A 66,593-nucleotide genomic window follows, 5' to 3' on the forward strand; every position below is an offset into this window, starting at 1 on the left:
CCCGGCACGTGCTCCATCCACCGCCGCCGCCTCAACCGCCCCGCCTCCACCGCCACCGCCAAAACCAGCATCCGCATCGCCACCGCCGCCGCCACCGCCGAGGGGCGGCCCGCCTCCTCCACCGCCGCCCAAAGGCCCATCGCCGCCGCCGCCGCCGCCGCCAGGAGGAAAGAAAGGAGGACCGCCTCCGCCGCCTCCAAGGGGAGCCGCGTCATCCTCAAGGCCGCCGACGGCGCCGGGTATGCCATCCGGGGCCGGAGAGCAGCAGGCAAAGCTTAAGCCGCTGCATTGGGACAAGGTCAATGTGCAAGCTACCGACCACTCCATGGTGTGGGACAAGATCACCGGCGGCTCATTCAAGTAAGCTCTCCTGAATTAAACACCGCTTCTTACTTCCATTGCTTTTCAGCATAGTACTTCCATTGCTGAAACTCATTCTTGGTGCTTCGTGTGCATGCTAGTACTACATTAATATCACTAGGATCAGAGTACTGGGACATAGGAACAGTGCCAGAGCATGAACAGTGCGGCTGTGAATGAAGGGATCCTGAACTTTAGAGTTCAGATAGGGTACCATCAGTGCAGATCAATTAGGCATTGCAAAAATTTGAAAATAGATAAACTTAAATTTCATTAGTAGCATTTCGCTGGTTCTATAGTAGAGAAGTCACAAACTCATCAGAGTTGGCATGAAAAAGAATCGTCCCAGAATATGCAACGACAGAGGCGAAGAGTAGTAAAATTGGTCAAAAGAAAAGGCCTTTTCGCTGGGCATTTCAGTAGGGGCACATTCCTCGATGGGATCACAAACCATGTCGCTTTTTCGGTGGACTAACGTCGCAGCATCCTCGATAGGATGCCCAAATCCAGGTCCAGGTGCTGTGGTGCCTTTTTGTGCGCATAGGTTCTGGTATCTGGAGTACTTTACATACAAGCTGCGACAAAGACAGATGGCGAGATTTGCTTTATCTAAAGCGCGTTCTCTGTCAGCTTAGCGATTTAGGAATTAGTAGAATGGGTAGACCGTATTCGGGATTTCGTGGAACAAGTATACGAGTTGGTGCAGCATGCTTGTCATTGAACAAGCAGGAAATCTATTTTTCTTATTTTGACAGAATCAACCACTATATAGGTTAGTGCTATCCTTAAATTCTTTGATCATACATATACTAATTTAACCTTCTTAGGATCAATACTTCGTAGTCGAATCATGGTCTATGCTGGAAAAACTGTGTTCTGTATGCTTCCATGAACTTCTCATTAAAATGTTTGATGAACTTGCAAAATGAACGAGTAATGGTACCGGTACTATAATATTGCACAAATCATGATGGGGACGGAGATACTTTAGCCCCAGTTAGAAAGCAATGATGGGAACTTAAAAGGAGGATGTGGACACCGAATTTTCTCTGTCCGCTTGCGCCACTGGACAGTCACTTGTCACGGCATCCCTTCCTTAGCATGATAAGAGAATCCCGACCTGGTGTCGATATTAGTTACTGCAATGCTGATGCGAGCAATTTTACATGGATTGACAATGATATTGCGTAGCGTTCGGAAAAGCAGTATCTTTTCTCTGTCCGCTCCAAACCATTTTGAAGTTTCTAACCGTGTTAATTCTGATGTTTTTCTAGCTTGGACGAAGGCATCATCGAGGCTCTGTTCGGCACGGCGGCTGCAAACCGCAAGCCGAAATCTGCAGATTCCAAGGGCACCTCCGGAGAATCCTCGAACGCCCTCGGGCGCTCAAACACGCCGGAACAAATATTCCTGCTGGAGCCGCGCAAGTCGCACAACATTTCCATCATCCTACGGTCCCTCACCGTGGGGCGGGATGAGATCATCGACGCCCTCCGTGACGGTCACACGGAACTCAGCACGGAGGTCCTCGAGAAGCTGTCTCGGCTCAGTATCTCCAAGGAAGAAGAATCCACCATCCTGAAGTTCTCTGGAAATCCCGACAGGCTCGCCCCAGCGGAGGCCTTCCTTCTCCGGCTCCTCCTTGACGTGCCCAACCCGTTCGCACGCGTCAATGCGTTGCTTTTCAAGGTAAACTATGGCGCCGAGGTTGCGCAGCTGAAGCAGTCGCTCCGGACCTTGGAAATGGCAAGCCAGGAGCTGAGGACGAAGGGTCTGTTCTTCAAACTGCTCGAAGCAGTGCTCAAGGCAGGAAACAGGATGAATGCCGGAACAGCGCGGGGCAACGCGCAGGCCTTCAACCTCACGGCACTTCGCAAGCTCTCCGACGTGAAGAGCACTGATGGGAGCACCACGTTGCTACACTTCGTCATTGAGGAGGTTGTTCGTTCAGAGGGAAAACGGCTTGCCATCAACCGCAACTACAGTCTCCGCCGCTCTGGCAGCCTTGCGAAGTCTGGCCACGACGGCGGCGGTTCGGCAGCAGGCTCCGCAGGTCAGGGCCCATCACGGGAGGAGAGGCAGAATGAATACATGAATCTGGGACTGCCAATTGTTGGAGGTCTCAGCACAGAGTTTAGCAATGTGAAGAAGGCTGCAATGGTGGACTACGACGCAGTTGACAGCGAGTGTGCGATTCTAGGCAACCGACTCACCGACATCAAGAGGCTCCTGGAGACCTGCAGTGATGATGGATTCGGGAGAGGGTTGCGAGGATTTGTGAAGGCTGCGGAACATGAGCTGGAGGCACTAAGAGGGGAGCTGGCGAGAGTACTAGAGCTGGTCCAACGGACAACAGAGTACTACCATGCCGGCGCCACCAAGGACAAGAACGCGCATCCTCTTCAGCTGTTCATCGTAGTGAGGGACTTCCTGGGGATGGTTGATCAGGCATGTGTGGACATCAAGAGGAAATTGCAGCAGAAGAAACCGCCACCCTCGTCATCACAGGCAACTACAGCTGCTGCACCAGCGGCGGCGCCGGCACCGGCAAAGGAAGCAACCGATAGTCAAGCAGCACCGGCTCAGAAACCACCGGAAGATGCAGATAGCAGAAGGAAGAGGGTCATGCCAAGATTTCCAAACCTACCAGCGCACTTTATGAAGGATAGTGCAGAGTCTGATTCAAGTAGTGACGAGGAATAGAATGAATGGGAAGGTGTAAATGACGGTTGTTTGCATTGTTTTGAATTGGTTGTTGTGGAGGTATAGGTTAGCTGCAGACTGTACATAAAGCAAAATATTTGCATTGGTTCTTTTGTCCGTTTCTTTATAGAAGATTCATATCGAGAGCAGTGAATATAATTCTACTTGGAAATTTGTACAAAATTAGTATGAAGACATCAAGAATCGCTTGTAAAATGATATCTTTGTTAACAACTGGTAAACATTTGTCATGGTACAAAAAAGAATAGCCTACCTATAACAAATGTAAACAAGCAGCCGGATAAACCCTGCGTTAGTAGTACTTACAGGTTTCAGGCTTTCAGCCGGCAAGCTCGCTAATCGGTACTCGATCCATGACGCTGCAAGCAATTTGTGCGTTCTTTTGAAGAACCGGATCAATGTCTGGCAATTTCGGAATCTGGAACATAAGCCACAAGCATTACGTAGTGTAGATGGAAATGCTAATCATAATAGAGTATCGAGCCAACAAAAATAGACAGTCCACAGGAAACATCAGTTATACTGAATCTGCACGCTTGGTAAAATACCTGGGCTAGTAAATCTATTGTACGCCTGAGCAGACGGGCCAAATCTCCATCATCCATTGCAGAGTCCATCATTATCTCTCTCCAGGTCAACCCTGAAGCCCAGGCTTCAACCATCCCTGCAAATTGGGCATCTATTTCGCAGGGTATCTATATGCAAAGGAACAAACAAATGAGAACAATAAAAGGGATTTTTGTAGAGCGAGCAGTAACAAGGACAGCAATTGACCGAACAACACAGGAAAACAGGAATGATATGCCAAACCTTTACACTGTGTCTCTCTTGGAGATCGATGAGGGAGTGTCTCTGCTCTTCTAAATAGCTTATAACGCCAGTAACAACAGAAGAAGGTTCGTATACATAACTGCAAACGGTCAAACAGTCAGCAGGACGTCTCATAAAAAAGAGACCAAGCAGTTTTTACAAAAAAATTTGTTAACCATATACAGCTGGACAATGCACTAAAGCCTACAGGAATTCTCATTTAATAAAGAGGAAAAAAGAAAAGGCCACAGTCTACAGGATATCTGTAATTCTTTGACATCAAATTTCCCACAAGGCAAGTCGTGCTTTGGACATTGTTCTAAATATTTGCATCTTCTTCTTGTGAGGAAATATGAGGAAACAGATTCGCAAACCAAACCATTTTTTTTAAAACGTTCTTTAGTACCATTAGTTGGCACAGGCTTGGCGGTGTATGTCAACTTTGAATAGACATCTCTATTAATACAACATCACGGTTGGTGTTCTTTTAGTGTAGTCTTGCATTTGTTACCGTGGAAAGCATATCTGAGACAATGTGCTGGTCCACATTTTTAGAACAACTCATGGAACAGATACCTGCCCCATTGATCTGTCATAATTAAACGCAAGTGCATTTACACCTCTCTTTTTTGTAAACAAATTTTTTTTTTGAGGAAGCCATTTACCTGTTTTGGTGGCGATAAAAAGGATAAGGAACTCAAGTATGTAGATCTCAGCATGATATATAACAGGAGGTTAAGCAAGTGAATATATATAGCAACATGTAAACATGAATGTTAATCATACGCTTTCTTGCGTAACTTTAATATATTTCTTCCCCTACTGTATTCCCCTCAAAAAACATGTAAACATGAAAAACAAAAGATGCTGCACAGTTTTGCACCTGCTATTTTTCCAAGGACGAAGTTTGATCCCTTCTGACACTAAACTTCCACAAACTGCTGCCAATTGAGATGGCTTTAGATCCAAGAGGACCTTGTTCCTGAGAACCATAGCAAGCCAGAGCTCGTTTTCCCCTCGTATAGCCGCTGCTGTCTCACCCAAAGGATATATTACCTGAGTATTGATATCTAATGCTCTAGCTTCTTGAATGACTTTGCTAATCTGATAAACATTCGTATAGAGAACCACAAATTAATATATGATGAATCTTCCTTTCTTCTAACATAAAATCAGCAACCCTCTTGCCATCCTTTTGGGGAAAAAATAATATATGATGAAAGATTCATTGGTGGCAAACATAAGGATGTAACAAGCAATATGCAATCATATATCAGTTATCCAAAACCATGAACATCCTAAGCGACCTATGTTATAGAAACATGGGACAAAATTTCCATCAAATCTTAAAATTTATCAGGCGCCACTTTTGTTGTGATGGTGTAAGTGGGCAAGGCACCATTGATGGGGCCAAAATTGGGCATGATCTGGGATGGGGTGGGGGGATAGGGGGCATATCCTTCAATGGATGCAGCAGCTCATAATACAATGCCTAAAATGTAGTTCAGCTATAAGATCAGAAAATACATTAAGGTAAGGAGCTTGATGCATGGAAAAGGTGAAAGGCCAACTAGGTCAACAGTAAAATACTACTACTAGAAAACCAAACAATATGAAAAATAACACTGATTTGACAAAGAGATGCTTGGAATTTTTTTATGAAATATAGAAAAAGATGCATGGTAACCTGGAGAAATTCTTTCCAACCGGTTGGTTCAATTTGTCTTATCCGTCGAGTCAGGCGGCGGGATCTAGCTTCCAAGCGCTCAATCTTTTCTTTTGTAAAGTTTCTCATGTCAATGATCTTTTGGAATTCTTTGAAACCCTTAGTACTTTTGATTGTTTTCTTCAAATGTGAAACCTTCCTCCTCTGTTGCTTGTAGCATTCTACAGCATCTTGATGTTCCTGGGAGAATCGTTCTACCTGTGAAGGTTAATCAAAAGAAGTTTTAGAGAAAGCTAGTTAAACTTAAAAGGGCCATAAGTTGAAAAAGGTACTTCCTCACTCACAAAAAGAAGGTGCATTCTAACTTCAGACATTGATAATTTGAATAACATTAACCGACATATACAGAGGAAAGGGATTGTGTCCGGGTGAAGCTCTCACAGAAAACTACCACTGTTCTGCAGATGACGAAATGGCATGTGGAAGCAGGAAATCATTACCTAGGGCCTAGGGGACTAATTTAAGTCTGCCTTCTAATGCCTGGAATGCATAAGGACTCATGAATAAGAGACTAGCTGTTTGGGTAGTTATAAAACATGGCTTATTTGAGATTATGCATAGGATTGGTTGATTGGTTTCTATATTACCATTAGATATTGGACTGCCAGTGGTAACGTGCACTATTCCTATCCTAAGATCTAACCATTACGATTTATCGCTGACCAACCTATAATAAGAAAGATGAAAAAGGAAGATTTTCTCCGCGAACTTTTCAAGATTAATAGGAAGTTGAACTTGGTAAAATTTCATGAACAAAAATATGTATAGATTCTTTTACAAATACAAGATGATAACAATCCAATTGGATCATCAACTCTAATTTACATTGAATTTAGCAGTCTACAACAATGTTACAGAAGAGTCAAGAAACAAGTTCTAACCTCATCATCTTCCGAAAGGCTATTAAGCACAGGAACATTGAGACTCCACGACCATGTGTCTAGAGACCCATCCATGCTTAACAAAGAACCATATTCTGATTTTGCAAGTTTATCCCACATCATCTCTTCACGCAAAAGGAGCTGCTTCAGGGTTTCTCTAGGGAGTGGCCCCCCTTCGACAGAAGGGACAGAAGGTAGGCCTGTCTTGTAAACATTTTTTATCCATTTTTCTGTGAACAGATACCATGAATTATCTGAACTTAAAGCTACATAGTAAGATGGGTAATAAACTTGTTCCCCACTATCAACTTTCTGCTTGCCTGAACCAAGTGAATCATCTTCCACCTGCAGTAAGTATATTTAGCTTTTCCCTTCTGCAAAGCTCACACAAAAGTTTAAAAAAAGTTGCCCTAAAAAGTTTTATAAAAAAGAATTCTCTCACCATGGTCACAATCTTTTGATCAGCAAACAAGTTGATGTTTCCAATAAATACAGCAGGGATAGTGTGTTGAACTGAATCCTTATCTTTATACTGCAGGCACATGAAAGGAAGGTGGCCACTTTCAAATTCCTCCAAGCGATTTTTCCATGCAGCCATTCTTTCCAGTTCCATCCTTTTCTTCAGCTCATTTCTGATCTGCTTCTCTTCCTGAGAAACAGGGGTGTAGAACATAAAAAAGATGTAGAAATGTACCATAAGCAGTGCATTCAGCAACAGGGGTGTAGAATATTAGATGAATCCTTATATTATTAACATTAGTAGATCAAAACAAATAAGCAAACAATATTACCTTTAGTCTCTTTTGTAGAAGGGAAATCTCAGCATAATCTTCCTCTGATAACTCTTCCCTGCACTTTCGGTCAATAAATTCATCGGTAATTTCTGAAGAGAGGTATTGTATTTCTTGCTGTATTCTTTCAAGCTCTTCTTTAGCAGCAACCATTACATTGCTCCCAACATAATTCCCAAAGCTTTGCTCCACTAGCTTTCGAGCTTCTTCTAAAGTTCTTCCAGAACGCTTGACCATAACATCATCTGACTCTTTCTGATTATGAGTAACTTTTGAACCCTGGACAACACATTCCAACCCATCAGATAAAGGTCAGGAGAAAATAGGAACGTGTGCATAGATATAGAAGCAAAATACATACAGCAAGGAGATTCAAAACCATCCCATATGATGCAGTAAATTGCGAGACAAGTGGCTCAAGTCCAGCAAAGATAATGTCACAACATTCTTCAGGCCCTTCATATGGAGTCTGAACAAGAACGGCATGCCCAGCTGTATCAATCCCTCTCCTTCCAGCACGACCTGCCATCTGGAATAATTCGTTTGTGGTTAAGAGCTGGCGCCCGGCATCAATTCTTTTGCTGAGAGAAGAGATCACAGCCGTCCTAGCAGGCATGTTAATCCCAGCTGCCAGGGTTTCCGTCGCAAATACTACTTTAACAAGGCCACGCTGAAATAGTTCCTCAATGAATGATTTCCACAGTGGCAAGCAACCAGCATGATGGGCAGCAACTCCTCGCAAGAGTCCTTTCACAGCACTTTCTCGGACAGCATCAGGATATTGCATCTTGAATCTCCTGAGTTCCAGTTCAACTTCACTAGCCTCACAGTCATGCAACAGTCTGCAATCCTCCAGATATTCAACAGCTGCATCACACCCTCTTCTACTAAAAATAAACCAAATAGCTGGAAGCATGTCATTTTCCCAAAGTTGTGATAAAGTGTCACGTATCAGTGGAACCTGCATTGCAAGGTAACCAAGAAAATGGCATCCATTTGTTATGCCACATAGCTGACCTCACATCATCTAGAAAATATTAAGAAAAAATGGCAGTTTAAACCTATTATGTGAGAAAGCAAGTAACTGGAGCTTAAAAGGGATTTCCAGTCCATACTTGGGAGCGGCGCATATTGCTGAGTTCATGCTTTGACAACTGAACCTGTTTTGATATGTCCAAAGGGCTTCTATTACCTTGCTCGTTTTTATTTGTTCTAAGCTTCCTCTTTCCTCTCACGTAATAGAAGTCACTCTTTGGAGATGACAAGTTCTGAAAGTGAGACATCTGCAGTTTCCTGTATGGATAGAACAAAAAAAGACATTTGCAAGGCGTTCCTTTTTTTTTCAAATATGAATTTCAGTGTGAAAGTAAAGGCAAAGTAATGCATCATGTAACCATATGCACTAGCACTACAAGTGTTGCTTTTATTTTTGGTTCTCAGTATCAGGGACGAATTTGATATTAAAGTTATGCATGTGTCCATAACTTCCCGTGCTACATCCATGATTTTTCTTTGGGTATTTTCCAAATAATGCAGCATGCATTTTTCGTGAATGGGTGCGCAGGAACTCAAGGGAACCAAAACCACGTTCTTATCTTTTAAAATAGGATGTCGTGTGTGGTGCCAAGGAGAACAAGGTAGCAACCTATTCATTTTCTTCCCCTTTCCATCAAGAAGTGGTTGTAGTGCATATTTCTTCGAGAAGTGCCAAGTAAGTGGAACCGGACGTTTGGTAGATGTTACCAGCTCTGTCTTACCATGAATCTACAAAGAAACAGATATAAGAATGGTTTCATACTTCAGAAAATGGGACAATATCTTGCGATACTGAGTCAATAAAGGAAGACAACTATGTGTATGAACAAAACATCTGCGCATGCATGTGTTTTTTCACGTCCTTCCAGTGCATCCAATCACTACAATTTTCCTAGACCAGTAATAAGAAAATTTATGCACCAACTTTAAAGTAGGAAACGATATTCACATTGTTGCATAAGCATCACCGTAAAGAAAACTAGCTCACAAATAATAAGACATGAAAGCTGAAATTACCTGACTTATCCAGCCAGCTAATTCATCAGGATTTGCAACAGTGGCTGACAAGCATATAAGCTGGACTTCCTTTGGACAATATATGACCTAAGAATATGATGAAAGTAGCTAAGTCAAATGACCAACATGAACACACATGATGTATAAGAGAGTAATAAAATAGCATACAGTTTCTTCCCAAACAGTGCCACGTGAGATATCACTCAAATAATGGACTTCATCCAAAACAATGACATCAACTTGAAACAATCTACCTTCAGATGCTGTCATACCGACACTGCAGTACAAACAGATGTCAGAATTATCTCAGAAACAGGGCAGGCAACATCAGTAACAACTTACAACCTAGAACTACCTACCTGCTAAAGCTGAATCTCCCAAGGAAACTACCTTAAAAACTGGAAAAGTAGCTAGAAAAGAAACCGGGTATATTTTAAAATGGGTGTGTACAATTTTGGGAAGACTGATAACAATTATATGTAAGGTTGAATTTATATCTACTGTAAACCGTTCACATCATAGAATGCTTCTAGAACATTTCTTTGCAATCACAGAATGGCAAGCTACTAAACTGGTATGATATAGAGTGAATACTTGTGGCACTCCATATAGATCAGTATATATCATTCGTAAAATACCTTTGGTACAGCATGTTACGCAAAATCTCTGTCGTCATAATCAGGATCTGAGCATCTTTGTTGATAGCAGAATCTCCTGTAAGAAGACCAACATTATGATCACCAAAGGTATTCCTGAAATAATTGTACAATGAATCGTGTCAAAAATGAATCTGCTACTCAATAACTGAGCATCTAGGAAAACTATTTAGTTTAACACTCCCACTCTTACAGGTACAACACTTATATTCTGTAGAATTTCAACTTCCACCTCAACTGACGGTGTGTTACATAAGCTACTATTCCTCTTTTGCTTCTTCTTCTTCTAGTCAAACTAGGGGACTACAATTTCATGTGTTGATTTCAGTATATAACTCATTCTTTTTGTTAAAAGAGTGGTTTACAAGGTTGCACATCAGTTGGGGGACACTATTTAAGATGAAAATTGTATTCATTTCCACAATGGACAATAGATGAATGATTTTTTCCTGGATTTAGTCGTAAACCTGCAAAAGGTAAGAGAATAGCAAAAATAGCATTTTACCGGAAATCACGGAACTTCTGATTTGACAAGGCCTTTAATGGTGTTGTGTAGAAGAGACGCCTTCCTCTAGCAACTGTTGCGACCGCTGCAGCTTCTGCTATTAGCGTCTTCCCACTACTTGTAGGTGCAGAAACTACGACAGATGAACCTCTTAAAAATGCTTGTATAGCCAGGCGCTAGAAGAAGGTAGGAAACAGGGTAAGAACAACGGAAAATAATATCTTGTAGGCTATCGGATAATGCTCGGCGAGTGTTGTTCCATGGTCAGTGGTCTACATGCAGCGTAAAATAAATGCAATTCTTAAATTATGAAGTGTGCTGAAGCACATGATACAAAAGCTTATACTGACAATTACACGAGTGAGATGACATCCTCCTCAAAAGCCAAAACCCTACCTCACCACTTCAGAGTCATACGATAGTGCAGCAAATGCGGAATGCAACTACAAATAGAACAAACCTACATTTAAGTTCACCAATACGGAGATACTGAATCGCATTAGCATGGCTACTACAGCGCAACCACCAAATCCTAATCATTCCAGTAACCCCAAAGCATTCAAATTCTCACCAAAACACACCATCGCTTCACAGAACAGAACCAGGATTAGCCCATTCGGCTCGGATACTAACCTGAAATTTATCGACGGGGAAGTCGTAGATCCCGGCGAGCTCGTTGTAATCGATGATGTCCTCCCCGAACTCCCGCACCTCGGCAACCAGCTTCGCCACACACCGCGACTTGTACTCCTCCGATTCCCGCCTCCGCGAAGCGGTATCCTCCCGCTCATCCTCACCCTCCTCGTCCGCCTCTTCCTCGACCTCACCGTCGCTCTCCTCGTCCACCCCCTCCTCATCGCCTTCTTCGTCCTCGTCGTACTCCTCGTCGTCCGCGTCGCGTATGTCTAAGTCGTCGTCGTCATTCTCCTCGTCAACCTCCTCCTCGTCCTCGTCCTCGTCGGAGACCGGGGTGGCGGCGCGGGACGGCGAACGCGCGGAGGCGACATGGAGTGGGGCGGCGCGGGAGGGGAGCAGGAGAGGAAGGGGTGGGGTTTGGGGGAGCGCGTGGCGGGAGGCGGTGGGGAGTGGGAGGAGGAGGAGGTTGGGGGCGAGGCAGTGCATGGCGGGAGGCGGGAGGCGGGAGGGTGTGGTGGTTCGGGGCGGAAGAGGCGGGGAGAAGACGAGATAATGCTCGGATTTTTTCGGATTTTTCACGCAGACACGGGAAACGAAATTACGCCAATGAAGTGGGTTTACGTTTACATCAAGGCACCGTGCCAGTCCTAGCGCATGCATTTGCTCCTTCTCTTTTTCTTCTCCTCCTCTTTTGCAGGTTAGACCTGTAGAGAGCTTTATGATACTGGGTTGGTTGTGGGACGGTGTGGCTGCGAATGGCGGCACTGTGTCTAGTGGCAATGGCACTATGTCGGTCCCAGCTGCTAGGGCTTGCGTTGCTCCTCCTCTTGCCCGGCCGGTCTCCTCCTCTTCTATAGGTTGGGCCTGTGGGGAGCTTTGTGGTGCTGAGATTGTCGTGGGATATCGCGGTTGCGTGACGACGGTGTTGCTGCTGCTTTGGTCCTAACCCTTGCACGGGTTGGTCGTGCGCGAGGGGCGAGAGGTGGGAGCCGCTGGCGAAATCTTTGGTTGGTTTTTTTTAGCCGTCATCAATGATGGCAACGCCTTTGGGCGCCGTTCTCCTCCTTGGAAGCGTTATCAATGCATCTCCTCACTCCCCTCCCCTGAGGCTTTCGGGAGAAATCCTTGTTCAGGCAACCGGACAGATGACGACGGTGACTCAACGTCACGTCCTCCTTGGAGACATAGCTCTGGAGGTCCAGTTTCTCGTGCCACGGTGGTCATCGGCTTTGTGGTGGATTTGTCAGGTTTGGTTTGATCCGCAGGCTTATTCCGTAGGTTTACCACTACGTCCTCGTTTCTCGGCGACTCACCATTCTAGATTGACGCTTCGCAACAGCGATTTCTTCCAATACGTGCTCCTCTGAAGCGACGCGCTGCCGACTTATGGTGTCAGAGAGGTGCGGCATAAGAGCAAGACTCCGCCGACCGAGTCGTGTTGTGGCGGCGTGGGAGCAGGACTCCGCTAGCCGAGTGGCAGCGGTGTGGGAGCAGGGCTCCGCCAATCGAGTTGTGGGAGAGACAGTCGTTGGGTTGGTTAGCGTGTGAGTTGAGTTGGGTTGGAGTTATCTGCTGTCGGGTTTGCGCTTTTGGTGTGTACGTCGTTATGTTTCAAGGTCGTATTATCATCTCAGGTTGTTTGCCGGCTCCGTTAAACCGTGTAGTTGTGAGATTTTCGGGCCCGATTTTCCTTATAAACTGGATCAATTCTCTTCTTCTTTAAAACAAATCGGTAATGCTCTTGTCGTCCTTAAAAAAGATTAAATAAGCGTAAAAGCTTACAGTGGTAGTATTTTCTAGATGATTGTGCATTAATCATCACATTTCCAATCATTTCAGAATAAATCTGCACAAGATAATACATCATTCTCATGACACGAGTGGCTCTACATGAATACGAGTCTTTCACATTTCATGTTAAATTGAAAATTATGCCCACTTAGTTTTGCAAAAAAAAATATCCACACTATATGGTACAAAGTTTTCTTGTGATACTCTCTTTCTTAGACCTTTGCTTGCGGCATTATGTGACTTAAAAACTCAAAAAGGACTAAAAAATCTGATACTGAATTATGTGAACAAAGAGCTTGGTACCTTGCAAGCAGTGTTAAATCCAAAACTTGTTAGGACCTCCTTGAATTTTAGATCACCATTGATAGTCTTTGGACACCCAATAACACAAGTCTTCAGGTTCTTTGCCCTACACAGGGATGCCTTTGACTGAGCAAGGACACATTTTACTAAATTGATTGGTGAAAAAGCAGAGAATCCTCAATAGAACCAGTGATTGTATGCTAGTAATACATGTAACTTCCATCATTGTGACAAAAATAGCGTTATCACATTATAGTTCATGGTAGCATTGTATAAGAACAAATAGCTTAGAGTCTGTCAAAACTTATTTCATAGCAATAAAAGTGATACAAAAGGAATATTACGAAGGGAGCAGCTGAGTGATTTGCATTCTTAGCAGCCAACCTGAAGTATTCAACAATAAGGCATGCATTAGTATTTGAATCATCACATCCAATAACAACAAGTCCATCCAACTCAAGTTTGTTGGTTGTATCTTCGGCTTGCTTAAACTGCGGGACAAACAGAGATGGTTTACGACATAGCAATGACCAGAGAGAACGGAATTCTTCAGTATACAACAAAAGGCATTTGGAAAGCATATGCACAAGAAGCTTGGACATAATAGGACGTACCTGCTCTAGTGTTCCAATTTTATCCCTTCCACTGCAAATCGTATCAAATCCACCATGTTTGAAACATAAAAGAAAATTGCTCTTAACTCGTTGTTCAATTCCAACAAACTTAAATAAACCTAATGATAAGAACACTTTGTTGCCTAACATCTTCAAGGCACCGCTTCGCATCGATAGCAAACTAAAGAGCATGATTTATGAGATTTATAGCGAATAGTGGAAGGCTATATGCATGCTACAAACAGACATGACATACTTTTCCAACTAATTGCCATTGCTTGTCTTCCTTCGCGTGCATACGCCTTGGATTAAGGAGCATGATGATGCGAGGGGAGGGGAGGTAGGGCGTGAGGTCGTCCCGTGGCGGGTTTATATATACCTGATCTGACGAGTTCGTTCTATGGATCACCGCTGCTACGTGCGCATGTTGGAATTTTCGCACTGGATGATCATTGGGCCCGACTCATGTTATGTTCTTTGTGCGCAATCCATGGGTTGAATGCATGTTTGACATTTGACTTTTTTCCCATGATTTTTACAGTGTTTTTTTCCCTACAAATGCCCTAAAAGTGTATCTAGTTCTTATATGTATTTTATTAATTAATGATAATACCTATAGATTAAAAATGATGGTTAGAATTGTTAATAGATTGCTCCACAGGTGATATATGGAGAAGAGATATGCATCAAAATGAATAGATCATAGGTGATGCTGGGGTAAGTCAATGATAATACCTATGGACTAACAATTATGTTGAGAATTGTTATTAGGTTATTCCACAGCAGATGCACAAATAATGATACATAAATTAGATGAGAAATGTCATGAGTTCAAAGAATTACATCAAAGTTATTGAGATCTTAGTGATGCTCATAAGAAGAAGAAGCTTGAAGAATGAATGCCAACTTACTTATGAAGATCAAGTAACTAAAGGTATGTCATTATCAATAGAGTGTTATGGACTAACCCGTGTGCTATGTGCTTGAAAATGAGTAGAGTTATATTTCATATGAAAAATGATAATAAGTTTGAAGGCTAAGTTACTTCTGGAGACCAAGTAACTTAAGGTATAAAGTTATAAATTATGTTGTATGGACTAACCCATGTGCTTTGTGCTTGATATTGAGTTGGGAGTTATGATCCATAAGAAGACATAAGTTGAGTTGAAATCCAACATGTCAAGGGTGAAGAACAAATATTTGACTCCATATTTGATAAAGTGAATTAATTGAAGATGTCAGATACAAAGTTGTTTTCTATGGCAAGATGGGGAAGAACAAGTAAGACTCGACTACGATGGATCATTTGATTGTGAATGGTAAGCAAATGGCTTGGCGCCGAAGGACCAAGGCTGTGGTGAAGAGCGAGTGAAGGCTTTACGTCAATATCGTGCGATGTCATGAGAAGTTATGTGTGATTCACATTAATCACATGAAGAATCAAGAAGAGATAGAGTGAAGATGATATAAAAGTTAGCAACCCTCTAAATTTGAAGGAAATAAGCGACACTTGAATATATTCAAAGGTTCAAAGTGGTTCAAACAAGTTTTATCTTTGAATTTGAGTATAGGTTTACTGCACTATTAAGAGGATACAATGTAGAGCTATTTGTCATGTCTCAGTGTTCAAGAGTTTCTAAGCAGCCCAAAGTGAGAGTTCGCTTTAGGAGTCTGATGTGAAAAGTGTGTAAGTGTTTGAATTGGGTTTTGGAGTGTTCATAGTTTTGATCCAATATGTTTGAGATCATGAAGTCAGTAGAGATGTGTAGATCTTTGAATAAGCTTTCCGTAGAGTCTAAAATCGTCGAAATTGGACATCAAAATAAAAAATTATCGCTTTTTTCAGAAGGCTTGCTGTGCTGAACTCGAAAGTTTTGGGTTAATTCCGAGTTGGAGTTCTCGGTTTGAGCCTTTTTAATTTACCCATAAGTTCCAGGTTAACCTAGAAAATTTGGGTTGAGGTCCTCTATTTGGTTTAGCTCGTATAACCCGGAAGTTCCGAGTGAATCCAGAAGTTTCGGGTTGTATTGACTTTCGGGCATAATAACTAGTTTTTAGGAGTCAAGTATAAATACCCCCTCACCCCTTTTGAAGGGGCTGTTGTTTGGATACGAAAGAAAAACTTTCTAAGTCAAAAGAAATCCTTCTCACTCCAATTTAGTGTGAGATTTGAGAAAAAGTGAGTTGGTTTGAAAGATTGGAAGATTGAGTGCAAATGAGCTAAACTCTATTATTGAGCACTTGAGTTCATCAATAAGAAGTTCATTGTCGCGTGTGTTACTCTTGGAGCTTGAAGCTCCTAGACGGCTAGGTGTCGCCAGCAAGCACCCAAGGTTGTGGTGTACCGTAGGAAGTTTATGAAGGCTTCATTTTCACCTCCGCAAGGGAAGAAATCAAGAGTAGAAGTCAAGATCAAGTGTAATCGAGGTTGGAGAGGAAAATATTTGAGAGATATCTGGCTCAAGTGTAACTAAGCCCCTCAACATAGACGCAGGAACCTCTAGATGAGGTGTCTGAATTTTGGGAAACAAATCTTGTATCTCCTCTTTTGTTTCATTGTTCTTGAGTTCTTGCTTTCCGTTTATACATATTTGCTTGATCTTCTTGTTCATGTGAAATTATTTGTAGGTTTTTTTGGGGATCTACTTGGAATTATTATTTGGAATACACGACTTTATTTGGTTTGAGATATAACTTATTAGGCGCATTTTAATTTCAGTTTTGAGCTCTTTATCTGTCTGAATCCGGAAGTTCCAGATTGATACAGAACCTCCGATGAGCAGTAATTCCGAAACTTACAGATGGAAACTGGAACTTCTGGTGAACAGTATTTTAGGATTTTTAATCAGAGTTTTCTTGCATATCTTTTAATAGATTTGAATAATCTTTATCACCCTGGAATTGTAACATTCACACCTACATAGAGTGATTGTGCACAGGTTGAGCGTATCATATTCAGGATTTTCATTTGTGAAAAATTCGTTAGTTTATTTTCTGTTGTAAGTTTTGCCCAACGGCAAAAAGGGATGAATTTTTGTAAAAATATCTATTCGCCCCCTCTCAGCGACATTATTGTCCTTTCATGCCCGTGTTTCAAATAGGTTTCAGTCCGATGTAAGTAAGAATTCTCTATGGGCATCCTTTTTGTGTTTTTGATTAGCATTTTATACTACAAGCATATTATGCCCACGACATCAGGCTCACAAGTTAAAAGGTCACAACTACAAAAGGTATTAAGCTTATCTACCATTATATTGATATGTGGTTAGTACGAAAAGTGCTAAAGTCAACTATAACAACGGACGATACTTAATCGATTTAACGAGCCTATAGTATCCAAGACTCCCTTCTCGAGCCATCTCTATTGCCCGCCTGAATCTCATCTCATACTCATTGACTTACACATCCCATCATAATTATTGTATTTATGAAATAAGAGTAAGCCCTAAGCTCGTGAATGATGATCGAATCACCGCTCGACTTCTACCGATGACCTAAGCCTTGCTAAGCATGACATATTCATTTTAAATTAGACCATTGAGTGTTATACCTAGGGTTACAATGGATCAAGAGATAACAATACTAAGGAAGGGTAATGCAACAATTAAAATCTACTACCAAAACCAACATTTAACTAGGCATCATGCAAGACATAGATATAGCATAACTTATCAATTTGACACAACATATGATCCAAAGTAATACAATAAGTATGCTTAGATGCTTGCCTTGGTGCTAAGCTTGATCACAATTCACAACAATAAAATCCGGATCGCCCTTGATCACACTCACATCACCCTCCGGTCCTTCGTTCACTAAAGAAGAATGCGTGCAATAATGAACATAAAAAAGATGCAATAAAATGTGCTACATAATGCATAACAATAGTGGATGCGTCATAACATCAAGCTAAAAGTGCAAGACATATGAAGGAACAAAAAAGTTTGCTAAACAACTACATTGGAAGTTCTGTCACGCATCCGGATAATCCGGGTCTGGCTGGAACCTACGGGTTCGGACCTTCTGATTTGGGCCGAACCTACGGGTGAGGTTCCGAGTGGGGTTATTGGTTAATTCTAAATGATTTAACTCGGAACATCCAGGTTGTACCCAGAACAACAGGGTTGCTAGAATATTCTGAGTTTCACTCCGAGCGAGGTGCTCAATTAATTTTAAAATGAATTACCCGGAACCTCCGGTTGGTACCCAGATAGTCCGGGTTTTGGCAGACTAGAACTATGGGATGATTTCCTCGATCGATTCAACGTGCATGTAACAACTTATCCCACCTCAACATGTATAAGGACCAATGTAAGGATTCTAAATCCAATTTACATGCTAAACAACATGAAAACTCGAGTAGATTTGAAATGGCTCACCTGGAACCTCCAGGTTTGAGAGGAATTGTCCAAATAGTATTCGAGCTAATCATTTGGATGATTATTTTTCATAATCACATCCATAATAATTAACCAGAATACCATTCCAGTAGTCTCGACATGTGTTTACTTTCAGGATCGAAACAGACGCATTTACAACAAGCACATCATCATAAGACATGATAAAGAACGAGTAATTAAATTGAGTTACAGGCCTTTAAGCAGATTAAACTTTACATCAAAATACATAAACTTGAACATTTGCTAGAGTAACTACGCAGCAGAATAAGTTACATAACGAGAAAAGATGGGTAGCGCTATTTGCCCTAAAGCGCCACCCCAACATAACAACACACGAGTAGAATGACACTACTCCTTCCTGTCGCCAACATCGGCGGGCGTACAGTAGTCAAAAACTAAATCTTCATCACCTAAAAAGCAAACAAAGCACGTGAGTACAAAGGTACTCGCAAGTCTTAATCCATAATGGACACTTATAAATAGTCCAACTCCAAGGAGAATGCATATGGGTAATTAGCAAAAATGATTTTGACTCAAGTGTAAGCATCTACACCTAACCAAAACATACTTGTATCATGAGATCATCAACATTATAAAGCTGTAACTTGTACCATATCAACTCATTATCAACACCGCCAACCACTTACCAACATACCATCACAACATCTCGATATCGAAGATTCTACGATTGATCTAAGTGGACAAAAGCATGTTCATAACCAAGAAAGTGGCAATTCAAAGTGATCTTACATCATACAGGAGTACATCTTTACCCACACGACACGAGGACCATTCGGCTTGTGTCACACGCTAAAGTGCACACAAGGGGTACCCGTATCAACCTTTTTCAATTGAGCCACAACCGCTTGAACATGCACCTATAGGTATGGAGGTTCATTAGGGCTACTTCCGGAGCACCCTAGTTACGTTTAAAGGTATGGAGAAAACTAGAACTACTCCCTAAGCAAAACCTTTACGATGTTAGCTTTACAAGCCTATTATGCCCACGACACCATATGCCAACAAGCCAAAAGGTTACAACTACAAAAGTTATTTGGCTTATCTTAACATTATATCGATATGTGATAAGTATGGAAAGTGACAAAGCCAACTACAATAACGGTTGATCCTTAAACAATTCAAGAGAGCTTATAGCATCCGAGACTCCCTTCTCGATCCATCCCTCTTGCCCGCTCGAACCTCACCTCACCTCATCCTTACTAACTTACACATCTCATCATCATTGTATTTGTGAAATAATAGTAAACCCTAAGCTCGTGAATGATTGTTGAACCACGCCTGACTTCTACTGATGACCTAAGCCTTGCTAAGCATACCGTATTCATTTTAAGTTAGATCATTGAGTGCTATACCCTGGGTTACAATGTATCAAGAGATAACAATACGAAGGAAGGGTAATGTAACAATTAGGATCTACTCCCAAAAACTCAACCTCGACTAACTATCATGTGTGACATACACATAGCATACTTTATTAAATTAAAGACAACATATGATCCAAAGTAATGGGTGCAACATGCTTAGATACTTCCCTTGCTCAAGCTCTTCACACACAATATCAAAATCAGGTTCCACATCAAGAATACTCTCGTCGCTCCCCGGTTCGTCGACCATCAAAAGAAAGAATGGTGCATCACAATTAACGTGGTGAAATACTGTGATACTTGCACCGAATGCCATGAATATAATAGGAGATGAGGTACTGAGTAAAAAACAAGATGCAACAAGAATCATATGAATTGAAGTGCAAACGCTCGTGTTATAAAAGATCTATTTAAGATCTATTAAAAATGACCGTAATTAAGCTGGTTATCAAGATTAAACGAGCTTCACAGTTTAAACATCACTTTCATACTAAAGTATATTTTTTTATAGATAGCACTAATCATAACATGATTTTTTTCAAGTGGTTTCATAATTTTAAGACATCACATTAATTAACTGTGATTTAATTAAGCTAAAATATATTTAAATAAATAATTAATTATCAATAAGCATTTCCGGAGTTCTAACAATTTTAACATGTATTTCATACTCATACAAAGCTAACGCAACTAGTATCATGATTTTTGGAGTTTGTATGAATTAACTATGAAATATACAAACTATCATCAAAGTAAACGAAAAAAGAAAAACATCTGATCAACAATAGAATCTAGAGGGTCAGGGTTGAACTCAGAACCTTCGGGTACCAGAACTTCCGGGTGAACCTTCGGGTGGAGGTCCTCTGTTAAAATATGCTTAGATTAACCCAGAACCTCTGGGTTGTAGCAGAACGCGAGTTTTCTTATAATTCTTCGACCGATTCGACTTACATGTCTCCCTAAATTGATGATAAGCATGTTTGAAACTAATGCAAGCATTCTAGACCTTAATTACTCACTCACAAGCATGAATCACTAACTTTATCACATCCAAACTCTTCATATTTGTTCCATTTCAACACGAACAAATGACGCTTCGTAACCACATGTTCGCAACTCAAAAACCTACTCAAAACCAAACTAAAAAGGTGCATTCTCTCATGGGGTCCTAGGATACTTACCCAAGGTCCTTGTGGTGATTGGTGACCTTCGGTTGGGAGAGAAATCAGATGATAAAGCTTGAGGGAGAGGGAAATAAGCTGCTGTAAAAACAATGGGCCAAAGGTGATGAAAATGATTTGCCAAACCTTCAAATCTTCATGCATGTGAAAAACTCTTAGATGGATTGAGAGCTAGAGAGATGAGGAATGTAATGGTAATACATGCATATCTCAAATACAAATGCTTGAGGTGGGATTTTTGGTGGAAAATGAGAGAGAGCTTTAGGAAGAGAGGACAACTACTCCTGTTGCTGTTTGGGTGTGCAAAAGTGAGAGTGAGAGACTGGAGAAAACCTGCTGCTGCTGTCCAAGAGAAAGGGGAGAGGTGAGCCCCATTTGCAAGTGAAGCAAGTCTATTTCAGTTGCACCCTCATTTCTTTCTCTCCCATTTCTCCTTCTCTTTTTTATTAACCCAAAGATGCTCTAGTGCTCTAATAATTTTAGAATAATAAATGTGCAGCAATTACAAATGAGATGAACCCATTTTCTATAATTTCACTCGACATGCCTATGCGAGACCTTAAACTAACGAAAACTCTAACATCGGGTTATAACATAACTCGAAGAAAATTTTAATCAACATATGAATTAACAATACCCAACAATGCCTAACAATTAAACATGATAATCATGATGTATGCTTATGTATAATATATGATTATGAAATGGGATGCGACAGGGTTTAACCCGGAACCTCCGGGTTCCTGCGGAACTCGAGTTCGCGATGTTTCGTCGATCAATTCAACTTGCATGTCGAAATCTAAACCACATAATCATGCAATGGCAATAAGACATTAGTTCTAAACCTAATTTACTCACTCTACACACTCTATTCACTAGCTATCTCATCCATTCTCCTCCTACCATATCAGTTTAATATAAGGTGCATTGCAACCTCCAATTTGTAGCCCCTAAACTCGAATTCATCCATCATAAAACGTGCATTTCCATCAAAGAAACCTAGGAGAACTCACCCAAGATTCTTGTTGTAGTCAGAGACATTCGGTGCGGAAGAAAACAAAGGGAAATGCTCGGAGAAGAGAAAACCCTGTTGCTGAAATTTCGGTGAGGTAATGTGACGAATTTGAGTTGCCAAACCTTCAAATCTTCATGCATGCGAACAAGAGTTAGATGGATGGGAAGCTAAGGGGGAGAGAAATGCAGTGGTATAACATGCAAACCTCGAATCCTTGTTATTGAGTGGGATTTTAGTGAAGAAAGGAGAAGTTTGAGAGAGGGAGAATGGGTAGCAGCCCTGCTACTGTGTTGGCTGCATAGAGTGAGCGGGAGAGTGAGTGAGGGTGAGAGAGAGAGAGAGAGAGGTGGGGTTTCTGATGGGGAAGGAGAGGAAAGGTGGGGTCAGCCCAATGTGGGTCCCATGAGCTACAGAGACAAGCTAAAACTGCTGCTAAACTATTATAAAAATATGTGTAGCGATTATAACTTCCAAGTGAGACTCAACTAACGACAATTCTATTATCGGTTATTTTCAAAAAAACATGGCAACTAACAAGCACCATATGAAATAACAAACAATACACAATGCTCAATAATTAAACATGATGTTTATGATGCTTAATGATGCATATTTAGGCTTAATAACATGATTAAGGCATTGTGATGTAACAAATCTCTACCCTTAAAAGAATATCATCCCAAGATTCGGGTGAGCTTAGGGGAGAGTATGGTGAATCAAGGAACTTTATGATTTCACGACAAACTATGATGTGGGGATTAGAAACAAATGCAACACTCACAGGTTGGAGAAAAACTTGGGATAATCGACACGAAGTCGATCTTCATGTTCTCACATTACTTCATCTTCGGTATGATTGCTTCATTGAACCTTGAGAAACTTAAATAAATTGTGTCGTGTCTTCCATTCGGCTTCATCAAGAATGCGAATAGGATGATCGCGATAAGAAAGGTCGGGCTGAAGGTCTTGGTCACCCACTGTCACAACTTTGGTTGGAACACGGAGATATTTCTTCAATTGCGAGACATGGAAGACATTGTGTATGGAGGAGAGAGATGGAGGTAGCTCCAGTTGATAGGTCACCTCGCCGCTCTGGGTAATAATTCAGAAAGGACCAATATAACATGGTGCAAACTTTCCTTTTATTTGAAAACGTTGCATTCCTCTGAGGGGAGAGACCTTGAGATAGACGAAATCTCTAATTTTGAATACAAGCTCATGTCGACGATGATCGGTATAGCTTTTCTGACGAGATTGAGCCATGAGAAGGTTCTTGTGAATGGTCAGGATATGCTCTTCTGCTTCTTTGATCAAATTCGGACCTAAAAAAATACTTTCGCCATACTCAGACTAATTTAGAGGCGTTCGACACCTCTTTCCAAAAAGCGCTTCGAACGGGGCATCTTGATGCTTTATTATAAACTATTATTGTAGGAGAATTCGGCAAATGACAAGCAAATCTCTCATTGCTTTTCATACATGAGAGCACAAGCTCGCAACATATCTTGACGTATTCGATTCACTCTCTCCATTTGACCATGGTCTGAGGATGGTAGGCTGTGTTATGGAACATCACAGTTCTCATAGCTTCATGAAGGCTCTTCCAGAAATGGGAGACAAAGATGGATTCACGATCAGAGACTATCTTCGCAGGAATACCATGAAGACAAACGATTCTAGTGAGGTATAGCTCCGTATATTACTTGGAAGAATGTGTGGTTTTGACAGGAAGAAAATGAGCAGATTTGGTCAACCGGTCCACAATAACCCAAATTGAGTCATACACTCGAGAGATCTTAGGAAACCCTGTAATGAAATCCATACTGATTCCTTCCACTTCCAAGAGGGAATATGTAAGTGTTAGAGCATACTAGCTGGCTTGAGATGTTTAGCTTTGACTCTCTGGCAAATATTACACTCGGGGACATAAAGAGCGATCTCACGCTTCATATGGATCCACCAAAATCTCCGCTTGAGGTCTTAGTACATTTTGGTACTCCCAGGTGAAAAGATAACAAAGAATCATTAGCTTCATCCAGAATTTTCTTTCTTAGCTTTGGAACCTTAGGAACTACTAGACATCTTCCGAACCACAAAGTGCCTTGATCATCCACGAAAAAACATCTAGCTTACCCTTTCTCAATCTTGTCATGGATTTTCTTCATACCGGCGTCTTCCTTTTGTGCCTCCTTGATTTGGTCGATGAGGGTGGATTTGATTTCTAGATTTGTAATAAACCCTTCTGAGACCATATTGAGTCCAATCCTTCGAAAATCATCACAAAATGTGGCATTCCCAGGCTTGATTATAAGGCAATTGCATTGAGCCTTTTGGCTCTAAGCATCGGCAACGACATTTGCCTTACCGGGATGATAATGAACCTTCCATTCATAGTCCTTGATCAATTCAAGTCATCTCCTTTGCCTCCTGTTGAGATCAGCTTAAGTGAAGATATTTTTGAGACTCTTATGATCGGTATAGATATTGCAAAGATTTCCAAAGAGGTAGTGGCGCCAGATTTTTAGAGCATGCACAATGGTAGCAAGCTTTAAATCATGAGTAGAACAAATTTCTTCATAGCGCTTTAATTGGCAAGAAGCATAGGTGACGATTCGGCCCTCTTGCATGAGAACACAACCGAGGCCTATGCGAGAAGCATTGTAATAAACATCAAATTCTTATCCACAGCTAGTTGAGCAAGGACAGACATGGTAGTGAGAAGACTCTTCAAGGTTTAGAAAGCTTGCTCACAAGTATCAGACCATACAAACTTCACGCCCTTCTGCAAGAGTTCAGTCATGGGCTTGGTAATTCTGGAGAAGTTTTCAATGAATCGGCGGTATTATCTCTCAAGTCCAAAAAATCAGTATATTGGTAACGTTCTATGGTTGCCTCCAATTGAGTACATCTTGAACCTTACTTGGGTCTACAACGACACCATTTTCAGATAGGGTGTGGCCAAGAAAAGTAATATCTTTGAACCAGAATTTGTATTTGCTAAACTTGACATATAGATGATGTTCACGGAGCCTTTCAAGAATGACTCAAATATATTGGGCATGTTCTTCTTTGGTCTTGGAATAAACAAGGATATTGAGCTCACCCGCCGCCCTACGTCAGTAGTCTTCCTAACTTCTATTCCCTTTTTTTGGATGAAGATTACAACGAACGAATCCAACTCCTATATGAACACGATGTTCATTAAATATATGCAGTAGGCCGGTGCATTTGTTAGGTCGAAGGACATAACGGTATACTCATAGAGTACATAGTGAGTAGAGAAAGCTGTTTTGGGAACATCATTCGATCAGATTTTTATTTGGTGATAACCCAACCTTAAATCAATCTTGGAAAATAAACGAGCACCAATCAATTGATCAAACAAGATATCAATGCGGGGAAGGGGATATTTATTTTTGATAGTGACGGCGTTGAGAGGACGATAATCAACGCACATTCTCAAGGTGTTGTCCTTCTTCTTGACAAAGATAGTAGGACACCCCCAAGGTGAGGAGCTCGGACGAATGAAATCCTTCTCCAGTAATCCCTTTATTTATTTCTTCAACTCCATTATTTATTGGGAGGCATACGATAGGGCTTTTTAGACATTGGGGTTGTTCCGGGTGCTCCTCGGTTGGGTGGCATCCCCAGTAATTCCTCGGAAAAACATCCGGGTTCACTTGAAATGGCTCACTTGGAACTTCCGGGTTCTTGCAGAACTCGAGTTCGCGACGATTCGTCGATCGATTCGACTTGCATGTTGAAATCTAAACCACATAAAAATGCAATGGAACTAAGTCATTGGTTCTAAACCTAATTTACTCACTCTAAACACTGGATTCGCTAGCTATCTCATCCATTTTCCTCCTATCATATCCATTTCATCAAGAACATAAGGTGTATTGCAACCCCCAATTTTCAGCCCCTAAACTTGAATTCATCCATCAAAAAACGTGCATTCCCACCAACGAAACCTAGGAGAAATCACTCAAGGTTCTTGTTGTAGTCGGAGACCTTCGATGCGGAAGAAAACGAAGGGAAATGCTCGGAGAAGAGAACCCCACTGCTGAAATTTCAGTGAGGAAAGGTGACGAATTTGAGTTGCCAAACCTTCAAATCTTTATGCATGTGAATACGAGTTAGATGAATGGGAAGCTAAGGAGGAAAAGAATGCAGTAGTATAACATGCAAATCTCGAATCCTTGTTCTCGAGTTAGACTAATTTTGTTAGTCTTATTACATGACCTTATATCTTTTAAAAATACATGAACTCATGAAATAGTTATTGTAACATGCAAGATTATATAAATGTATTGTAACTAGATTAATTCATAACTAAATCACACCTCCAAAATTAGTGAAGCTACTTTTATTAGTTTACTTATACTATACTTTATGTAGGAAAAATAATAGTAGACATAATAAAGTTAATTACAGTGTTGTTTCTTAACATATTCACTTTTATGTTTTGAAACTTTGTAAAAATTATAGAGAAATTAATAAAACTCTAACTAAAGTGAAACCAATTTTAAAGATCCTATTAAGATACACCCTACACAAGAAAAATATATATTTGCTTGCTAGGATTTTCCTTAATATGAGTTAATAAATGAGCTGCACACTTCAAGTTTTTTTTCCAAACTTCCTCCATATAGAATATGATGCAAACGATATTATTTTTGAAATTCTTTTCACAGAAGTTCTTAGAATTGTCTCTAGTTTTTTTAAGGATTTTTTATTTTTATTTTTAATTGAAATTCGGTAATTGTTCGATTTATATTATCGGACAGGAGTGATAAGGTCGGTAACCGCGAATTTCGAACGGTAACCGACGAATTTGTTAACCCTGCCCGTACCACACATTTAGTCAAGTCTACGTGTGACGTGTCGCCCAATAGATTTACTGAATTTAAAAATAATATTCAGGGATGAAGCTAGAATGAAAACCCATAAAAGTTTAACTTGAGCATAGCCCATGGTGAGCCCACTTGCACCTAAACCAGCACATGATCCAGTTGAGCTTTCTTATTTATATATTTTTATTTTAATATTTTCAAATATTGTACAAGGCTACCATTATCTGGTGGAAAGACGATATTTTATGGAACCCACAACACAACAAATCATAAATTAAATACTTAGCCGGTGTGACTTTCACATCAACATGTCGCCCAATAAATAGACGACACCTATGCTATTGTCCGTTGAATAGACATCACCTTATGCTGGACCAACTGGAAAAGATGTTACCCGTTCAACTGGAGATAACTTTTCACACACATACGCACAACATGCATATGCATGCATGCTTTTTGAAAAGCTAGCCAGTTGTGCATGCATGCTTTTCATGTGTGAAAAAGGTGTCGTCCATTTCCAGTGGGTCCAGCATAAGGTATCGTACGTTCAACACGTGATGGCAAATATGTCGTTTGTTGGTTAGACGACATGTTGATTTGGACGTCACATTGATCAGGTATTTAATTTCTGACCTGTTGGTCATGGGCTCCACAAGGTGTCGTCTGATAGACGGGTGACATTAAGGTATTGCCTTTCCAACGGATGACAATAGTCTAGATGTATAATATTTTAAAATAACCGTATATTTTTTTACAAATATTGAAATATATAAATAAAAATCGGATCTAGCCGTCCTATGTGCCTCAACCTCTCCGGCCATCCACTGATTTTTTTTAATTTTTATATATCATTTTTTCAATATTTATAAAATTACATGATTATTTCAATAAATTGTAAAAATAGCCTATCGTCGCTTGTTCATCAGGTGAGATCTGAACGGGCGAGACCTTGTAGGCCTCACCAATCAAAAGATTAAAAAATACAAAAATGTAGTCACATTGCGTGACCCTACTCCCTCCCACTGAATGAGTGAGCGGCACATCCATACCTGCTAGCTTGTATTGTGTTATGTAGGTGTTTATCTTTTTTTATTTAACTCTCGATTTTATTGGAGACTACAAGTGGTTCAAAATTGAAAATTCTAAATATTTTTATGAGCAAATTAGAACTCATTATTAACCCATTTTAATTGGTTTTATTTAAAAATCCTAAGCCAATATTTAATTAAAATTCTCTAAAGAAGCATATTTTTTTATAACTTTTAAAATTTTTTAATGCTCAAATAAATTCCCAAAAATAAAAAATAATCACTAATATTCTTCTCATGTGATATACTAATTTATAAAAATGTTTCCAACCTTAGGTTATTTGGTAAAAAATGAGTTCCTTTATAATGTTTCATTTATATGTATTTTTATCATTTCATGTAATATTCTTTTAGTGAACTTTCATGATATTCATGTACAGCTTATCATGTACTATATATTTATCTTAATTGTTTTAGGCCAACTATAAGTTAGACATCGATGAAAATCCTTTCAGTTATTTTATTATTATTTTATTTAGCTTTGTCCTTTGAGTTATTTATGTAAATTATACGTATAATTTATCCCTATCCTACATTGCAAATTTATGATTTATGAAACCATATTAGTTATCTTTCATAACTATACTTTCTAAATATATGTATATTAGATATCTACCTCAATCGTTTATCAGTTTATACCACATTGCATCCATGATCTTTTAGTGAACTTACCTTATGTTATTTGATGCAATTTTTATGATAATCTTTTAGTGAACTTACCCCTTGATTGTGCAATATTTGGATGAATTTATGCATGTTTGAGTTAAAATTGAATTGAAAAGAGAATAACACATGAAATGATAAAAATGTATATAAATAGAGCATTATAAAGGAACTCATTTTTTCATCAAATAACCTAGGGTTGAAAATATTTTTATAAATTAGTACATTACATGAGAAAATATTAGTGATTTTTTTATGATTTTTTAGAAATTTATTTGGAGCATTAAAAATTGCTATGAGTTATAAAATAAGCTTATTTGGAGAATTTTAATTAATATTGGTTTAAGCTTTTTGAATCAAATCAATTAAAATAAGTTGCTAGTGAACTATAGTTTACTTATAAAAATATTTATAATTTTTGAACTACTTACATATATAGAACAAAATATAAGCTAGCAGTTACGAATGTACCGCTCACCTATTTAGTGAGTGAGAGTAAGATCTCGCTTATTAAATAGATAAGACGTGGCCTAACTGTATTTTTATTTTTTAATCTTTTGATTGACTGGGTTTAAATAGGCGAGACCTTAACTTCACTCGATGAAAGAGCGTAGCCTATTCTTACTTATTTATTGAAGTGGTCATGTAGTTTTACAGATATTAAAAAATAAAATATATAAATAAAAAAATCGCCGTCCGCCCACCGCCCACTTCTCACACAACCGAACTCGTTGGCTCGCCAAGCCAGATCTGAAACCACACCCCGACGTGCCCGAAGCCCAACAAACGAAGCGCCCCACACCGCACCGGTGTCTGGTCCCGTCACATGAAAGCAGGCAGGCAACGACTACCCCTTCTGCCCGGCTCGGTTCTCAACTTAACACCTCGGCTCAGCTCGGCTCGCATCGCGGATTCCACGACCCCACCTCCAATTTCTCCGCATCCGCACTTCCCCAATCCCCACCGCCCCGAGATCTCCCCGACCGGGCCTCGATATCCAAGCGCCCATGTCGTCGTCGGCGGCCATGGAGGCCATCGATGAGCTCGTCCAGCTCTCCGAGTCCATGCGCCAGGCAGCCTCGCTCCTCGCCGACGATGACCCCTCCGACGAGGCGGCCACGCGCCGCCCCTCCACCTTCCTCAACGCCATCGCGCTCGGCAACGTCGTAAGTGCCCCACCCCGAGCTCGAAACCGTTCGCGCCCGCCCGCCCAGCCACCCGCCAGCCCGATCTGACTCGATCCGTGTTTGCTCCGTTTCCGTGCAGGGAGCCGGCAAGTCGGCCGTGCTGAACAGCCTCATCGGCCACCCCGTGCTGGTGAGTACGTTGTGCTTAGTTCGTTCTCTCTTCTGCCGTGGGCATTCATTTACGTGAGATTCCGGTGGTGGTTGCTGTGGTTTGCAGCCCACGGGGGAGAACGGCGCCACGCGTGCGCCGATAGTGATAGACCTGGCGAGGGATCCGGGGCTCAGCAGCAGGTCCATCGTCCTGCAGATTGACAGCAAGTCGCAGCAGGTGTCGGCAAGTGAGTGAGATCTCGCCTCGCGTAACCAGATCTGCAATGGGCGCGGTTGGTCGGTTTGCTGAGTTTGGTGGCGGTTTTTTTGTTTGTGGTGTGGCCTGCAGGTGCTCTCCGGCATTCGTTGCAGGACAGGCTGAGCAAGGGGGCTTCCAGTGGATCTGGGAGAAGCCAGAGCGATGAGATTTGCCTTAAGCTGCGGACAAGTACAGGTTCGTCGTTGGATTGTACCTTTTCTCTAGTAGTTGGGCAATGTTGCTAATCCAGTAGCAAGCTGTATAGTTAGGCATGCGCTGGGGGTATGCTAAGGATTTAGTAAGTTTCTAAACTGCCCCTTTAGTTGTAGGACATCGACGCCTTCTGCATTATATGTGCAGTTTAAAGCTGAAATGTTTCGACCATAAGAAAATTTTGAAGGAGTGCCACTATCAATGATTGTCTTCTGCTCTGTTACTACTAATTGCTCAAATATGCGCTCTCTGTTTCATTCAATGATCAATGAATTGGTTTGGTACTCTGAATGAGCTTAATATCTGATAGTTATAATACGTAGTGCACATTAGTTGCTTCTGTTTACTTCATTCTGTTTTCTCTTGCAATGATTTCACATTGCATTATCTCTTGTTTTTGCTCTTCCAGCTCCTCCATTGAAGTTGATTGATTTACCTGGCATAGACCAACGAGTTATGGATGATTCGACGGTGAGTACTTCTTGCAATGTTCTTGCCATTAATCATCAACAAGTAAGGCGGTTTGGACAAATTTTAGAATAATCAAGAGTCTAATTATGAACATCTGATCGTGCAATTTCTTCACTATTGTGAATTAGAATATTATCGAATGCATGGTATGACGGCAATGGTGGATTCAGAGAATAATAACTGTGGGGATTAATGTTTTTAAATTCCGGAGATTATTATGTATAGAATAGCAAAACAAAAGTTTTTTTTAATAAAAAACTGCGGGATCATTTAACCCCACATATTCTATCTAAATTGTAAATCGACAGTTAAATTGATGTAAACATAAAAAAGATTGCAATCATGGCATGCACTTAACCTGGAAGTCATTGAATGCCTGCGAAAGCATTATTATTTGCTGACCCATTTAGGAGTATTTGGTCGTTTAGCCGAAATGGAAGAAACAGATCAGGATTTTATCATTTATGGATTGCATTTATTGCATCATCTCAGTTATGTTGTATAATGGTGACTAATTTTTCACATTTCAGATCAGTGAATATGCTGGGCACAATGATGCAATATTGATTGTTGTGATACCAGCGATGCAAGCTGCTGATGTTGCATCATCTCGAGCTCTTAGACTAGCTAAGGATATTGATCCAGATGGTATGTCATTATAATTCCGTAATTTGACCATGTCCTCTTCAATAGCATAGCAACTGATGTTTTTTTCTTGTTCACCTCTTGTAGGAACTAGAACAATAGGCGTCTTGAGCAAAATCGATCAAGCGGCTGCGGATGCAAAAACTGTTTCTTGTGTTCAGGCAATTTTGTCTAACAAGGGTGCCCCACGAGCAGCAGCTGAGATTGAATGGGTTGCTCTAATAGGGCAGTCTGTCTCAATTGCATCTGCTCAATCAGGATCAGTTGGGTCCGATAATTCACTTGAAACAGCTTGGCAAGCTGAGGCTGAAACCCTTAAATCCATCCTAACTGGTGCTCCTCGGAGTAAACTGGGGAGAATTGCTCTTGTGGATACCATCGCTAAGCAGATACGTAAAAGGATGAAAGTGCGTCTGCCTAACTTGTTGACTGGGTATGCATCCTATGCTGATCATCCTTTGTTTCCCTTTTAACTAGACTATAGCTCTGTGCCCCTACCCCTACCCAACAGAAAAATCCTCTTTGGTTACTGACATTAATGATTCAATTTAATTAGTAAGCATGCTTGTCAACCATTTGTATTTATATAAAATTGAGCAACTGTAAACCACCGCTCTGAGGTCTAGAAATTCCCATGTCGATCCTTGAAATAGAAAAAAAAACCCTAGATATTCTCTCATCTATTAATAGAAAAGGCAAATGATCTGTAATATTTATTTAATCGTACCGGATTATGATGGTGTATGTTAATCATCTGTGCATTTTATATTTCTGCAATGGTGTGAGCAATTTGGCTAGTTTTAGATGAATGATTGAATGCACATAACAACGTTTAACTCATAGCCACCAGGTACTAGGTGGAGGCCGCAATCAGTGACCCTGGATCCTTCATCCCGGATCACGGGTCGTAGGCGACCTCGGATCACTGTGGGACGCCACCGGGTCACGAATCAACAGGAAAGGGGACGGTAGAAGAGAAGTGAGTAGTGACGAGGGAGAAGTTCTTATTTTTTTGGGGGGTGGGGGGCACCTGCGGTCCTTGATTTTTGTCGTCTCCATCACCGTCCTGGTCGCTGCTCATGTGGCGTCGCTAGGGTTGAGGGAGGGGGGCGTGGGAGGGAGCTGCGGGAGAAAGAGGATCCCTGAGGGCATGGTGGCGCTCTGTAGGAATGAGGTCACGAGGGGGCCGATGATGCTACAAGAGGAGAGGCAGGGGAGAGAACATTTGGGCTCTTGGGTTCTTGTAAATGAGCTGGGCTGTTTTCTTTATATTGACCACCATGATCTCTAAACTTTTCCCTTTTATCTTTCCTATTTCTCTGCAAATATATTGTGATTCTATCAATACTGTCACAGTAAATAGCTACCCAAAATGTCGTTCTGAAGAACACTACCCTCTTCGACCCACTTTTTTAGGCATCCTCGACCCTCCACCCGGTCGACCCAGAATTTTGGTGACTATGGTGTAACTTAAAATTCTCTAGGCTTTTTCTTTCAGTCAACTAACAAAAACTTTGGAGGATCTAGGTATTTCTCATCTGACGACTGTATGATGTCAAATGCTGTTATCTTTACTGACCTTCACCTTCCTCACCTTGGCGATCCTGCTACACCTTTTGGATCTGTAGTTAGTAGTTACAGAATTGACATTCAAATGCTAAGAGGAATGCCATGTGAAAAAGAGATACATAGACAGCTTTTACTTGACTACCCAAATTTCAAGTTGATAATCACCCTTGAAAGCCCTTTCTGAATTTATTAGTCACTGAACTATGCAACTTGTACTAATCACCCATTCTATCTATCAGATGGATTTATATTAGCACATAATGCTTAAATATCGTATACCCTGCTCCAATTTCAGACTTCAGGGTAAATCTCAGATAGTGACAGATGAACTTGCAAGGCTAGGAGAACAGATGGTACAAAGTGCTGAAGGAACCAGGGCAGTTGCTCTGGAGCTGTGCCGAGAATTCGAAGATAAATTTCTTGCTCATATTGCTTCGGGTGAGGTTAGTGATGAGCTTCATTTGTAGTTTTCTGTTTATATCTAAGTTGTCGCCAAATGAAATAACTGATTACAAGACTGTTGATACTCAAAAGGGGGCCGGTTGGAAAATTGTTGCAAGTTTTGAGGGCAAGTTTCCAGATAGGATCAAACAGCTTCCGTTGGACAGACATTTTGATTTAAGCAATGTGAAAAGGGTAAATTCGAAAGCTGTTCTGTATTTAGCTATAGAGCGGGGGATTCTTTTGGCCTATGATGAGTATAGTTCTCTTTGTATTCTAGATTGTCTTGGAAGCGGATGGTTATCAACCATATCTGATATCTCCGGAGAAAGGTTTAAGATCCTTAATAAAAGGAGTTCTTGAAATGGCAAAGGAGCCATCACGACTATGTGTTGAGGAGGTATGTCTAGATTGATACAATTCATCCGTACAATAAATTTTTTCTTGACTAGTCCAGATCTGTTTTTTCTTGACTTTGGATGAAGATCAATGTGAGACAGTTATGTGCTTCTGATAAAACTATTCCATGTCTGCTAATTGATTATATTTTGCTTGTTTAGACTAGTGCACTTCAGTAAACATCTAACTGAAATTCTTATGTCTATCAACACACAAGGTGCATCGCGTATTGTTAGACATAGTAAACGCTGCGGCAAATGCTACACCAGGACTTGGAAGATATCCTCCATTCAAGCGTGAGGTATCACTTTGCTTTATTTTGTAACCATCTTTCCCTTTTTTACTGCTTGCGTTTTTTATTTGTATCAAGCCTACTTTCTGAACACATGTCCCCCCAATTTTCTTTCTCAAGGTCATCACAATTGCATCTAATGCATTGGATGCTTTCAAAAATGATGCAAAAAAGATGGTGGTTGCACTTGTTGATATGGAGCGTGCTTTTGTTCCCCCACAACACTTCATCCGATTAGTTCAGAGGAGGTCAGTGTCTGAATGAATACCTTGTCTATTTTATTCAATCTACTTTAATGCAAATCTTAAGCAAATAACCTGTTCCGCCTGATTAATGTTGTTTTGTACTGGTAAATTGATTAGAGGAAATTCTCTTTCATATTCTTAATTTTATTTTCCATAAGAAAATCTCATGAAGAAAAACTAAACCCCATCATCGACCTAAATTTTGATTGTCAGAAAGCTGAAGTAATTGACTTCTTTGCTAAATGATGCACTAGTGAATTTATACTAGGTTCACTTAGTTGAAATGGATAATGATTTTCCCAACAATCTGCTGCCTTTACATAGTTTTATAATCATGTGATTGCATCATCCAGTATACCTGTCTTGGTTTGATATTTGCAGAATGGAAAGACAGCGTCGTGAGGATGAGGTGAAAAATAGGTCATCTAAGAAAGGACAAGATCCAGAACAATCCAAGACAAACAGGGTATGACTTCTGCCTCTTTGCTCAGGATTCATAACGAAAAGTTCCATTTTGGTCCCTCTACTTTGCAGTTAATCCAACGCGCCCTTTACTTTAAAACCGGACAAATAACCCTTTGTACTTGCAATACCAGTTTACATAACCCCCTAGCTGCGCCCGTTGGTGGTTTACGTCTATGTGGTCACCAACTCATACTGGTTTTGCACAGTAATTGCCACGTGGGATGGAACGGTAGAAATTAGCACAGACTAAACAAGAGAGTCAGAGAGAGCCACTGCCACACCTCCGCTTGTACGGGCCTCCGCCAACGTCTCGACGGCGCAGTCTCCGTAACCCTTGTCTTCCTTTCCCATTCACGTGCTGCTGCCTTCCCTCCCTCCCATGCGTCGCTGCTACTTCGAACACACCACCACCACTCCCAACACGCCTCCACTAATTCACCTAGTCACTGCTCATGTGAAGAGTTCTAAGCTTGTTCCATACCTGCATTCTACAGTCATCTGCCGGTCTACCTCATGCCAAAAAAAAGGCAAAAGATTAAACGGAACAGGGGACAGATCAACAAGAGGTGAATTGTGAACAGCACTAGAATTTCAGTCATTTCCTCTCCCTTCCAGAATAATTTCTCCCGAAATCCCCATCTTATTTCTGTTCTTGCGCTCAGTTGTTTTTTGCTCAGCGTCTCAATCCCCAAGTCCTTTTGCAGCGCAATCTTGACCCAAACCTTAGGTAAAGCCTGCTCCTTGATGCTTTCTATGGTGCCAAGGCGTGGAGGTCCCACTCAGCTCGCCCTAAATTGCGCCATCGCCGGACAGATCGTGATGTGCTGCAAGAGCTGCATCCACAGTGTTGATGGGAAATTTTGGAGGGGGTGTACATGGGGTCCTCGTGGTGCTTCATCGTCAATGAATTTGAGTGAGACTGACCTGAGGCAGAGATTGGGGAGGCAGCGATTTGGACGAAGAGGGGCTTGGCTGGGAAGGATAGGAAACATGAGGGGCACGGGAGCACGACAGCTTGGTGTTGCAGATGAAGACGTCCATATCGCCGGAGGAGATGTAGGCTGCGGCACACCTGCACATTAGCTACGCTTGAGTGGCGACAATGGCATGCCCCTGTGGCTACGATAGAGGGGAGGAGAAAGAAGACAGGCAGAGGGGATGACCGGTGGGTCTCGCCTTGAGGTGAGAAAGAAGACAGAGACAATGAGGGAGTGACATCAACGAATCCGTGCCACTTTGGAGTCCATGCCACCCACAATACCGCTTGTTAGGTGGTTTAAATCTAATCTGAACTGATTTTGTAAGTACAGGGGGTTCTTTGCCTGGTTTTAAAGCGAGGAGGAAAGTTGAAGCAAATGCAAAGTACAGGGACCAAAATTGGACTTTTCCCATACATAATTTACATACTTAAGAACTGTACTTAAATGTAATGACTGCCAGGCTCGCAATATTAGCACTGTCCTTTCTGTTAACGCTCTTTCTCATTGGTATTAGGCTTCAAGCCCCCAAACAGGATCTGATCAAGCTGGTGGTAGCTTGAAATCAATGAAAGACAAGTCCAGTCAGCAAGATAAAGATACAAAAGAGGGACCAAATTTGCAGGTTGCTGGGCCTGGTGGCGAAATAACTGCAGGTATAACGATGTGCTGTAGAGTGGCATAAACTCCATCTTTTCTCATAGCAATTTGGCTATGCATTTCTTTTATGTTACTGTGCTTGAGACCACTGCAGGTTTTAAAATTTTGTTCCGTCATCAATTTTGGTCCATTAGAATGAAAGAATAATTTCCATAGGATTTAATTTGTTTGGCTAATTGTTACTCCCTCCGGTTTTAAATACTTACGCTTTGACCAAGATCTGGTCAAACTTTTAAAATTTTGACCGTCAATAGCTTCCAAAATATAGTTATAATATCTAATAAAAATATAATATTATGAAAGTATTTTTTAAGACAAATCTACATGTATGATGTTTATGTTTCCAAACTAAATATTTTGGAAGATATTGATGGTCAAAATTTTAAAAGTTTGATCAGGTCTTGGTCAAAGCGTCAAGTATTTAAAACCGGAAGGAGTAACTTGTTTAGAACTCTGCCGTAATTTTTTAATTGTTGTATACAATACATGCATTTTAGATGTATCGAGTAACTAATCAGGGTTTTGATTATTTCTTTTCCAACTGTGGTTTCATATTTCAATTTAGTGACACATGTTTCTTCTTTTCTCACCAGGTTACCTTTTGAAGAAAAGTGCCAAAAATAATGAATGGAGCAGAAGGTGGTTTGTCCTAAATGAGAAGAGTGGAAAGGTTAATAAATGTTTATACTGATTCCCTGCAATCACGATTATTCTGAATGCTAACTTTTGATAATTTTCTTAATATTCTTTTGCTGATTTCTAACGCCCTTTTTTAATTAAGATGGTTGGTATGATTTACTTTGACCTTTTTCCCTGTCCAGCTTGGATACACTAAGAAGCAAGAGGAGAGACATTTTCGAGGTGTCATTGTCCTGGAGGTGTGCTTAGCTGTCAATCCTACTTATACTGTGAATAATACTATATCCGTTTCAAATAGATTTCGTTCTGGACATTGACATGACCCCCTACGTTTCACCATCTCTGTCATGCCAAATATAATTTGCTGAAGTAGTTTCATGACAAATAGCACTATAGTTTATACGACCAGTCTTAATACCTTTGTGTATATTAGCGGCGAAAGTTAAAAAGTTTAATTGCACGCATTTAAAATGACGTCTATTTTGAAAATGAGGCAGTATACTTTCTAATCCACACTTTAAACTGTTATTAGTGCTTCCTTTGCGGGAAGTTCCAATTAATATATGAACTGAGAAACGTCATGTACACAGCTATGGGAAGCGTGACATGATCTGTTTTTAATTACACGATCTGCTGTCTGATTTAGGAGTGTAACCTGGAAGAGATAGAGGAAGATATTTCTAAGAGTTCTAAGGTTTCAAAGAAGTCCAATGGGCCAGAGAAAGGCCCAAGTCTTCTTTTTAAGATTACCAACAGGGTTGCCTACAAAACTGTCCTAAAAGGTTGGTTATACATTATAGCTCAGAGTTTACTTATTTAGTCTTTTTTGCTAAAGGCTTTGTTTCATATTTGCAGCTCACAGTGCCGTTATATTGAAGGCTGAAAATATGGCTGACAAGATTGAGTGGATAAAGAAGATAAGAGGTGTTATTGAAAGCAAAGGGGGCTCTGTTAAGGGTCCAAATACTCCCGAGGGTGGTTCTATGAGACAAATTCATTCAGATGGGTCCCCTGTAAGCTCTAGCCTATGCCTGACTTGTGTCCTTGTATTCTTTGTGAACCTTTTAGCCATTGGTACTTGCTATCATAGTTTTTTTAAAGACCTGACCGACTGGGAAAAAACTCGGAATCAATGCCTGATCCGGTCTGGTCTGATGCAAATATCGTTCCCACAATCAAATAGGTGTGAACTGATAAAATCGTGGTTGAACCTGCCAGTTTTGGATTGAACTTACAGTAAACCAATCCAGTTGGAACGACTGCAGCGTTGAGGCTGAATAATTAGTATGCATGTGCTGGAGCTTAAATGCGATGCTTGGGCACTCCCGCAGTCCATCTTCCAACTGGGCAATGCTCATTTCTTGCTATCTAAAGAAAATCTGTTGTATTTATTTTAACCTTTGAATGATCCCAACTCTACCTAAAACTCACTTTATTATGTTTGTCATTTGGATGTGCCCAACACAAAACACCTCATTTTGCTGCTTTGTTTTACCAAGTTGCTATTTTCTCTTTAAGGATACGATGGCCCGGAGACCTGCTGATCCTGAAGAAGAACTTCGATGGATGTCTCAAGAAGTTCGTGGTTATGTTGAGGCTGTTTTGAACAGTTTGGCAGCAAATGTTCCAAAGGTTGATACTCGTAGCTTCAGACAATTCTTTTAACATTGTGATTTGTGGTGTAATGTTCATTGCCTTTTGAACGACCAGGCTATCGTACTTTGCCAAGTGGAGAAATCAAAGGAAGATATGCTAAACCAGCTGTACAGCTCAGTAAGGTTGGTTGTGTCTCTGCTGAAATAAATTAGGATATCTGCTGAAATAAATAAGGTTACAACTCTTGTTTCCCCTCAACTCACTGAAAGTTTGAATATACTACCATCCAGATGGAACTGCAATAAACTGAATAATTTTTGTGGGCAAAAATAGACAATTAGTTGCAGTTTCGGGTCCTAGCCTTGTGAAGATATAGTTTTTATTATATCCTTTTAGTTAGGTGCTTCATATACTACATTCTATGAGACCAGGAAAAGTGACAGAAGTAGTGTCTTTATCCATGCTTGAGGTCTGAGAAGTTCCATAGGATATTCTACAAACTGATATTCACTTAGTCAAGTACAGGTGTAGTATTCTTGCACTTATAACTAGTGCGCAAATTGGTATTCTTGCACTTATAACTAGTATGCACCACTCAAGTACAGATGTTGTATTGCTCATTTGCTTGCCACTTGTATTACTTGTAATGTGCCCTTGTTTGGTTAACACTTCGATCTCCAAAATCCAAATATATACTGTTAACTGTATATCTTGAACCACAGCTGCTAAGCACATTGCCAACGTTGTCCCGTATACTCTGTCCGCTGGGCCTGCTTGTAGGTGGGGTACTTGCTGTTAGGAATAACAACTTGTCTTCAATAGTAGCCCTTGGCAGCAATATATAGAGTACACGAGGAGCGGCGCGGGGAGGCCGGTGGGAGACCAGACCGGGAGACGGAAACGGCCTGAGATCGATTCGAGAGAGAGGAAGAGCTGACGGAGAGAGCCGGTGGAGTAGATGTAAACGGGACGAGTTGCTACATCCCGAAAAGAAAACCTAGCTCTGATACTATGTTAGGACTAGCAACTTTATTCAATAGTAGACCCTATGGACAATATATAGAGTACATGATAAGGACTAAAAAAATTCGACCCACTAGAAGATATTACATTAAGGTTGAGAAAAGGCCTCGAAAGCCGGCTATAACCTGCACGCTATCGTTGAGCGACCGCGTCACAACCACGGGGAACACACAGCGAGGGACCTTTTTTTGCGAGAACCAGAGTTCGAGCTCTGGTTGGTAGCCTCACACCTAGAGGTTTTACCACCGTGCTATTCACACGTTCTCACATAATAATGACTCTAGTAATCTATCCTATACGTAATGGATAAGGACTCTATATTCCTAACTTGCAAACTTGCTCTTGTAGAAGTCTGTTAACATTGCAATGTTCTTTTACTTATTCTTTTATTCATTGCATTTCCTTGCGTGGAACATTATTACTAGAAAAATAATTGTCTTGTTGGAGTTTGCCCCTTGGCCATCATACCAACCCTTAGTCACCCTCACCCCACCTGAAAAGAAATCAACGTTCATGCGCTTCACACATTTTTTTGCACCTTGCGCTCCTGTATGGTGAGCGTTGGAAGGTGTGTATTTTTAAAGTGCTTAGAAGAAAATCTTTGATTCATTGGTCACTGCAGTTTTTAATAATTTGTTACTGATCTCTGTTGCTATTCTCACTACTAGTGCACAAAGCAACACAAAGATTGAAGAACTACTCCAAGAGGACCACAATGCTAAACGTAGGCGGGAAAAGTACCAAAAACAATCATCCCTCTTGTTGAAGCTTACTCGCCAGCTTAGCATCCATGATAATAGAGCAGCTTCATATTCGAACGATAGTTCTGGAGCTGGTAAGCTGTCTATACTTCAAATATCCGCATGATGCTCACAAATATGATATATTTATCTTCTTGTGAATTTTATTAATTTCCCACAGGGAATATGCTCTGTCTTTCGAAGTTAAGTCATTCAATTTCCTTTCCATAATTAAGCTCTTTTATTGTTATTGGTCACTCATACTAGCAAAAAGTATATTGATGGCCAATACTTCCTCAACTCACAAATAAGCATACTTTTGGACATTGGCATACTCTCGTAAACTAATTTAGCATCGATTTCCATTGCAATATATTTGTAAAACCTAAAAAAGTATAATATTATGAAAACATTTCCGAGGAAAATCTAGTAATGTCATCTTCATATGGTGTTGATCTATATGATTGGTCAAAATTAAAAATTATTTGACTCTGAATTCTAGTTCGACACCTATTTTTGACTGGAACCTGGAAGTAGTATTTTAGTTTGTTCAGTGAACTTACTATGTCATATTAACATGACTAAAGTCAAAAATATTTTGTGGAATTATCATTCTGGTCACTCCGTTATTTGGAGTGCATATGGACAAGCACCATGGAACACCTACTTATGATAATAATGAATGATCTAATTGTGGAAGAAATGATGCTTGCATGTAGTTCAGGCCTTCAGGGTTTAGACTTTGGTATCCAAAGAGGTTGGGGGCAGGGGCCCTCCAGGGATATCTTGGTTACCTGGTGTTTAGGATTAAGGCTGTGCCTATTTGCTGATCCATTCTTGCCACAATAAGTCCAGGAATGCCCCAGATTGTCCATGATTGTACTCATGACACAGCCATTGTTTGCAACTCTAGTAGATTCTATATATGGCCCAGTACAGGCCTTAAGCCAAACAAGTACCCTTACTTTTTGAGTCCAGCAATTGTCCAGTTGTGTATTACAGTGAGCGAGTAGTTAGATTGACATTGCTTGGTGTAATGGTGGACATTCCTAACCTTGAGCGGACATAAATTCACTTGCAGAGAGTAGCCCGCGGTCTCCAGGCCAATCAGGTGAGGACTGGAAGTCCGCCTTCGATTCTGCAGCAAATGGCTTTGTTGACCGATCCAGTTCACAGCATGAAACAAGATCAAGAAGTGCTGACAGTCACCGTCGGCGCTACGAAAATGGGGATGTGAACTCTGGAAGTCGACGCACACCAAATCGATTGCCACCGACACCACCGCAGAGTGGTGGGAGATACTAAGTATGTTGATTGATCATCATCTGTGACCAATCAACATCATATGTTTTTGCCAGGCTCTCATCCCCTTCTGATATTGGTGGAAGAACACATCTGGGATCAAAGAATAGAGAGCTCACTGGAAGAATTGGATGGACGCTGTGTATCAAGAGAACCTCAGTTGTTTATAGAAAATTAGAAATATATAGATTATTGATTATTGTCATTTCACGATCGTTTTGGCGTATTGATCCGTTGAATGCTCGTAGCCTGTGGGATTTTGTTGGCATGGATCGGTTGATTTTAGTTTTGTACTTCTGTTGTAAGTCTTCCCATCAAACTGGCGATGTATAATTTCCACCCATTATGTATCATTTATTTCCATTCTTTTTAACTTAACCACATGTTCATTCTTGAGGTGCTATACTGCTATTTGGTTATACTTCGCAATTCTTCGATGAGCTGGAGAACACACATACTTGTTGGTACTGTTCTTGTGGGCCTCTGGTGCGCAATGAAGCTCTATAAATGAGCGTGCGAAGATTTGTTGTTTTATGTTGCTGCTCTTAAAAAACATGAAGATTCAGTTGCAATCGTGCGAAGATGCATTCTTTTCATTCTCTGTTTTTTGCGCGCGTGTTTCATATTCTGCAGCTGATCTTATCGCTCGCCAAATTGGCATTGAAAACTGGAGTGCATGACGGAAAGGTAGGGACAAGAATCGCCAATAAATTAAGCATGCCAATTTTTTCTCATATGTACTGGCAGCGATTTTACATTTGCATCTAATTGCCTCCACCCCTTTTCTTTTCTTTTCTTTTCTTTCTTGTATACAATCATCTCGATCTGTGTAAAATGAAATCCAAAGCTCAAAAAATGGAACCAAAGAATGGGGAAAATTGTACAGCCCCCTCTACATCCTATCTATTTACACCTCAGCAGCCGTCGAGGCCACCGGCGTCGACCCATGTTCCCTCTCCTGCCGCGCCATCCGGTTCAGCTTCGCGAACATGCCGACCATCGGCGCGGTGTTGTACGTGCACGCCTCCGTCTGCATGTAGTTCTCCCGGTTGTCCCTGAACCTGTCCCACCGGTCCGGCCCGCCGACGATCGCGCCGACGAGGACGTTGGGGTTGGAGCTCCGCCGGCCGAACCAGTGGTCGAACCCCTGCGTGCATCCGATGAATTCCTTGCTGTGCTTGTACGGCACGATGGACGCGGCGCGGTGGTGCACTCGGTTTGGGTACTTGGCGCTGTACCCGACGAGGTAGCTGACGCCCCTGGGGTTGGTGCCCAGCACGTAGTCCACCTGCGCCCTGGCGAGCGCGAACACCTCGTCGGTCGCCACGGTCTCGCCGCCCGCGCACGCCACGGTCCGGACGCCGGCCTCGGCAAGGTAGTCCGAGTATGCGGAGAGCAGGAACGCGGCGCTGGTCACGTACTGCATGTTGTTCCACTGCCGGATGTAGAGCATCCCGCCAGGGCTGCGCTCCACGTTTGCGTCCGCGCCGCCGTCCATGTTCCGGCCCAAGCACGCGCACACGTAGTGCTCCGCCTTCGCCTTGTATTGCTCCAGCGTGCTCCTGTGATGCGTCGCGTGCTCTCCTCTAAGCAGCAGCTGAAACACACACATAAACACACGTGTCAGTGTTGCTCTCTTATGTGATCGATCAGTTAAATATATAGTCCAGTAACGTCTGACATTGTCGAGTCACTAGAGTGCGTGTGTCCGACAGCTCTACTTACTCTTGCTGCTAGGATCTGAACGCCGGCGTACTTGACGTCCCAGCTAAACTCGTTGATGGCCCAACCAGTCCCGCCGAAGCAGTCGGCCTTGTCGACGACGTAGTCGAGGTATTCAGCCCTGCCGGTGGCGCGGTGGAGCCACAGGGCGGCCCACAGGAGCTCGTCCTTGTACCCGCTCACCGACGCGTAGTAGCTCTTCACCTCCGCGATGCTGCTGTCGTATTTCCCCCTGTACTTGTCGGCAAACTCGAACAGCTGCACACGGCAAAAATACAAACATCATTTAGCTAACGTGCATCATTTTTCAATTTGCATCGGTCTAATAATTGGCGCCGGAAAAAAGTATCAGTAGCAGCATGGACTGATTCTGTTCTAGAAAAAAATGGACCGGTTCAATTAGCACATGATGGCGTTACATTTCTTAGTTTCTAAGGAGTTTATGCAATTGAACCGGCGACCTAATCATGGAAACGAGAGGCAAATGGAAAGCTTTCCCATCCACCAAATGGGTAGCCAGCCCCACATTTCTCCCTTCCTTTTTCCCGTTAGGTTGCGTGCCGGCTCCTCGGCCCCTCATGGCATCCCCTACGAACCGACATAAACTTCTCATCTGAAAACGTCGTGTTGACAACTTGGCATGCGCCGCACAAGGAACAAGAAAGAAAACACCTCCAAACGCTTCTGCCCAGGAAGATGTCCGGCACATCTTGACTACAGCTGCAGGTACACGCAACAGTCCAAAATTCGGTACGCGTAGTGCTGCTACAGTCCTAGTCCACCCCATTTCGGTATCATCTTTTTTTTTTCCTTCACGAGTTATGGCAAAATCCAATGTATTCGCGAGACTTTGCTGCACGTTAGAATGATGTGTACCTGCTGGGCGTGGTGCAGGAGGAGGTGCGCGTAGTGCGGATTGGACTCGCGGAAGACCATGGACGCGGCCGCCATCGCCGCCGCCGTCTCGCCGGCGATGTCGGACCCGGGGTGCTCCCGGTCGACCTTGTACGCCTGCCGCGACGTCGTCATGTCCTCCGGCCGCTGCCAGCAGTAGTGATCCGTGTCGCCGTCGCCCACCTGGACGAACCAAATTGTCAACACTTGAGATCGAAGAGCTTTGGAACCCATGCCATGTGGAACGCATAATTTAGTGGTGCTATTCGTACGTTCAATGAGCGGGCCAACTAACCTAACGTTGTTGTTGTTATTCACCAGAAAGAAATATTTTTTGGTAACGAAAATATAATTGATGTTTGGAATGTTAGGAAAAAGTGGAGAAGAAACTAACTAAAATACAAGTGATAATTGAATTGGTCTCTTGCTCTTGTGTGAAACAGCTAGCTTTTGCACGAGGCCAAGTAACTGAAAGAGAATCGGTCTCAGCATGGTCGTCAGATGAGAGCAGGTGAATTGTATTACCTCAGCCCAGAGCTCGTCGGGCTTCGTGTGCGCCTTGATGAAGTAGTCCGTGCCCCACTTGATGGCCTCCAGCGCGTGTCCGAGCTCGCCGGCCGCTGCGACGTCGTCTCCGTACTCGATCATGCTCCATGACAGCATCGTCACCGTGAACGCCATCGGCAGGCCGAACTTGACATGATCCCCGGCGTCGTAGTAACCCCCAACCAAATCCACCTGACCATGCACAACAGGACATCCATGTTAGCATGTTGGAATTGATGGAATTCACTCACGCATCAGCGAGCGTGGAAACACGGGCAGCCAATGATGATACAAACGCTGCCATCGCATCGATCATTGTACGTACCCCTTGCTCGAGGCCGTCGGTGAGGCCGGAGTGGTGGCGCCAGGTGACGCGCTGGCTGTGCGGGAGCCGCCCCGACCGCTGCGCCTCGAAGTAGAGCAGGCTCTTCTGCAGCGCGTCCTCGTATTTGTGTGCCTTCCCCTCGGCTCCAAGAACGGCCGCCAGAACCAGCAGCAGCACGACCCCGAGCCGGCGAGACAACGCTGCGGCGCCCGCGCCGCTCATTGCACGACAGCCGCGCGATACCTCGGCATGTGCCCGCGGATGCTGCCTCCGCGCCGCTGCGCCTGCGCGCATGTGATGTGATAGCCGCGCTGTGCTCTGCTACGCCGCCGCTTGTGTCGTGTGCCCGCGCCTCTGCCTCTGTGTGCGGGTGTGTGTGATCTCGTCTCCCGACTCCCGTCGTCTGTGACAGGAGGTTCGGCCTCACGGCGCGGCTTATATCTGCGGCTGGGGAAGTGCCCAACTACGCACAGCGTGTTGAATTGGCTCGGCCCGGGAGAATAGAATACTCGGAGCCGGAGAGGTTGGGACCGGATGCGCGCGGCAAAGCTAGAGAGAAGCGAGGAGGAAGCGAGACGAGAATTATAAGCGATCGAATCGAACTGCGTCGCCTTCCCTTGCAGTTGGGTTGGAGGGGTGGATAGTGGACTTGTTCGGGTTTGGTGAGGTCATGGTTGGGCTGGGTTTGGCGACGCGCGCGAGGAAATAGGGTAGATTTTGACCGGGCGCCACCGGGGGTTCGGGCAGAGCTCGTGCATCGGTTGGGGCCGGGCACGTACCACTCGACAAATTACCTACGCATGCACATGCTAAAGCACGCGCACGACAGCAGAAAATCGAACCGAGTCATCACCAGCCGAGTTGCTTGCTTGCACATACTCCATGCGTCTGAAAGTCTGAAACCGAGATGTTGTTCGGCGACCAGTTTTTACTGCCCAGTCTTTAACAAGTAGGCTATCTAACGGTTCAGATGGTTAGGGATCCAAATGGGCGATTTTTCATTTTTTTTTTCTTGCCCTTATAAAAGAATACATTAGCGCATGGTAGTATTATACAGTAGGTATAGGTCGAGGTCTTCCGTTTAACTATTGGTGGGGTTTGATGTTCTGAGATGATTCCGGCAGATTTTGTCGGCAATGAGCATGTTTCGCCAGGATTAGTTGGCTACACGCACTGCTGCCTTTTAGTCAATCGTTGGGCGAGCTGATGGCTGCGGCGTCAGACCTTCTTGGGACAATAATACATGCATCTAGTGCCAGATAGCTTGCTGATTATCAACATTAGGTACCAATCAGCAAATCACCACGTGCTACGTGCGATTCGTAAAACTCTTGTAGAGCTCGAGGTAGAGCACGAGAGTTCATAATCTGCTCTTGTGCCAGAAGAATCGAACTTGTATCTCTGTTATATAAAACATAAGTTAGATAACACGTCATATTTTCCTATATTCTCTTTTTATCTAATAGAATTCTTAAAATTTAAAAAATTTATTTATTTTTATTATTCATTCTCGTTCTCTATTCTTTCCACATCATTACCAGCTACAGATATAAAATCTGTTTTACTAATAAAAATAAATTATGAAATAAATTAGCGGATAATCTACTTCTCCTTTTTTTAGTTCTTATCTGAAATTAAACTACGACATTGCTCCCGATATATTCATTCGATGACGCTCCTATAGCGCATCTATATTTATATATCTTAAATTTATATTTAATATTACCATGTTCAATATTTATATATTTTTTTGCAAAACGCACGGCCACTCCAACCATCTTTGTGCGTGTACATGAAACTAGCTAGTGACCATCCTTTTCGTGGCCGGACAGTTACTCCTCGTCTGTAACGATTTGGACGCCTCCTGTCCTCCTGCCTCCCTTCCCTCCGTCGCTTTCTCCATCGGCTGCTCGATCGATCGCTATTGTAGTCGTAGAACCTACATGCACCCTCATCTCCCTCTCCGTTGGCGCACATTTGGTAGGCATGCAGGTAGGTAGGCCAGGCCAGGCCAGAGTAGATGGTGATTTATACTTGCACCATATTATCGATCGATATGACCCCCTTGGAAACTTCTTGCTTTGCATCTCTCTTGTTAGCTTAATCATTGCTCCGTGGCCAATTAAACCACATTTTGACCGTGCTTTAGTACTAATCGAAGTACTGCATGCTCCTAGTCTCCGTCCCTCTTTATTCTTGTTTGGATAGACGAATTGATTATATATCATTTGCTGCCTGTACGTTGCATTAGACGATGCTTTAGCTCCAGCTTTCAACTCACATCAGATTTTAAGATGGTATACCAAAATAAGGTTTAAATATTCATTTTTAATTTAAAATAGAAATAAGATAGTTTATTCAAATATTTTTAGTGTATTTAGCGCTATAACTACACGAATTTCTAAGTTAGAAATACTAAGCTCTAAAAAAATCTTAGAAGCTAAAGTTGTATCAAACATACTTATATGTTTAACACTAATACTACCTAACGTTTCAGTGCTCGTTTTCTTTCTTTTTTTTCCGTGCTGCTGTTGGGACGTCCTCCTTTCTCCGTAAACTGTTTTGTGAAGCAAGGGGGAATTAATGCAAGCGAGCAACACCTCATCGTCGGCTCTTTTCTGTACGTGGTCAAATCACTAGCTGATTAATGATTTGTTTTGCTGATGACGTTGATACATTTGCAACATGGATTTCTTCTTCTTTTGCCTTGTGTATGTGCTTAGTTTAGTCATGGAGATTTCAGATTTATTCAAGTTTTTTTTTCAGAAGGAGACGTGTATTTAACTTGAGCTACATCTGTATTTCTTTGTGGAGTGTCGGAGGCTTGATTGAACCAATGAACTACCTCTAGTTGAAGTAGCCGTGATGATGAGTGTTCTCTCTTTTTCTTAATCGAAAAATACTTTTCGTGAGACAAACTTTTTCCCTTCCTCGTGTTTAGTATGACAGGGGTGTGCAGAAGGTCCACTTCAGCTATGCATTTTCTCAAGGTTTGTGATTTTTTTAAGAGATAAGTCAAGGATTATGATCCATCCACACATCTTAAAGTTTGGTGATATTGATGTTTTATCTAGTGACTCGTCAAATCATTTTGCTGTGAAGGCTTGTAAGAAAAGTGCTTGCAGTATAATTTAATATAACAAACTCAAATTCAAGAGTTAATTTATGTTTTCTTCAACGAGTTTATTAGTTTTGATTTGTGGATCTTGAGTCACTACACCTACCAATCGTTTTCCTTTGAATTAATCCGGTGCTATTTGAAACATTTTTTTTTTGAAGAATGCAATATTATTCAACTAGTGAGAGAACTGAGCTAGGTGTGGATGCACGTCTAGACCATCTAAGTTTGAGTTATTTTTTACATGAATTTTGATGCCTATATATTTATTACCTTAATATTTGAGTGAGAAAAGAGCCACAACGTTCGCTTTCAAAGTTATAAAATTACCATGTTAATAAAAAAGAAAAGATTTAGACCATTCATTATTATGAACATCTAGCGGTCTAGATTAAACAAAGAGCTCATATCAAATATGATTAATAAATATCTAAATTCGGAATTAACAATTATGAAAAATTACCAATTCTATTTTTATACGGTTTGGGAAGAAATATATCCAAATAAAGAGTCCGAATAAAAGAAAATAAATAATAATTGAAATTAGGGTTAGAATAAAAAAAAGAAGGATCCATATCAAATATAGTCTTAGAAAAAAATCAAGTTATTACAAAAATCAAATATCTAAATAAAGAGTCTACGTAAAATATAATTAATCAAATATTATCATGACAAAATATTACATCGAGGCTAGCCACACTATCAGTATGGGCTACCTTGCTAGTTACCTTAATATTGTGGAGAAAAATGAGCATCCACCTTCGTTCTCAAGGCCACAAAATTACCACATTAATCAATAAAAAGAAAAAAATCTACATCACTCATTGTTATAAACATCTAACAATCTAGATTTAATCAAAGAGTCTATATCAAATACTATTAATAAATAGCTAAATTCGGAATTAAAAGATATGAAAAATCAACAGTTCTATTTACATACGGATTGAAAAGCAAAATATTTAAATGAGGAGTCCTAATAAATAAAATAAATAATAATTGAAATTGGAGTTAGAATAGAAAAAACAAGGTTCCATATCAAATATAGTCTTAAAAAAATAAAATTATTATAAAAATCAGAGACCTAAATAAAGAGTTCAGGTAAAATACAATTAATCAATAGCTAAATCTTGTAATAAAAAATAATGAAAACATTTCAAAGTTCTTACTAAGATAATAAATTAAGAAGCATCGTGTAGTTTAAGATCGTCACATCAAACAGACAGTAGACAAAATACAACATGCAAGTAAGGCAAACTTTTTTTTATTTTGGTTAGACTATCTACATATGACATACGATTTTGGTAGTTGACTAAAACATATACGAATCGAACCAATATATGTATATGATTCGGGTACAAGTTTAGAGAATAAATAAATTTTCTCTTCCACTAACATAATTTTTTTTATTTTTTCTTCAAATTTTATACGTTTTGTAACTAAATAACACTAGCCTCATAAAAAGTTAAAGAGACTAATTTTTAATCAGATGTTATTATGATAAAATATTATAGCGAAACTAGCTACATTATTAACGCAGACCATCTTGCTAGTTTCTTAATATCAGCTAGTGCAACATGATTACACGGTTTTCACCCTAGAGCAGCTACGTATCATACCCTAAGGCCACTCCTAATATCTTATATCTTAGCTGATGTCTAAGAGGAGAGAGAGCAATATATTAATATTAAAAAATAAGCTTCCAATACATCCATATATATTTATAGTTTTTAAAGATCTCTTAATACAATTAATTGTTTCATAGTTATCTAAGATTACTCAAAGAGTTAGTGTTTTTTTATAAGAAATAAGCTACTTCTCTCTATTTTAAATTATTTGTCATGTCAGATTTTTATTTAAATGAATACCTAATTAATACTTAACACATAAGTAAAGGTGGAGCATTGTGAGAGGCTCGGTCTGGAGACATTTGTTCGCATGCAGATGCAGTGCAGCCACAATTAGTTAGCACGATTGACAACTGACAAGGCATGTGAAGGCAATCAGAAAGGATCACACTTAATCCGCAACAAGGTTTGCAGTACTCAACAGCTTATGTATGCGTCTACATTTACGAGACTATTCATGAGTTACATAAAAAAAATAAAATCATATGATCTTAAAAATTGATTTTAAGGAAACATATGGCAAGATTAAATGACTCTTCCTCCAACAGACATTAAGAATGAAAGAATTTTCTACACAATAATGTGATTGGACTCAAAGCTTTGTGTCTAAAGGCCATGTAGAAATTAAAGTTAATAATGATATTGTCCCTTATTTTAGACAAAAAAGGACTGCGGCAAGGAGACCCGTTTTCGCCCATCATTTTCAATATTGTAGCTAATATGCTTGCAATATTAATATCAAGAGCAAAAAATGATAGATAAATCATTAGAGTTGTTCCACACCTGATAGATGATGGTTTATCTATTTTGCAATATGCAGATAATACTATTATTTTTATGGATCATAACCTTGAGCAAGCAAAAATTATGGAATTCTTGCTATATGTGTTTGAACAACTTTCAGGGCTTAAGATTAACTTTTATAAAAGTGAGATCTTTTGCTATGGGACTGCAAAATTATGTGAAGACCAGTATGCACAATTATTTGGTTGTGATATTGGTTCTTTGCCCTTTAGATATCTTAGCATTTCGATGATCCATAGGAAGCTAAGGAATAGTGATTGGAAGGGGGTTGAAGAAAAGTTTGAAAGTAAACCAAGCAGTTGGAAGGGGAAGCTTATGTCAGTTGGAGGTCGATTAGTGCTTCTTAACTCAGTACTAAGTTGTCTTCCCGTTGTCATGATGTCCTTCTTTGAAGTCCCTAGGAGTGTTCTAAAAAGACTGGATTATCTTTGGCCCATGTTTTTTTGCAAGAGGATAGCCATAAAAAGAAGTATCGGCTAGCTAGATGGACATCATTTATCAACCAAAAGATCGGGGTGGATTATTGTTGGAGGGTTAACTCCTATCGCAGGGATCCTGAGGGACCCCTTTTTAAGATTCGGCCGGGGGGATGATTCTGAATATGTTTGCTGGAGAAATAAATGGATATGAATGCAATGGCAGGTGGTGTGGAATGATCTAATGCATAACGCAGTAAATGTACTGGAGGGATTTTTAGACAGGTTCGGGCCGCACTGAGCGTAATACCCTACTCCTGTGTGGATGCTATAAATGCCCTGTGAATGTCTCTTAGGAATGTGCTGGTTACAAGAATGTTTGTCTATCCTAGAGCTTCGGGCTCCTTGTTCTTGGTGGTCTCGGCTTCTATGCTTGTACGAAAGTGTTCTTCAATCTCTGAGCAAGTGTTGAGAGTTCGAGCGTTGTCCTTCAATTCACCTTCGATTGTCTTTGTCCGTGCCTGCCGGCTGCCTTAAATACCCGCCGGCGGTAGTGTGCCCCGAAAGGGAGGGCACGAGTTCCAAGGCGCCATAAATGGAAAGGGAGTCATCATGGCCTCTGCGCGAAGTGACGGGGGGTTGAAAACGCGCCCCACCCGGTCTTCGGTCGTCATAATGACACTGGCAACGGGCGCCGTAGAGAGGGCCCACCGGGCAGCCGCAGAGCGGCACGGCATGCCCGTTCGGTCTTGTACGCCTGCCATAGCAGGGCGGCAGACAGGGTGTCTCGGGCCTTGCGAAGCTATCCCGAGGCTCGCCGGATGACGCGAGATGGGACCCGCGCATTAAATGTCCCCACGCTCTTCTGCCAGGATATGGCAGGGACTGACACCGAGCGTGGCGGGAGTAGTTGGAGGTGACAGACCACGCGTGCCCTTAAATGCGGCATCGGGCCTTTCATAGGCTGACACCTCACCGCTGGGCCCCTGTGGGGGCTACCGACGAAGGACTTCTTGGGCCGTCGGGGAACCGAGTGCTCGGGGGTCACTGTTCACCTCCCCGAGCACTCCCTCCCGGAAATGTGTCACGTCCCGAAATCCATAATTGTGTGTTTTAATCCTAAAACATGCAATTTCAGCTTCATGTTCCAGTTTGGGTCACTGGAGCACTTCACTTTGAGTCAATGAGGTGGGAGAAGGAAAAACTAAGAGAAATAAAGGAGCTGGAAGCAAGTCTGGACTTTCCTCTAGGTAAATGGGGCCCACTTGGGTGGAAAATATCTCTCTATAAGTGGGCAACAGCTCTCTCTCCCCTCAAACTTGCCCATACGTACTCCTCACCCACTCCACCATATAAGGCTTTTTGAGGAAGCAAGTTGGAGTTGGCTGTCTCTCTCACTCTCTCTCTTAGGCTCCCTTTTTCCCCTTTGGATCCCTACCTCTGGGAGCAAGATCAAGGTACGTATGTGGTACTCACGAGACCACCAGCTCAAGGACTACTCGTCCATCCAATTCATTTTCAGTTTCCCCGAAGGAATTCGAGCTGGTTCTGAACTTGTTTGGTGTTCTTTGGGAGAAGCAAGGAAGCAGCAGTTTTTCCTCTCTTCTCCAAGCCATTTTCCGTCGTTTCCTCCTTCAACTGGCGGTCACCAACCTCAGCAAAGGACATTGGGTGAGTCTGCTAGGCTCCCATGGCAAGTATGCTCATTTTTGGTTGGATAGATCTTGAATCTGGAACTAGGGTTGCAAAGTTCTTAAAGTTCTGCAGTCTGGGAACAAATGAGGATTTATTTGGATTTGAGTTAGGAATCATGTTGCTAGGCGGTTGAGCAAAGTCTAGACCCTGTACACCCTTCTAGGCATTTTTACTTTTGATTTAGAGAGACTCCCAGGTTAATTTAGCCTAGTTTTTCCCTTCGTAATGGCTGCTGTTCTGGAGCTGCGCGATGCTGATTTTACTGTAGCGGAGTACTGTTCACCCGAGCACCCCGGGTACTGTTCACCCGACGACCCCCGGGTACTGTTCACCCGAGCACGAGCGCAGTCACCCCGAGCACTCCCGAGCACCCCGGGTACTGTTCACCCGACGACCCCCGGGTACTGTTCACCCGAGCACGAGCGCAGTCACCCCGAGCACTACCGAGCACCCCGGGTACTGTTCACCCGACGACCCCCGGGTACTGTTCACCCGAGCACGAGTGCAGTCACCCCGAGCACTCCCGACCACCCCGGGTACTGTTCACCCGACGACCCCCGGGTACTATTCACCCGAGCACGAGCGCAGTCACCCGAGCACTCCCGAGCACCCCGGGTACTGTTGACCCGACGACCCCCGGGTACAGTTCACCCGAGCACCCCTGTACTGTTCACCCCGAGCACCCGAGCACGGTCGATCCCGAGGACCCAGGGTACTGTTCACCCGAGCACCCCCGGGTACTGTTCACCCCGAGCACCCCGGGTACCCGTGAGTACTGTTCATCCCGGGCACCCCGAGCACGGTTTATCAGGCTTTCCTGATAGCTGATAGCTTGTAAAATTCGTAGTTAATTCGTAGGAACTCCAAACTTTTTGAGACCACTTGGAAAATTCTGGTTTGGACAGTACGATCTTGGAATAATGTTGTCATGTATTGTGGAGCATATTTTTCTTACATGATCGCATTTCATACATGCTCATTACATTGCACGCGTTGCTCTCTGTAGTGAACGCCGATCCGTCGATCCCGGAGGCCGTGGGCGATCGTGAGGCGTCCCACCTTTCGGATTCAGGGCAGCAAGGCAAGCATCGTTCATATTGCACCGTGTCTACTTGAAATTTTAATATGTTATCTACGCTTATGTATACATTGCATGTGTCGGGTACTGAGTTGGGTAGAACCTATGCCGATGCATTATCCCATTTTGGTCACGTGTCATGTGTTGTTCCTAGGAGCCTAGTGGTGTCATCGAGGTCTAATTTTAGTTCGCTATGCTTAGTGGTACTTAGGCTTTCCGGTAGAAGTCGACGACGGCGTCCACCGTTGTCGCGAGCCTAGGACTTATTACTTGTTCGCACTTATGGTTGTGTTGATGATGAGTCGGTTTGGTGAGTGGTGAGTTGAGACGAGGTGTGGGCGGTGTTAGGGGTGTCATCTGCTCACGAGGAGTCCTCAGGCAGTTCGGGGAGGGAACCCGGACACCGTAGACCGCTTGCACCGGTTAAGCACCGATCATCGGTGTAGTCGGCTTTAGCACATACCTTACTCACCACATGCTGATATAATGGTAGGCGAGCCGATTACCTTCGCAGACGTGGTCATGTGGGCCTCGTCATAGACGGTGTGAGTCCGGTTTGAGTCCGGGCTTTTAGCGGTATTAGTTTGCTCGGGGAGTAGTTCTAATACCGCCGTGCCGAGCTATGGTTGATCCACATGGTTGGGCCTGGTTGGGAAAGGTTGTCACGGGTACCCCCTTGTGCGCATCTTAGCGGGTGGCACAAGCCGTATGGTCCCTGTGTCGTGTGGGTCCAGGAGTATCCCCTGCAGGGTGTATAATCAGTTCGAGCTGCCGCTCTCTCGGTCATGAGCATCGCTATCGCTTATCTCCACCGAGCGACCATATTTTGGTCGTAGAGTTTCGATGTGGGTTGTGGCATGGTTGGATTGGGGTGGTTTGGTCGGTATGTGGTTGGTGGTTTGGTGGGAATGGTTTGCTTTTATACACTTGTTGTTATATATCTGTTTTGATCAGTTGGTTGGCAGGGTTTGAGTCGGTGGTTGTTTAAGTCAGTTGCTTACACCTAGAGTCTAGGTTGCTTACTGCTTAATAAACTTAAACATGTCTTAATCCTTGCTACAGCTTTAAATGCATGATCCTTGGAGTCGAGAATATATATACTCATACTGTGTAAGACTTGCTAGTACCTTCGTACTAAGGGTGCTGCCCTTAAGTTGCTTCCAGGTTCGCAGGTCGGCGAAGAAGAGGCAGTGTTCGGCTACTTTGTGCCTGCCGATCAGGGTGGCGGGCAGGAGTAGCACCTTCTACTCCGAACTCTGGCGCTTTTGGTATGGAGCCTAAGGGCATACGGCTCCATACTCTTTTGTTGTATAGGTTTTTCTTCCGCTGCATAGTAGTTGTTGTTGTTTCTCTTTTGTTGTAAATTGTGGAAGCAGTTGCTTGTTTAACAATGGTAATCCAGTTTAATTATTTGCTCTCTATTAAACTGTGTTGTGATATTTGAGTTGGAAGGCATGTGTTCCGATCCTGGGCACAAAACACGTGCCGGGACTACCGGAATGGTATTCTGGTTAATCGTCGAGGTTGTGATTATGACTAATGATCCTCCTGATGATTAATTAGAATACTATTTGGACGGTTCCTCACAAAATGCCATCTCTTGGTCCTCGGGGAACCGAGTGCTCGGGGGCCACTGTTCACGGCCCCGAGCACTCTCTCCCGGAATTGACTGTTCGGATCCTCGAGGAACCGAGTGCTCGGGGGCCGCTGCTCGCAGCCCCAAGCACTCTCTCCCAGAACTACCTTCCTTGGGTTCTCGGGGTACTTGGATGCCCCGGGGGCCACTGTTCGCAGCCCCGGGCACACCCTTCCCGGTACTCGTCTCTCCTGATTGTCGGGGGACTTGGATGCTCGGGGGTCACTGTTCACCTCTCCGAGCACTCTCTTCGCGGTCACTTAGTCTTCACAGATCATCGGGGAACCTGGGTACTCGGGGACCACTGCTTGTGGCCCCGAGCGCCCTCTCCCGGGACTTAGTCTTTTCGTACCTCGCGGAGGTGAACCCCGTGGGAAGGTGCCACGTGGCGGATTGCTGGCCTGGCCTCGGGATTCGGGGACCCCTGGTTCTTGATTCACCAACAATTATGAATTACTAATCTCTCGGTTTTGAATATTTGACTCCTTAGCAAGTGGTTTTTTAAGCTACTTAATGAGGATGAAGTTTGGCAACAATTTCTCATAAATAAATACCTTGGCGGCAAATCTCTCACACAGGTTGAGAGGAAACCAGGAGACTCTCATTTCTTGCCTGGACTTATGAAGGTGAAACACGAATTCCTCAAATGGGGATCTTTCCAGATTAAGGATAGTAGCTAGACTAGATTTTGGAATGACACCTGGTTAGGTAATGCTACTCTGAGAAAATAATATCCATCATTATATAACGTGGTTAGAAGAAAACAAAGCTCAGTGGTGGAGGTCATGAGATCCATACCGTTAAATCTCTCATTTCGTAAACCAATTATTAGGGATAAACAAATTGCTTGGCACAATATGGTGTCTGTAACACCTTGAGTTTTAGCATGTTAGAAAAAATAGTAAAATTCACTCTGAATTAAAAAATTTGTAATTATTAAACCAGTATAAAATCGAGGAGATATATATATTTGAATATGTATATACTTGTATGTGTGTATTCAAATATATTATTTTGGTTAAGTATTCCAGAGATCACTAAATTAATTATGGCAATAAATTGATCATATACATTTTGGCTTAATTGCTTGTATGGTTCTTTGAGTGATGATTGGAATTAAAGGTCTCTCAATTTCAAATCTATTTCTTAGGTTCAATTCAACGAAAACCCAATCGAATTCAAATGTCTTGAATCCAACTCCTCTCCCAAAGTCAGAGCTTCAAATCCAACTCATAATTCAAATGCCCTTATTTGAATTAATGTCAAACTCAATTCAATTCCAATTTGAATTACCACTCAATCAATTCAATTTCAAGTTATACAATTCAATCTTCATGCATTCGATTACAATTTTGAATACATTCAATTGAATTATCATTCAAATATTCTATCTCTAGATCTTTTCTCTCTCTCTCTCTACCTCTCTCTCCATCTCTGATCTTCCACACGGACAACCCCAAAAGACCTCTCACCTCTCTCTGCCGCCACTCTCCTCACTATCCACGTCATGTGCAGCACCTCACATGCCATGCTCCTGGCCCTAATCTTTTCACGGAGCAGCACACTGGCCACCTTCTCCTCTGCTCATCTGCCCCTCCCGCTGATCTTTCACCCCAAGGAAGCAAAAGCCAACCTTTCCTCCTCCTCTCTCTTCCTTCACCTGCAAGGAACCCACCCCCACACCATGTATATATATATATATATATATAGTAGCACCTCTGCTCCTCCTCTCCCTCCCCCTGCACAATCACAGCACACACACGGGCATACATGCATCACAACACGAGCATCCATGATCAAGCACACAACACGCAACAGCAGCAACAACAGCTCGTACGCAAGCCATGCGCCGTCCTGAGCTGGCTCTCACTGTTGTGTCGCGCTGGTACGCGCTCCACTGTGGTGTCTAGCCGCGAGCTGCCGTCCTGAGACCATAGCTCCTATGCACCGCCATTGGTAACTGCTCCATCTCCTCCGACATCGTGCGCATTGTGATATCCATCTGCGGTGAGCACCACTACCTCCCCTCTCCGCCCCTTCATGCCTTCTCGGCCGTAGCACCAGCGCGCCGAGCCACCGAGCCAAGAATGAACCACGCCACTCGGTCGTGACCACTGTAGCCCGCACGCTCATCGTCCCAGCCGCACCTGTGCGCTCTATGCACCGCCGACTTCCCGTTGCTGGTCATGCCTCGAGCACATCCTCTCGCGTGCGCCAACGCTCGCCGCACTGCCATTTGTGCCGTGCCATGCCGTGCATGCTATCGCTGAGTCCACCCGAATTCAAGCCATTCGCGTGCGTCCTCCCTCACCACCGCACCCTGCTATCCTGGCATGTAGCTCCACTATGTCGCCATGCTCACTCACGCCTCGGGCCACCGTCGCTGTGGAGCCGCCGCCGGAGATCCTCTCCGCCCCGGTCGGTCTCCCTCCCTCTCTCCTACACTCGCATGAAGAAGCGCGCCGCTAATCGCCCTCCAGCCTTCTTCCTCCTGCAGCCGACCCGCAACTCCCCTGGACCGCTGCTCCCCTATGCAATCGGCATGTGCTTTCATCCCATCGGTAAAGTCCCATGTGCCTCCCTCTCTCAGTTGTGCCAAGTCCCCCCCTCCTCTCCAGCTCTCCCTGCCCCATCTCGTTGTTCACTGTCACGTCCCAAATTCTTAATTACGCAATTAAGCATAATCATGATTCTTAAGCATTATGTATAATTTTGTGTAATTTCATTTCGGAACGCTAATGCAATTCGTCTAAAGTCAATTAGATAAGATAAATGAATTCGGGAGAGAAATGAAATTCGGGGTTAAAACGGACCCTTTCTTTTACATGTGGACCTCACATGTGGGCCCACCACCCTAACCACCTAGAGGGGCAGTAGCCACCTACTCCCTCTCTCTCCCTCACTCCCCCACGCCTCCCTCTCCCTCTCCAGCTAGCCAAAGCAAGGGAGGAGCTCCCCCTCTCACTCTCTCTCAAGCATTCTCTCCCTCTCCCCAAAATTCGGCCTCAAGAAAAGGATCTGAGGTTTGCATGTGGTATCCACACGATCACAAGCTCATGAGCTACTTATATATCCAATTCATTTTTGTTTTCATGGAGGAATTGAGTTGTTCTTGAATTTTTTTAGATGTTCTTGAGTTTTTGGGAGCAAAATGTAGTTTTGGGTGAATTTGAGCTATGAAGTCGTGTTGCTAGGTTGATGGATGAGTTCCAGACTCCTTGAACTATCTCTAGAATCAAATCGACCCTAAAATCCCCTCGAAAACAGTTGTTCTGGACAGTCCGGATACTCCGGGTAAACCCGGATACTCCAGGTTCAACCGGAGAAAGCCCATTGAATTGTATTAAAAAATCGTTAGGATTTTAAGTGCAAGTTGGGTCTAGAATCCTTTGGATAGGGCATATACATGTTTATATAGCATAGATCTATCATGCGAGTCGAATCGCCTGAGGAAATTTTTTGAGAATACCTAAGTCTGTCCCACCCGGATAATTCGTGTAAGCCCGGAGGTTCTGGGTTAAACTAGCGGATTTAACCGAGCACACTCACCGAAGCCTCACTTCGAATGTCCGGTACAACCCAGATAGCTCGTACCAACCCGGAGGTTTCGGATTAAATCGAAAATGGCTAACAGAGAACACTCTTCCGGATGTTGTCCCGGAGGCTTTGGAACCCCGATACTCCGAGTCAACCCAGATACTCCGGCCTCCTGACATTTTTTTGACTTTGTTTAGATCGCTTAGTGTGACATTAATTTGTATGTCTTGCACATCTAACATATTTTTATGCATATTGTGGCATGCATTGTTGCACTTCAACCATACTCATCATTGCATACGTTCTTGTCTAGTGAGCAGAGAACCGACGAGTGACCCGGTGGTGATTGAAGACGACGCCCATCTCCCCAAATTTTACGAGCGTTGTGCGGGTAGCATAAGTCAAACTCCAGAGTAGCAAGGCAAGCATATAAGCATACTTATCCCAATACTTTGAATCTCGTATGGTATAAATTGATAAATATGACTTATGTATGTATGTATGAGTTTGAATCGATGTCGGAATACGGTGGGTAGAACATATGTAGATGCATGATCTTTTCCTTCAATTGCTGTTGAGCCATATCCTTATAGCACGGGCATAATGATGTTAATATATTAGTTAAAATGTGATAGGATTTGCTTAGTATTGCATAAGTTTATGATAGAAGTCACGCGGTGAAATGTTTCATCGCTCGCGAGTATAGGCTTAATAATTACTTACACAATGATATTGATGATGAGTTAATGAGTAGTGAGCATGAGACAAGATGTGAGCGGTGTTAGGGGTATCATCTGCCTTGGATGAGGTTCCTGGGGTAGTTCGGGGAAGGAGTCCGGATATCGTAGACCACTTTGCATCGGTTAAGCACCGATCATTGACTGCCGTTGGCTTAAGCACTTATCGTACTCACCACTTGCTGATCTAATGGTAAGGAGAGTCGAATACCTTTGTAGCTATGATTATTTGGGCATGAACATCGATGATGTGAGCGGACGGGCTTGGAAGAGGTATATAGTTTGCTCCGGGAGTAGTTCTAGATACCTTCGCGCCGAGCGATGCATGTATCAAATGGTTAGGGCTTATTGGAAAAAGTTATCACGAGTACCCCCTTGTGTGCACTTTAGCGGGTGGCACAAGCCGAATGGTCCTCGTGTTATGTGGGTAAAGCAGTATCCCCCTGCAGGGTGTAAAAATATTTTAAAATACCGCGCTCTAGGTCATGAGCATGCCTTCTGTCTATACGCAACATCGTAGAGTTCCGTTGTAGATTGTGGTTGGTTATGGTGGAGATGGTTCGTGTTACGGACATGTTAGTTATGGTTTTAGTTACAATTATGTATTGTTGGTCTTTGCAGGGTACAGTAGTATTATTGTTAGTGAAGTTTAGGTGCTCACACATGTATATGTCAAGTTGCTTTTGCATTTAATTTTACTTAACCATATGATCATTTTCTTGCTAACCTCCAAATGCATGATTCTTAGAGTCGGGCTAATTATAAGTTACCCATTATAGATTAAGTATTACGAGTACCTTCGTACTCAGCTGCTCTACAGGTTTTGTAGGTGAGGAGGAGTTGGTCTTTAGCCACTTCATGCCTGTCGAGGGTGGTGGTGGGTATGAGTAGTGCATCCTACTCTGTTGGCGTGTTTTTGTGATTGAGCCTAAGGGTATGTGGCTCCATCCTGCTTTTGTTGTATAGTTTTAGTCTTCCACTACGTAGTTTCTTTTGCAGGTTAGGAGTTGAGTAGGTTTTAGTCTCCTCCTAACTCTCTTTTGCTGTAAATTATAATAACTTGTTAAACCCTTAAGAATTTGTAATGTAATTTAATTACTTTCTTTTTCTTAAACTATGTCGTAATGCTATATGTTGTAAAGGCATATGTTCTGATCCTATAAGTAAACATGTGCCGGGACTACCGGAGTGGTATTATGTTTAATCATCGAGGTTGTGATTGTGAATAATGATCACTTCTAGTGATTAACTAGAACACTGTTTGGACAGTTCCCCATATTCGCGTCGTCGGCTCGCGCCGCCGCCGCCAAGCTAGCCGCACCTCTGGCCATCTCCCTCCAGCCTCCTCTCTCCCTCTGGTTCTCTCCCTCTTCTCTGAGCCTCACGCATGCACACGAAGGCCGGCCAGCCTTATCCCCTTAGGCCGACCCCCCTCACTGCCTTATGGGCCCCTAGCCAGACCGACCAGTCCATGGCCATGATCCACCATGGACCGCCCACATGATCCCCTCAATCCACTAAGCCACAGACTCGGCTAACAGATCTTGGTTCACGGTGCACCACTCTCACAAATCTCCCTCCGGCCCATAGCCCGTAGACCAAGTCTATAGAACAGTGCCTTTTATCTTTTTTTCAGAGGTTATCCTTTTCGACAAAACTTCTGAACACCGTATCTCTTCCGATCTAATTCTGATTTCGGTGGTTCTTTTGCCTATATTCCTCTAAAATCATAATCTATATCTCCGCTAAATCTTGTGATTTTTAGAGTTCGTATATTTTCTCGTCCAATATTTAATTCATGCCGCGGTGTTTAAAAGTAGAATTAGGGTTCGCCTTTTGTTAAATAGAGATGAGTTAGTTAATTCCATATCCATGTTTAGGATATAATCATAGGTTAGTCATTTATGTTAATCTAGCATAAGTATATGTTTAATCCTTATGTTAATTATAGAATAGTTGTTAGATTAACTAAAGGATTTCTTTTAATTGATGGTGAGAAATAGATTGTTATTTCATGCTTTAATTCATACGATTAAATCTGAGTATAATTAATGTGATAAGTTTAACCAGTGTATCTGTTAAATAAATAAATATATGTAATTAGAATATGATAGAATAATTTAACATTAGTAATTAATTAATTGAATATCTCTTTTAATAATTAATTAATTAGTTTTTAAAAATAGTTTAACCTAATTACTTAATTACATAAATGTTTTTATCATAGCGATAGTTTATAGCTTAATTAGAGTGGCAATTAAACAACGCTAGATAATTAAGTTTAATTACTACATAAACTTAGTTTAGTGTTGTAGATCAGAATAATTAATCTCCACACTAAAGCACATATAATCTACTAGAGTTATACTTACGTATATATGTATACATGCTCACATACATATAAACATAAATATGACACGTGCACATATATTTATACATGTGCACTCACCTACATGTAGAAATCTTAATTGTCGCATTCCAACAGTTAAGCTAATAAACGCTCACCTAATTGTTAGTAATTTGTTTAGACTTCCTCTTAAGTTAATAAAACAACTAGGTTAACAACTTGACCTAGTTTAACTAGATAACATTGCTAGCCTCTGTATGTTAGTTTCGTTTAGCTTAGAGTTGTCGTTCGTCTCTCCACTAGATTAGCTTTCGTCATTTTCCTTAGTCGTTCTTCTTTTGCTTTGGTGTTTCCTTTAGTTTTTTGTTCTGATGTTAAATTGCTTAGTCATTGTGTGTTTTTCATTGTTAATTTACGTAGGCTCGAAGTCAAGGATCAGAGCAAGAACGCGAGGAAGGATCTAAAGGCGAGGCCCGATGATGAAGAACCCCGGGATGCTCGAACGACAAGACCAATCGTGAATTGACTTTCGTGAAGACAAGTCATATCTTCTTAATCATATTGAACTTATGTTTTCAACTAATCTACATGATCAACTAAATTTGGACGAATATCGTATGTGCTATATAATACACTTTTACAAACTGCTTATAGTAGTTAATCCTATTAAACACTTGTCATGCTATAAATATTATCATCTAAAATACATATTACCCTAGGATTACCTGTTGTTATATATATATTAATAACAGATAACGTCTTGATATCTAGCATGCTTAAGATTGAATACGTCTCCCTAGAGACGTCTCTTTTGGAAATACGTCTCTTCGAAGATATTACTTTACTATTTATCAAATTGACTCATATACCATAAATCTTTGATAGTTGTGAATTCCATAATGTTTGTAAAATACTTGATGTCCTATGTGATATGGTGGGAAATATATAAAAATAGGTGAAAACTGTTTGACGGGGGTAAGTGCAGTAGTACACTAGATGAGGATGCTCTTGAGGGCTTGAGTCACCTCTGTGGCATTCATTGCTAGAAAATACCTGCTCCGACCGTGTAAGGACCGAGCCATTACGCCATCTATCCTAGCCACCCTATGCAATCACTCGTCCTGAATGGATAGGACTTGATGTCTTTTTTACTGGACTGAGTTAAGCATCATATTAGAAGGCTGAGAGCATCGAACAATCAAATGCCTATTTGTCCCTCTGTTTAAATGTTGCTAGTATATGCTTAGGTTTAAAAAAGAGATTGGCCTTCAATATATGGACACTGGTACTTGAGGTTAAATCTCGTAAAAAAGCTTAACATGAAAGGTGATTAAAGTGTCTCGGTATGATTCGCTCCTCCACTTGTAACAGTTATAGATTAAATATATCATAAAAGTATAATATATTATTTTTATAGAATATAAATCTATTCGAATAATCATGCCGGGTGATGGGTGCCGCCTTCGTTATGTCGCACTCCATGCTAGTTAGCATTCGTGTGAAACGGCCACTGAGAACGAGAAGCAGACATTGTCGGTTCAAAGCGCGTTTGGCAAAAGGAAGCATAGGAGTGGCGACGAAGTGCCTTTTTTTTTATTCGATTTCGCTGTTGCGTTGCTCCCCCGAACCCGAAACACCATCGCTTGGTTCGGCACGGCTGCCGCCGGCTCGGTAGCGTCCTGACGTCTCTCGCGGTGCCCTGACGGTCTGACCATGCCGCTCGGTTCTGATGCTCTCGCGACGTCTCCAATGCCGCTGACGACGCCGACGCGCGGTGCAGGCGGCGTACGCGGGGCATGCGATATCTTTGTCTTCGCGCGTGGGCTGCGTGGAAAAAATGGAGTCAAAATGGAAGATAAGATGGCACTAGCTAAGCTAATACTATCTCCGTTTTACTGTAGCAAACCGGACCATCCGTTTTTAAAAAAGATTTGTAGATATTTAAAATTTTGATATTATTAAATTTATCATGAAACAAACTTTATTAGTATTTTAGTATTGTATATTTTCAAATATCTATAAATCTTTTTTTTAAAACAAATAATTAAATTTGCTATAGTAAAGATGGTGACAGGTAAAAGCAAAAGAGATTGGGCACAACTCCAGAAGGTTCGGACGTCTTCTCCTCGGGAAGTCTTCGCTTTTTGTGGCTGAAGGCTTCTCAAGTACTCCTTTTCCTTTTCTTTTCTTTTTGAGAGATTCACCGCATACATAGGGCCACATAATTCGTCAAATATCGCCAAACTATGATTGTTTTCAAGTGATTTTGTGTACTGCATTGTTTCGTATGGTTTTAAGGCATCTCTAATGCGGTGTATAGTAAGTTGTGAGCCCATCTTTTCCTTCTTCGTCTCCCAAAAAAGAAACAGAAGCTAAGTTAAACGTCTGGATTCTGCAGTAGCTTATGAGTAAGTAAAAGATTTAAAATAATTAAAATAAATGAATTGATGGATGATGGACCGTGCCGTATGCGCATACAACCGCTCGATGAAAAAACAATACAACCGTATGGTGATACCACACGAAGCACTGCTAGTGGCCCGTCTCCTGACTTGATACAACACGAAATCCCCCCATTTTTCCTCTGCCGTTGCAACTACTCGTGAATGTGCAAATTGATCGTATACCACACCCTTCCCAAAATTATGACCGTCTTGCTCGTCAGCCCATATACTAACATACAGCACCAATGTAGTTGTACACATCCATAAGCTGACACTGACCGATACTATAAAGAAGATACTTATATCATGGGACATACTATTTGGAGGTAGCAAGGTAGCTAGCTGTGACGGTGCGTGTAAGACCAAGACAACGGTCTACGTACCAGGCACGAGGCCCACCATGTCAGTTCCAACTGTCTCTGTCTCTCTGCCTCCGGGCCGCCCACCGCATCCATGTGCAGACTGCAGAGACGCCGCTCATCGAACAGCCTGGTGATGCGCGGCCAGGTTGGTGCATCGCTGAGATCAGCGTGACGCCTCGCACCGTGGGCTCCACTCGCCAGCGAAATGCTGCAATCTCACATGTCTGTCATGGTGGCTCCATGCACGGAGGACAGAAGATTAGGGCAACTATACACTGTATGCACATGTCAATGTGACATGTGGGTCTGCAATACACAGTCGAACAGTTCTTTTGTTCTTGGGTGGTGTGGGGGTGGGGGGGAGAAAGAGACAATGTAACAGCTCAATGGGAAGAATTATGAGGAGGAATTTGAAACCGAGAGATAGGTTGGTTCAAATGTTTTGGCGGTTTGGCCGGTCGTTCTGACTTCAGATGGAAGCACGATGGAGGCCGAGCAAGTGTAGATGCACCATACGATTTCAGTTGCGTAGCATGCAGGGATGCGACCAATCGGTATCATCACAGAAGTGACTGGACGACGATAAGTTGGTAACCTAACTGTGATGGTCCTTAATAACATGGAGGAAAAGTAGAGTCAATAAAAGCAAGTTAGATCCCTGAGAGCGAGCTACTCGGTACATTATGGCGGGGGACTGAGATCTACTGACTTCACATCGTCGTCACTAACGTATGAGACTGGGTTCATGCGTCAGTGATGACGTCACTGACATCATGACGTCAGAGAATCTCAATCCAATGGCGGGATGCCTGGACGACCAGACCGCCAAATGGCTCAGCCAAAGCTTGTGCGTTAAGGCAACACACAAGAGGCTATAGTTATGCAGCTGACATGCACCCTTGCACGCCTTACCAATCACCACAATTTGACCATAATTTGAGAGATAAGAGCTCTATCTCTAGCCGTAGATGAGGCTGGTGAGGGCTCGCTGGAGACCGGAGACAGCCTTTTTCGAAACATATTTTAGTATTAAATGTCACTAAGTATAATTTACTACACGTGTTTATTGTGGATGCATATAACAAAGCGTTTTTTCTTACCAAACTTTATCAATTTTAAAGTGTTTGTCCTTAATAATCATGATTTATGTTACATTACTCTACTCTTTATTGACATGAGCTCTCGTTATTTTCTGTTATAGATGTTTTTTAGCAACTTCTATGGTAGGCCAATATTAACTAGAAAAAGCAATATCAAGATGTTAAATAGATAGATATGATCATCCATTATAGAAAAGATCGTATATTTATTCCTGCAAGAGAATCTGTGTATAAATAAAAAAAATGATGTTTTAAGCCGATGAGAGAGCATGGATTCATCGCAACACATACATTATGTTTTTCTAAAAAATAAAAATATTAACTAGTATTAAGAGAAATTATACTATTTTACAAATACCAATTTAATAGCTTCTGAAATCGATTTAAATTTATTTCTCATCAGGCCCTATCGTCCAATCATGACTCCACCTCTAATAGAGTTCAAGAGAAAGCAACGCCTACTCCGATGCTAATCGAGGGTCTAGATTCTCGCACAAGTTGACTTCTTTGCGAATTTCACCTAACTCTCCTTTGCAAACAAAGAAGAAAACTTCGCC

The 66,593-nt window shown here is 42.1% G+C and overlaps 4 protein-coding genes across 4 annotated transcripts in view; 2 read left to right on the top strand and 2 right to left on the bottom strand.

Moving 5' to 3' along the window:
* Positions 1–3,212, top strand: part of LOC133921282 (formin-like protein 16) — a 4,302-nt gene extending 1,090 nt beyond the window's left edge. The window contains exons 1-2 of the mRNA XM_062366090.1: positions 1–360; positions 1,635–3,212. The exon at positions 1–360 is cut by the window's left edge and continues 1,090 nt beyond it. Coding sequence (XP_062222074.1) covers positions 1–360; positions 1,635–3,063 — 1,789 coding nt within the window. The 3' untranslated portion in view covers positions 3,064–3,212. The remainder of the gene's footprint in view (positions 361–1,634) is intronic.
* A 40-nt stretch (positions 3,213–3,252) lies between these two features.
* On the bottom strand, positions 3,253–11,668 carry LOC133921281 (DExH-box ATP-dependent RNA helicase DExH15 chloroplastic). Its single transcript, XM_062366089.1, has 16 exons — positions 11,139–11,668; positions 10,506–10,681; positions 9,983–10,096; positions 9,513–9,621; positions 9,345–9,431; positions 8,938–9,056; positions 8,408–8,585; positions 7,654–8,253; positions 7,293–7,571; positions 6,944–7,150; positions 6,502–6,846; positions 5,582–5,818; positions 4,778–4,998; positions 3,895–3,994; positions 3,633–3,779; positions 3,253–3,502 (listed from the first exon to the last, which is right to left on the bottom strand). Exons 1-16 carry the CDS (start codon positions 11,625–11,627, stop codon positions 3,404–3,406), a joined length of 3,507 nt encoding a protein of 1,168 aa, XP_062222073.1. The 5' UTR covers positions 11,628–11,668; the 3' UTR covers positions 3,253–3,403.
* A 17,633-nt stretch (positions 11,669–29,301) lies between these two features.
* Positions 29,302–42,028, top strand: LOC133921283 (dynamin-2A-like). The gene is made up of 22 exons (XM_062366091.1): positions 29,302–29,603; positions 29,704–29,754; positions 29,842–29,962; positions 30,064–30,168; positions 30,596–30,657; positions 31,188–31,305; positions 31,390–31,735; positions 33,167–33,314; positions 33,406–33,507; positions 33,593–33,712; positions 33,929–34,012; positions 34,124–34,251; positions 34,630–34,714; positions 36,208–36,346; positions 36,944–37,020; positions 37,172–37,228; positions 37,636–37,771; positions 37,845–38,002; positions 38,508–38,621; positions 38,700–38,767; positions 40,277–40,443; positions 41,430–42,028. Exons 1-22 carry the CDS (start codon positions 29,445–29,447, stop codon positions 41,651–41,653), a joined length of 2,769 nt encoding a protein of 922 aa, XP_062222075.1. The 5' UTR covers positions 29,302–29,444; the 3' UTR covers positions 41,654–42,028.
* A 322-nt stretch (positions 42,029–42,350) lies between these two features.
* Positions 42,351–45,799, bottom strand: LOC133921285 (endoglucanase 7-like). Its single transcript, XM_062366092.1, has 5 exons — positions 45,138–45,799; positions 44,792–45,004; positions 44,249–44,449; positions 43,376–43,630; positions 42,351–43,247 (listed from the first exon to the last, which is right to left on the bottom strand). The coding sequence occupies exons 1-5, from the start codon at positions 45,429–45,431 to the stop codon at positions 42,558–42,560; spliced, it is 1,653 nt and encodes a 550-aa protein (XP_062222076.1). The 5' UTR covers positions 45,432–45,799; the 3' UTR covers positions 42,351–42,557.
* Between the last annotated feature and the right edge of the window lie 20,794 nt (positions 45,800–66,593).

The sequence above is a fragment of the Phragmites australis genome, chromosome 6, assembly GCF_958298935.1.
Source record: "Phragmites australis chromosome 6, lpPhrAust1.1, whole genome shotgun sequence".
In the NCBI taxonomy this organism is placed as follows: domain Eukaryota; kingdom Viridiplantae; phylum Streptophyta; class Magnoliopsida; order Poales; family Poaceae; genus Phragmites; species Phragmites australis.

What these genes read in the sequence shown, in the direction of transcription:
- LOC133921281 (XM_062366089.1), bottom strand. Translation starts at nt 11,627, where the DNA reads ATGCACTGCCTCGCCCCCAACCTCCTCCTCCTCCCACTCCCCACCGCC. An exon ending in GCACTGTTTGGGAAGAAACT is followed by an intron (nt 9,432 to 9,512) that starts GTATGCTATTTT and finishes TCATATTCTTAG; the next exon opens with GTCATATATTGTCCAAAGGA. An exon ending in ATCAAAAGATTGTGACCATG is followed by an intron (nt 6,847 to 6,943) that starts GTGAGAGAATTC and finishes TACTTACTGCAG; the next exon opens with GTGGAAGATGATTCACTTGG.
- LOC133921283 (XM_062366091.1), top strand. Translation starts at nt 29,445, where the DNA reads ATGTCGTCGTCGGCGGCCATGGAGGCCATCGATGAGCTCGTCCAGCTC. An exon ending in ATCCGATTAGTTCAGAGGAG is followed by an intron (nt 34,252 to 34,629) that starts GTCAGTGTCTGA and finishes TGATATTTGCAG; the next exon opens with AATGGAAAGACAGCGTCGTG. An exon ending in TGGCAGCAAATGTTCCAAAG is followed by an intron (nt 38,622 to 38,699) that starts GTTGATACTCGT and finishes TTGAACGACCAG; the next exon opens with GCTATCGTACTTTGCCAAGT.
- LOC133921285 (XM_062366092.1), bottom strand. Translation starts at nt 45,431, where the DNA reads ATGCGCGCAGGCGCAGCGGCGCGGAGGCAGCATCCGCGGGCACATGCC. An exon ending in TCCTGCACCACGCCCAGCAG is followed by an intron (nt 43,631 to 44,248) that starts GTACACATCATT and finishes TGCCGTGTGCAG; the next exon opens with CTGTTCGAGTTTGCCGACAA. An exon ending in TTCAGATCCTAGCAGCAAGA is followed by an intron (nt 43,248 to 43,375) that starts GTAAGTAGAGCT and finishes TGTGTGTTTCAG; the next exon opens with CTGCTGCTTAGAGGAGAGCA.